General features: G+C 38.2%; 4 protein-coding genes and 1 pseudogene across 8 annotated transcripts; 3 read left to right on the plus strand and 2 right to left on the minus strand.

The window, feature by feature from the left end:
* Positions 1-6157: 6157 nt before the first annotated feature.
* On the plus strand, positions 6158-14742 carry LOC143860041 (cytosolic isocitrate dehydrogenase [NADP]). Of its 5 annotated transcripts, none has more exons than XR_013239554.1 (16): positions 6158-6318; positions 8013-8056; positions 8178-8287; positions 9059-9096; positions 9230-9307; positions 9396-9449; positions 9525-9626; positions 9796-9881; positions 9987-10090; positions 10256-10324; positions 10412-10527; positions 10681-10715; positions 11509-11651; positions 14034-14156; positions 14264-14443; positions 14536-14742. XR_013239554.1 is itself a non-coding variant. In XM_077370547.1 (16 exons), the coding sequence occupies exons 1-15, from the start codon at positions 6270-6272 to the stop codon at positions 14355-14357; spliced, it is 1245 nt and encodes a 414-aa protein (XP_077226662.1). In that variant the 5' UTR covers positions 6158-6269; the 3' UTR covers positions 14358-14372; positions 14536-14742. The 5 variants fall into 5 exon arrangements, 3 of the variants coding, with proteins under 3 accessions (XP_077226662.1, XP_077226660.1, XP_077226661.1); XR_013239555.1 differs by having other exon boundaries at positions 14264-14432; XM_077370547.1 differs by having other exon boundaries at positions 14264-14372.
* A 2704-nt stretch (positions 14743-17446) lies between these two features.
* On the plus strand, positions 17447-23724 carry LOC143862308 (Acid phosphatase/vanadium-dependent haloperoxidase-related protein). Its single transcript, XM_077373326.1, has 5 exons — positions 17447-17740; positions 17900-18031; positions 18503-18540; positions 18743-18809; positions 23269-23724. The coding sequence occupies exons 1-5, from the start codon at positions 17546-17548 to the stop codon at positions 23671-23673; spliced, it is 837 nt and encodes a 278-aa protein (XP_077229441.1). The 5' UTR covers positions 17447-17545; the 3' UTR covers positions 23674-23724.
* A 1283-nt stretch (positions 23725-25007) lies between these two features.
* On the plus strand, positions 25008-27436 carry LOC143860802 (pentatricopeptide repeat-containing protein CRR2, chloroplastic pseudogene; annotated as a pseudogene).
* Positions 27437-29419: 1983 nt separating this feature from the next.
* On the minus strand, positions 29420-49943 carry HUA1 (floral homeotic protein (HUA1)). The gene is made up of 12 exons (XM_077370812.1): positions 49509-49943; positions 42419-42666; positions 34738-34797; positions 33474-33566; positions 33329-33391; positions 33014-33238; positions 32109-32146; positions 31936-31982; positions 31690-31823; positions 31452-31505; positions 30622-30768; positions 29420-29846 (listed from the first exon to the last, which is right to left on the minus strand). The coding sequence occupies exons 1-12, from the start codon at positions 49801-49803 to the stop codon at positions 29679-29681; spliced, it is 1572 nt and encodes a 523-aa protein (XP_077226927.1). The 5' UTR covers positions 49804-49943; the 3' UTR covers positions 29420-29678.
* Positions 49944-53269: 3326 nt separating this feature from the next.
* Positions 53270-62916, minus strand: EMB2742 (CTP synthase family protein). The gene is made up of 21 exons (XM_077370845.1): positions 62492-62916; positions 61560-61639; positions 60827-60913; positions 60592-60642; positions 60380-60497; positions 60177-60233; positions 60018-60082; positions 59755-59838; positions 59623-59673; positions 59459-59521; positions 59280-59326; positions 59091-59160; positions 58925-58987; positions 57850-57939; positions 57366-57404; positions 57033-57260; positions 56838-56923; positions 56520-56568; positions 56279-56359; positions 56104-56197; positions 53270-53827 (listed from the first exon to the last, which is right to left on the minus strand). Exons 1-21 carry the CDS (start codon positions 62607-62609, stop codon positions 53631-53633), a joined length of 1818 nt encoding a protein of 605 aa, XP_077226960.1. The 5' UTR covers positions 62610-62916; the 3' UTR covers positions 53270-53630.
* Positions 62917-71326: the final 8410 nt, after the last annotated feature.

A 71326-nucleotide genomic window follows, 5' to 3' on the forward strand; every position in this document is an offset into this window, starting at 1 on the left:
TCATCTTTCATATATCTCTTGGTTTAGAACATCTGAGCGCTAGAAGAAAAATAGTAAATGTTGTAAAGGAGCATGGATTGAAATGTTACAGGATCTAAGATATATTCAGAGATTTTATACATTCAAGGTGTTTCTAGAATTGCAATTCGTGTTACTGCTCTATCTCTTGCCACAGCGCGTGCACTCAGAATTTAATTTTCAAATCAGTTTAAAATGAGAGGATTATCCATTTAAGTGCAAATATGACATTTGTCATCGGTGCATATAAGCCCTACTGTTGGAATTTGTTGTAGAACTTATGTTTCTATTTTTCATCAAGAAAGGTCATTTGGTTTGCCCTTTGTGAACTCATTTAAACTTGTTTAGCCGAGATATATGGTTGTTGCCATAGTGAATACAAATTGGATGAAAATGAGGGCTAAAGCCTATGTCTTTTCACTTTAATAAAGTCAACATGTTATGATTGTTGTCCATTTTTTTTTAGGGTGTATAGGTGCTCTGTCCCATTTAAAATATCTCATTTTGTGGTGACTTATACACTACAAGCACTGCTAAGGTAGAAAAGAAATATTCTGCTATGAAAGTATATATGTGTAGCTATGCATTTACATGTGATTGTATGTGAGTGTATAGGTGAGTGTCTCTAAGACTGTGTACAGGTTCAACCCTCAAATCAGCCCCCTGTTTTGAGCAATTTCAACCCGCATTTCAGCCTTAGTTTTTAGCACATTTCAGCCTTTGTTTAAACACAGTTCAGCCCTTGTTTTTGTGCAGATTCAACCTATGAGTCAGTCTATAATTTGACACTGATTTGGCCTAAATCCAGCCCCTGATTGTGGCACCGATTTTGACATATCTGCTGTCCTACACTGTATAGCCGATGCCCTGTAGTTTATATGCTTCATAATTGTGATTTTTATTGGGCTGAAGAGCACATACCTGCTGCCCATTGTAGCACAGCTGCTGTCCTTTGGTTTTACATTTTATAATTGTGATTTCAGTTGATTTAAAAATGCTTATGTGCTATCCATAATTGTGCAGTTGCTGTCCCATAATTTCTACACTTTATAATTGTAGTTTCAGTTGATTTAAAAGTGCTTATGTGCTGCCCATAATTGCGTAGTTGCTATCCCATAGCTTCTGCACTTTATAACTGTAATTTTAGTTAAGCTAAAATGCAATCTACTATCCATCAATGCATAATTACTGTCCTTCAAGTTTATAGTCTTTGTAATGGTAATTTAGTTAAGTTTGTAGGCTACCCAGCGGCTGGTCTGGGCTAATTTATTTCATTTTAAATACATTGTTTAATTGAAGGAGGAAATCAGATGACTACTCTATTCGATATTATCGACATGAGTACTGTCTGATTTCAAGGCGGTTTGTAGGAATATTATATGTGTATTGAAATCAGATGATTACTTTGGCATCATCTGATTTCGCTGAGTCCCCGTATTGGGGTTTGTGGTTGGCTTTGAAGTGTTTGAGTGTTTGATATTGTTTTTACTTCATTAGGCTACATGCTATGATTGCTATTATTACAGGTTGTGTACTCTTTAGTTGTAAGTCTTTCTTTGCTTAGTACTTGATTTGTTTATATAAGGATTGAATGGAAATTTGAGATTGCCTAGTAGCTCTTTTCTGCTCTCTTGGTGGACTGTCCAAGTCTTTTAGACACCTTTAGATAGATCCTTTCCTTCGTTTAGAGGACCATTGTGGTCTCATTAGTAAGGTCCTTCATAAGGAGACGCGCTTCGTCTCGTTAGGCAGCTCCCATCGAGGAGCAAGCCTCGTTGCTTAGAGCCCGCCTTTTCCCATTGGAGGCATATAATGCCTCATTTAGGGAGCATCCATGGTTTGTCTCTTTTTTTTGAGCTAAAAGACATGTTATGTCTTATTTGTCCCCTTTTTTTAGAGTATGAGAAAGTCTCTGAATCGTTTATTTTTTTTTTTTTTTTAGTGGCGGTATTAGAGAGTCTTTGACTCATTCTTCCTTTAAGTGTAGTATTAGAGAGCCTTTGGCTCACTCGTCCTTTAGGTAGCGCTGTTAGGGAGTCTTTGATTCATTCATCCTTTAGATGGTGTTATTAGAGTGCGCCGTTTGGTTTTGGAAGAGCACCCTACTCGGCTTGGCTTCATACCCCTACCCTTATGGGTATTGGGTTGCACATTTGTTGCACCCTGATGGCTAGGTAGCTGTCCGGCCCGGTTGGGTGTTCTACCTTTGCCAAATGTGCACAAGGTCTCTTATTCCTTTTGCTTGTAAGTTTCTCCTTAGTCGATAGTCCATTCGCATAGGAGTCGGCTTTGATTAGAGAGTCTTTGACTCATTCATCCTTTAGATGGTGTTATTAGAGTGCGCCGTTTGGTTTTGGAAGAACACCCTACTCGGCTTGGCTTCATACCCCTACCCTTATGGGTATTGGGTTGCACATTTGTTGCACCCTAGGGCTAGGTAGCTGTCCGGCCTGGCTGGGTGTTTTACCTTTGCCAAATATGCACAAGGTCTCTTTTTCCTTTTGCTTGTAAGCCTCTCCTTATTCGATAGTCCATTCGCATAGGAGTCAGCCTTGATTAGAGAGTCTTTGACTCATTCGCCTTTTAGGTGATGTTATAGGAGAGTCTTTGACTCATTCGCCTTTTAGGTGATGTTTTAGGAGAGTCTTTGACTCATTTGCCTTTTCGGTGGTGTTGTAGGAGAGTCTTTGACTCATTTGTTTGTGTGATGTTGTTATCAGTGGAGTCTTTGACTTGTGTTGTTGTCAGTGGAGTCTTTGACTCATGTTTCCATCTCTTTTGAAGAGTCTTTGACTCTTGTATCTCTCGTTTGCTCTTTTTGAAGAGTCTTTGACTCTTGTATTCCTCAGTTGCTCTCTTTGAAGAGTCTTTGACTCTTGTATCTCTCATTTGCTCTTTTTGAAGAGTCTTTGACTCTTGTATCCCTCAGTTGCTCTGTTTGAAGAGTCTTTGACTCTTGTATCTTTCGGTTGCTCTTTTTGGAAGTCTTTAGCTCTTTTATCCTTCAGTTGCTTTTATTAGAGAGTCTTTGACTCATTTATTCGTCAGTTACTGCTATTAGAGAGTCTTTGACTCATTTGCTCTTATAATAGTATTATTAGAGCATAGTTTCCCCTGTTAATCCTAGGGTTCGTCCCTAGGGTGTTGTTGTGTATATTCCCTCCGGTCTTTGGCCAAAAGGGTGAAAACATCAGAAATTTTAAAATCCATAAACATTGAAATCATTAAAAATCTCAAAAACATTAGAAATTTAAAACATAAAAAATGGTTGATTTGTTGTAAGTGTTTGGTAGGTAGAGAGTTCGTTTCGAACTACGTTGGCTTGATCCTCTTCCGAGGTACGTAGTGCAGCTTGGGATTTACATCCCAAGTCCAGCCAAACGTTTTTGTAAATAAATGTTTTAAACTTCCTTCAAAAACCTTTCTAATCTTGTTTTCAAAAGATCTTCCTCTAGAGTTAGGTGTTTCTCCTAGATAGAGAGTTTTAGAGTTAGGTTTTTCTTTTGCTAGGTTGCTTGATTGTTTGTTTGTTGTGTGCTTGTTTTAGAGTTAGGGGTTTGTCATAGAGTTATAGGAGCGCCTCCGTCCGGTCAGTTGGCGATTCACATCGCCGATTGATGACTAGAGTAGGATACGCTAGTCCACCCTTGGTTTTCCTTAGGAAATACAGCCTAGTTACACATAGGTTGTAGGAACCACCTGCATTAGCCTAGGGCTAATCTGCATTTAGTTAGGGCATATAGGGTGTCCTAAAATCCATAATTCACTGGAATTTAAATAATCGTACAATAAACTTTAATAATTGGTCCGGTCTTTTAGATCGAGTCTAGGATAGAGGTCTAGGTGTCTTAGGCATCCTAGCTTAGAATAGGTACGAAGAACTACGTTGCCTTGATTCTCGTGGAGGCGGGGATACGTAGGCTTCTTTGGATGAATACCAGACCATCCGAGGACTCGGGCTAATAATTTAGAGTCTTAGGATTTATTATGTTGTTATTATATGTTTTGATGTGTTTTCTTACTTTCTCGTACTGATCCTATACCTTTTGCTGTGGCTTGCATGTGTTTGCACATCAGAACTTAGACACCCTTTAGGTTTGTCACTCATAACCTAGCTGTGCTTAGGTGGCACATTTTTCATTTTATTTTATGTGTTTATTATCTTTATCCTCAGGAAATGCATGTTTAGGTAGACGATTCCTGAGGATTGTTCCCATTTCAGATGATTTTTATCCAAACTTCTTTGGAGTTAATAATAAATGGCATAAGAGACCAAGTGCTTGCACTCGGACGAATCGGGGGTGCTCTCAGACCTTCCCCGTTCGTAACCAGGCACGAACCCATATATATTTCTGGTTATCCATTGCACAGAGGATTTGATTTTAGGGTTCCATGGCATATCCATGGATGGCGACTCTGAGTTTATTTCAGGTATGTCTCGGTTTCGAACCTCGGTTCCGGATCGAGACATATCTCTTTCTTTTATATCGCCACTCGTGCTATGCTATGAGGGTGACATCCGTTTTGAGAGTTCCTTGGTAGAGCTCTCCTTCACACGTGGATGATCCGGATGGTGTGGGGATCCGTTCCCTCGCCGCCTATCTCGGATCGGGGTCCACACTTATATTTTATTATTATCAAATATTACAATTCCCCAAAAGCTCTCACAAACCAATTAAAAAAGAAAAGAAAAGGTTGGTTAGTGCAATTATCAAAACGTTGGGAGTAGCAGCAGCCTTGAAAATAGTATTTTTAGTCAAATGAGTGTTGATTAAAGTGATAAAACACTCTTTCTTTTTTAATTGTTACTAACAAAGCATAGATCAACACTCTTACCCAAATTGCGTATGCGATGATGAAAAGTGTCGCAATAAGATATTTAATATTTTTATTCTTTTATTTTTCTTTTTATATGACTACCCAGAATATTAAAGGGGTTTCCAATTTTCCCTAGTACAAAAAGTGGGTGTGAATGTGTGATTTATTCCCTCCCTCTAATAGATACCATGAAAAGTGTCACATATGTGACCTTATTGTGAGAGTTGCCGGTGAGAAACTATCTTATAAAAGTAATGTCTTTGCCTTAAGAAAACATATAATAAAAAATGTTTAGTGGCAATATACTATGATCATTGGTTTAACGTAAATATAAACATTATTTATCTGCATAACGTAAATATAAACTACGATTTCTGTTAGGGGGGGGGAGGAATATCACTGCCCAAATTTAGTCTATAACCTATCTAATAGCTAATTATAAATTTTGAGGGTATTTAACAGCTTGAAGAACTTTGTATTTATAAAGTATTTAATAATTAAAAGAAATTTTACAATTATAAAGTTTTAAATAACCTTGGGGACACCCAAATTTTCCCATTTTATATAATACCAATCACCTTCTTGTTTTGATATTCACACCCTTATCTATAATTTAAACTCCTCAGATGATCTAACTAAGCCATCGATCTAATGATCCACCAGAAGTTGACCCTATTTGGTTTATGTCTCATGCCGAGAGGAGATCCAATCCACTAGATTAAAGGCTACAAAAATAGACAGCCTAACCTTCCTTTGCCGAATCCAAAAAAGGCCATCGAGGTAGGACCGCTAGTAATGGAATAGATTCGTCATATCTGGCCAGATTAACGGCCATGATCACCTGCCTTGTCTACATGTGGGATTAGGCGATAACCATGCTAATTAATTCAGACAGTCAGACAGAAACACTATGGATCAATAAGGAGAGGAGTTTTTCGCCCCCCTGTAGGATTATGCGCCCCCCTGTTTCAGCTGAATTGTGGCAGACTTTAACGCTTTTTGACGTCAAATCACGTGACAGGGGAGCGCATAATCCAACGGAGGGAGGGGGCAAAAAACATCGCCATCAATAAAATGGAATGTTTTTTCTTGTGATTTGTAACCTAAACCAATCGCTTGTCAGGAAAATGCCATTCCTCGTTTCTGGTAAGATAGCAAAAAAAGGAAAACTTTAATCCTATCCATATTCCATGCTTGCTGGCATTTCAGTAATTTACGATATCTTCTTTCTCTCCCCCAGTTGGACCAGCAGCCGGTCAAAGACACCGGCACGTGCCTGTCAACTACCAGCTTTTGCCCTATAGATGCGAAAAATCGTCATTACGCATTTCTCCGTGACTTTTCCTCGTCTGGAGATTTTTCAGATCCCCTTCCTTTTGCAGATCCAATCCCTTTTCGCACCATCGCCCATTCTTCGATTCTGAGCTGCTAAAATGGGTTTCGATAAGATCAAGGTCGCGAATCCGATCGTTGAGATGGACGGTGAGTAGTTTCTTTTGTTCATCTTCTTTTAATACCTTCTTTTTGCGATCTCTGTGGTTATATTTCATTTGAAACATGATTCCGATTCGAGATCTATTTGTTGCTTCTATGTGTTAAAATATGTATGTTTTTCTGTGATCCGATCAGCTATGGTTTGATTTTTGTCGCACAGTACTCTTTATATGTTCATTAGTTTCTGTAATATAGATCTTCAATTAATATGCAAGTGCCTGTCACCGCGTTCGATTATTAGTAGACTAGTCGTTTAATCTGATTAATGTTAAATTTTGATTATAAATCGTAATTTTATCTGGCGATTTTTTGTTGTTGTTGTTGTTTACTAGATGATTCTAGGTTTCTTCATGTTATTCTTATGCAACAGAATAAAAAGTTCGAATCGATTATCTCTTTCTCCTTTTGTTGATTTTTCACTCTTTAAGTAATGCAATAATCAGTTAAAAAATACATAAGAAAACGGATTATAAGCTTCTAGAGGAGTTACATTTCTAGTCCAGCTCCAGTTCCGTAGATTTACCTTTTACAGAAAACGAGAAATGTTCCTAGATCATCGTTAAAAAAGAAAGGAAAATGAAGACTGAATTATAAAGTAGAATACATGTAGAACACGGACGTTTTTTTGTTTTGTTTTGAAGATAACAAAAAGAAAAAAGGTCGGGAAGGTGAGTTGAATCTAATCTCTCTTGGAAACCTGGAAACCTTTTGGTCTGGGAAGCTTGAAATCAAGGTTTAAAATTTCGGTTTCAGTACCTATTTCGGACCCCACCGAAATCCTAAATTTCTGCGAAATCCGAAATTTGGGTTTGAAATCCGAAAAAAATGCCATTAAAATGAAATCTCGGACCGAAATTCCCAAAATTTCCAAAATTTGGTAATTGGCGAAATTCCAAATTTCGGCGAATTTCGGTTTCGGTCGAAATTTAAAACCATGCTTGAAATGAAAAGAGCCAATCGGCTAATGAGCTGATTCACAATTTCCAGATTACTTTGTATGCGTGGCAATTGACATACCAGCAACCAACACAGTTACATAGAGAATGCCATGAGAGAGAATAATCATAACTCAAGCCAGGATTAAAATATGTTGTATCAACCTTTTAGTGGAGTGGGACATGCCTTATGTGTGTTTTGTCGAGTTTTTCTTTTTCACACTCTCCTCAGTAAACACAGTTTGACATGTTCAGGTCTGGATGAGATAATAGAGACTCTGGTGTATGAACTATTGCATATACGATCCATACAAGAGAGCACCTTACAACTTCCCCTCAAAACAACATATACAAAAAGAAGAAAAATGAGAGGATAAAAGAATTGCAATCATTCATCTCACTTGTTTTAGAATGTCTAAAATCTCGTGCATGTCATGGCTTTTGATCTCCTCTATGATGAATTTTTTTGAAGCTTTTATTTATAACTTACGGCTGATAATCATTCAAAAGAATATATACATATAACTTTCAGATGACAGTTAATTGAGGCTCAATGTGTGCAAGTTGGTAGTTTTATTCATTATTTATAACTATATGTATTTTAAAGTTCCAAATTTTCATCTTATGATGCATTCTGTTAACCTTTCTTAAATTTGTTACTCTGACAAATGTCTTGGTTGTTTGATGGTTGTGGACAATGTTGGATGCATTCAGCTAAATTTCTTGTATTTTATTTCCATGATACAGGCGATGAAATGACTCGAGTATTTTGGAAGTCAATCAAGGATAAGGTAAAAAAATGAGCTTTGATTACTTTTGCATGATATAATTTGTATGTATCCTTTTAATTTTTCAGTTGTCAGTTGTGATATCATTGTTTATCTGCATCCCGGGCTTTGATGTATCACACAGCTTATCTTCCCATTTTTGGAGTTGGATATAAAGTACTTTGACCTTGGCCTCCCTCATCGTGATGCTACTGATGATAAAGTCACAATAGAAAGTGCAGAAGCTACTCTTAAGTAAGTTTGCACCTTGAAAATTCTTTGTTCTTTAATTTAGCTTTTGTAATGGATCATAACATTAATTTTATTGAGTTGAGCAAAATTTCTTTTTTCTTTTTCTTTTTTCCTTTCCTTATTTTCCTTTGAGGCTGCTTTCAGTTCATACCCATGCCCTGTGAAGGAAGAATACTTAGTACCAATGATTCAAAACTCCTTGTATCAATCATCGACTTATACGAGTCGACTCGGATCTACCCTGGCTGAGTTTTCTTTCGAGTCCGAGTTCCAAGTCAACCAAAATCTCCTTTGATCCCCATGTTAATATGAAAAATTGACTGCATCAATCATTGACTCTCCCAAGTTGACTTCCTTTTATCTTGCAAAATTATCATCTACATCCAAGTACTTAAGCATTGTTTTTTCGTTCTTGGATGTTAGCGTCTCTCTATATAACTAGCTTAATGTAAGCTTTAACATCTTTTCTTCGGCGCTTCTTATTAGTCTTTTGTAATGCCCTTCTGTGAATGAGTATAAGCAATGTAAGGAAAACTGCTTTGGTCGCATTTTCTTTCTGCCCATATTGTGTTCTTGCAAAGCAAAATACCTTGACATGTTGTATTTCTTCATAGAGGCAGGACATTGCTTCCATTCCAGTTCAATCTTTATCAAATTGCATGATCTGATTCAGTGGTGATTTATTGCCAATAGTTTCTTTTTTTTGTGCATACTTCATCGGGTCATGGTTTTAACATATTTCCAAGAACTCATGAAAAAATGGGCATATTGCAGGTATAATGTAGCAATTAAGTGCGCAACAATAACTCCAGGTATACATAGTCAGAAGGGTTATTTTTGCTTAAATATATTTGTTAAAATATCAGTGTGATGACATCTTAATATTTCGTTTCCATGTTTAAAAAAATGGATTTATTTATAATAACTTTGGTCTATGGCAAACAGATGAAGCTCGTATGGAGGAGTTTAAGCTGAAATCTATGTGGAAGAGTCCAAATGGAACTATTAGGAATATTTTGAATGGTCAGAGAACTTTTTTTATGGTGTTTCAATAGGTCATTTGCTCTCATTCACTGTTAATTTTAGGACTATCTGTTTATGTTTTCTGCAGGTACGGTGTTCAGAGAACCAATTCTCTGCAAAAACGTCCCCCGGCTTGTCCCAGGTAATGAAAATTTGCAACCATGTGTTACTAGATTTTGTATTCTTCCTGTATGGTTCTCATGGGTTTTCTTTTCAGGATGGACGAAAGGCATATGCATTGGAAGGCATGCTTTTGGCGATCAATACCGAGCAACTGATACAGTCATCAAAGGACCTGGCAAGCTCAAATTGGTCTATGGTAGGAAACATTCACCATTGGATCTATTACGTTGTTCACTTTCAATCCTGTTGAGAATTTCAAACACAATCCATGGAAAATAGGGTTTAGGCTGGTTCAATGCTTCATGACTATTGACTTCCATTATTTACCCACTCTTTCTTACCACTAAATGCCCTTATGTCGCCAGAGGGAGAAGGAGGAAAGACTGAGCTAGAGGTGTTCAACTTCACAGGAGCTGGAGGAGTAGCTTTGTCTATGTACAATACTGATGAGGTTTAGATTCTGCAATCCTTTTGTTTTATTTATCGGGTGGTGGTAGGAATGCTGAATTGGCTTGTCTCAAGCTGCTAAGCTCATTTATTTCTCCTGGTCATACAGTCTATCTATTCTTTTGCTGATGCTTCAATGAATACGGCTTATGAGAAAAAGTGGCCTCTATATCTTAGCACCAAAAATACAATTCTCAAAAAATATGACGGAAGGTATGTGACGTTAAATTTTTTTGTCATTATCCTAGCAATCAATCTTAACAGTAGACCCCATTTTTCTCTAACATTAAAAGCTTCTTTCTTCCTTTGTAACACAATTCAGGTGACTTACTGTATCTTCTGTTACGTGTTCTTTTCCTACTTGCGTGTGTGGTTCAGGTTCAAGGACATATTCCAGGAGGTTTATGAAGCTAAATGGAAATCCAAGTTTGAGGCTGCAGGGATATGGTGAGGGTAGTCGTAATGGGGCAACATTTCTGAATTTTAAAATGTGAGTGTAGTTGATATCTCATGAACTAATAATTGAATTGCCAGGTATGAACACCGACTCATTGATGATATGGTAGCCTATGCACTTAAGAGTGAAGGTGGTTATGTATGGGCCTGCAAGAACTATGATGGCGACGTACAAAGTGATTTCTTAGCTCAAGGTATGTGCACAATTTCAACCACTTTTCAGCTTTTGAGCCCCTCTGCAGGTGTTATATGTGTTCGTGCAGGGAAGAGGTTAGCTGCTTTGTGAGGGTAAAGCTAAGAGTAGGGCAGTCTCTAATCTATCTTTTTCCTTTCTCATGTGGTTACAGGTTTTGGATCTCTTGGGTTGATGACGTCAGTACTGGTATGTCTGTGTGAATATCTCTTTTATGTATGAGTGGGGTGAGTGTGTTACTATGTAGGCATGTGTATATAAGTTGAAATGTCGATTGGAACTCATGGAATTTAAAGCATGAAAACAGGGTATGTGTTGGATTAGATCCTTAATTAAACCATCTGTAAGTCTCAATATTTATCCATATAAGTTGAAATGGGTACATATTTGTGTATTTGGACAATGCAATGTGGTGATTTGCCGAGAGATGGATCTTCCGGTAAATTCATCATGACGGAGGAGGACCTCTAAGTTGACGTATGTCCAAAAATACCCAATGAAAAACTTGCTCCTCCTTTTGTGGTCTTTTCCTGTGCTCTCATAGATGAAAGATGGGAAAGCTAAACCTCTAGCATAAACGGTACCTGATATCTCTCTGGCCGGGCCCTATGCATTTGGCCTTTAGATTCCCACAAAAATAGGGTCTTCAATTTGGGGCAGACCAACCAATGAGTTGAATCATGAATCTCTGTGGGGATGGGATGGAATACTTGAATTCTTTTATTTGCTCCTCTGATTGGCTCAAGGGATATGGGTAGTAGTATGGAAATTGAGGGTTCCATGAAATACTCATGAGCTTGTGCATATGTTTGTTTGTAGTTCAATGTTTCTTGCGAGCTTTTGGGCGAGTGAGAAGAGTTTTCTTTGATGTCCCAAAAACTCCAAAAGAGAAAAAAGAAGAAATATATTTTTTTACCCTTTCAGTTTTATAAGTATTCCTGTACACATTTCTGGATTCATGGGAATTTGCATCTGGTTTTAGGTGTGCCCTGATGGAAAAACCATTGAAGCTGAAGCTGCACATGGTACAGTTACACGTCATTTCCGCGTACACCAGAAAGGAGGTGAAACCAGCACGAATAGCATTGCTTCAATCTTTGCCTGGTCACGAGGGCTTGCACACAGGTACAAATTTTTTTAGCTCCCCTTCTTTTACATTATCAAGGCAAATGTACTAGATGTGTTGATTCTCAAGACCATCGCTTAGTTCAATTGACTTGTAGAAGGTGGTTTAGAAAAGTGGGGCGATACTGCTGCTCCCTCCCTAGGTCGATGGAATCCCTAGGGAGGGAGGCGATGGAATCTCTCTCTCTCTCTTGCGATTTTTATATCTCCCCTTTCTTGCTGATCCCTCTTTCTCTTGCTTTGATCGATCCCTCTCTCCCCCTTCTCTCTCATGATCTCTCCTTGATCTCCCTATCTGCTTTTTCTGATCCCCTCCTCTTTCTCCTTCTCTGGCCTCTCTTTCTTTCAGATCCATCTCTCATACTCTCTGATCTCTCCCTCTCTCTCTTGATGTGATGGGCAAGGGAGGTGTTGGTGGCCGGATAATGCCCAGGTTTGGGCAGACCTCGCAGGTGACGCAACAATGATGGCTGGAGGTGCAGAATGGCCGGATCTAGGTCTGAAAGGGCTGGATTTATTGGGAAATGTCTGAAGCTGGGTAAGGTGCGTGGAGATAATGGGCTGGTGAGTCGTTGGAAGTGGTGGACGTAGCAGGATTATGAAAAAGAGTGGCCGGATTCGGGGGAAAAAAGAGGAGGTTAGATCTGGTGGTGATGGTGGTGGGGGAAGAGAATGATGGAGGCTGCGGACGGCGGCATTGAGATTGCCGGGTATTCCAAATCCTCTTCTCCCTAAACAAATGCGGAAGGTACGTGTGGTGCCGGAAATGGAGCTGTGGAATGCCGGTAAATGGTTTTGGGAAGCTGTGGGTCGTTGGATCTGGAGGCCGTGTTGAGTAGAGGAGGCGATAGGTAGCCGGAGATAGCATTGGGATTGCCGGCAGGAGTCCCGGGGGTGATGTAAGGTAGTCGATAGAGGTGCGAGATTGGGGCTACTACTGAGAACGGACTTAGGACCGTGGGAGATGGCCTAATGTTGGGGTAGGGGGACTAGCGATAATGGAGGTTGTAGGATTTTGGTTTTGAGTTTTAGGTTAGTGAATGTAGGATTGGAGAGGATGGTAGAAGGAATAATTAATGGGGATCCACCGGAGTTTTGGTGGTGGTGCGAGGTGGAGGCCGCCGGAGTTTGGCGGTTGTGCGAGATGGAGGCGCCGGAAATCGGACGATGGTGATGGGTTTTTGGTTGCCGTGTATGGTGTACGGTTAGGGGGTGCACAATAGCTCTGAGTCTTCGAGCGGGAGTTTGAAATTTGAATTGGCCAGCTAAAATGTGGTGGGGAAGTCTGTGTGACGTGGCAAGTCACGTTCTTGACTTTGTGGGCCCACAAATATGGCTATTTATGTTGAATCTGACACAGTTGAGGTTATTGGGTATTGTAGGCTACTGGGTAATATAGGGATTGCTATTGTGCACGGTTAGGGGCGCACAATAGCCCTAAGCCTTTGAGAGGGATTTTTGAAAATTGAATTCGCCTGCTGAAATGTGGTGGACAAGTCTGTGTGACGTGGTAGGTCACAATCTTGACTGGAGGGGGGGCACAAATATGGTAGAGACAATTGGGCATGGTAAAGGAAAGGAAGGGGGAATGATGAAGGTACTTCCGGCTTCGGTAGTAGATGAAGAACTCCAAAGGGAAGTGAAGAAGTTATTTGGAATGATGGAAAGTGTAGACCTAACCTTAGCAGTTTACCCAAAAGATCACTTCTTTTGGTTTTTACGGGCCTAGGAGTATGCTCCTTTTAATTGATTCTATGTAATGCAAGTAGGGACCCCTGGTCCTCAATGTAATTTCCATAGTACCAATGAAATTGTCAATTTTTTTTTTTAAAAAAAAAAAAAAGACGTGTTGATTCTCAACTTCTCAGTAGTACAAGTTCCGGCAGATCTCATGAAGTTGACAGCACACCAATATAGATGTACACGTTTGTGTTCTTTTTCATGGTTGATCTCTTTTCCATAGACTATGGTTCACAATTTCTCCTATAAGGTAGCATCTTATGCAGTGATGTCTGGTTCTCAATTTGACCCAAATATGATACTGGGCCACGCTGATAAAGTTGTTACTTGGCAACATGTTTCGTATTTATGACCAAATTTTATTGGAAAGGATGCAAAGGGACTTATTTTTATTATATAAAAAGCAACTATATTTTGTTTTCATTAGAACCATATATTTATAAACAAGCGTTGTCCTCCATAACCTATTTTAAGGCATATGGAACTAACATTCAGAATTGTGTTGAATTGCTTTGTCCTCGATAACCTATTTTCCTCGATAACCTATTTTAAGGCATATGAAACTAACATTCAGAATTGTGTTGAATTGTGTTGTCGTTTCATATAAATATGGGACTAAAAGAAATGTGATGATGTCAACAGGGCAAAGTTAGATGACAATGAGAGACTACTGGACTTCACTGAGAAACTGGAAGCAGCTTGCGTTGGAACTGTAGAGTCAGGGAAGATGACGAAAGACCTCGCACTTATCATCCATGGATCCAAGTACTCTCAATCTCAAATTTCTATTGTTGTTGTGCCAATGTTCTTCATCTTTTTATTTTGAAACTATGTTAGGAGGATAGTCAAGTTTTATTGTTTCGGGTGTGCAGGCTTAGCAGAGACCAGTATCTGAATACCGAGGACTTTATTGATGCGGTGGCAGAGGATCTCAAAGCAAGACTGTCAGGCAAATCAAAGTTGTAAACTCCTCCTTACTGAGTAGGATTTGCCTAGAAATAATGTTTTTGAGTACTGTTCTCTAACTTGACACAATTCTGGGTTAGCCCTAGGTTCTCTCAATCAACTAGCCTTAATTTTATTTAATTTGTTTTATCTGAACAAGAATTTAACTGGATTTTTTGTTGGTTTATGGTTACTGCAGGTCTGAATAGGGTGGAGATGCAGAAGGGATAGAGTATGAATGAAATAAAGAGGCTTACCTTGATTTGGTGGTCTGTCTGTTGTATGGGTCATTTTCTTTTGAGTGGTTAGCACTTTAGTCTTTTTTTGTTGGATTATTCCTATCTCTACCTCTAGAAATTCGAATTTTGACATTTGTGTTTGGCGGCTATGTATGGGCTGTTTTTGAGCTTTTGGTTTTACACCTGGAAAGAATATTGGGCTGCTTGTTTTTCTCTGTCCTGTGTGGGTGTGAGGAATCTTCCTTTCCCCGCGGGATAGAAATCCTTGGAGAAGTTATTCCTAGGATTGGCTTGTTGCCCTTGATAATTTTATCTTCAATAACCTGGGATTAGCTATTCTCCACTTGAATAGTAGCAAGCCTTCCCATTGTTAGCGTTTTCACCCCACCTCTTTGGAAAGTATAAGTGGGGCAACTTGTTCGATAATCCAAGCCATTTATATATTAGAATTTTCTATGAACGGCCATACACCAAGACCCACTTGATGATTCTGAGCCTCGGATTCGTGGAGGCTTTCCTTATGAACCTAGGTTGCTTTTTATTTAATTCTCACACTTCAAACTAGAGGTTCAGAATCAGCCTATAGGTGTGAATTTTGGTACATAGCCCATGCATAGAAAGACTTAGATTAATGGTTTGGATTATGAACAAATGGCGTTCGCTTTTATATGATGCCATTATAAGTCTTATGCGCTGTTTATTTTGGATTTCTGGACCTGATCGCTAGTTTAAAACAGATCATTGGACTCTTCTCAAAATCCAAAACAAACTGGGCCTTACGAGAAAACCCATCATCATCCAGATCATTGCAAGTTTACAGGTGTGAAGATGAAGAGCCTCATTATTTGCGAAAAAAATGACGACCACCTTGATCTTGGAGAGATTATGGTAGAAAGAATAAAATAGGACCGAAATGGTGGCTAAGTGGGAAGTATTACAACAGTAAGCTTTATAAACCCAAGCCTCATAACTGATTAATGCATTTCCAAGGAAATCCCTCTTAGAAACACATTGGTTCTTTAAAACATTGGCATGTACTCTAAGGATCATTAGTGTCATTAAAATACAAAGGGGTGGATCATTTGGTGTCCATATTTCACTTTCGTCAGGACTATCTTATAGGGCAGAGAGAGAGAGAGAGAGATTCTCATGTTTAGTAAACCCAAGAATATAAGGTATAATATACCTCATTAATTGGTCAAGGGATGAGAAAGTCTCTTGTAAAGAGAGATGAGAGTTTAGAAAGATGAGAACTTATATGATGCCTGACTGTGAGATTATAAAGGGCGGAGAGAGAAAACCATCTCTCCTTTGATTTTTAATCCAAGAGAAAGCCCTTTTTCTGACTTTTTCTTGATTCAAAAACCAAGGCAGCAGGTTTTGCCTCTACCCGCCGTTTACATTCTTTCTCACAGTCGGGCATCATATAATTTCTCTAAAAAGATTATTTGAAAGAGCTTGCAGTTCCTGCGGGTGCCCTCAGCTAAGCTTAGCTGTGGTGGCTCTTTAAAAACATAGGGGCCCCACATTGTTAGGATGATCTGAAGCATTCATTTGAAAGATCACATCATAGATAGGGTGTGTACAAAAAATCAGCTCCATTGGATCATCCTAACCCCTCCAGAAGTGGGGACAAAAATGGGCAGATTTGTGGACAAAATGTGTCTATCCATTTTTGCCCCTACTTTTGGAGGTGTTAGGATGATCCAATGGAGCTGATTTTTTGTACACACCATATCTATGATGTGGCCTTTCAAATGAATGCTTCGGATCATCCTAACAATGTGGGGCCCCTATGTTTTTAAAGAGCCACCTCATATAAGCTATATGAGGGCACCCTTAGGAACCCTTTTCTCTATTTGAAAAGGGTGTTTATGCATTCTGGCCTAGACATAGGTCAAAGAGAAAGTTATTATAAGGGATTCTCATGTTTAGTAAACCCAAGAATATAAGGTATAACATACCTTATTAATTGGTCATGGGATGAGAAAGTCTCTTGTAAAGAGAGAGGAGAGTTTAGAAAGATTATTGGAAAAGGTGTTTCGGCATTTTGGTGTAGACATAGGTCAAAGAGAAAGTTATTATAATCTCTCGTTCTTACTAAAAGTGGAATTCTCATATATTTGCCTGTGGACGTAGTAGGCACCTACTGAACCACCAAAACTTTTTATAATATATTCGTGGTGGTTGTCAAATTTTCTACAAATGCAAGCTGTATTACGGCCCTGTTTGACTCACATTCGGTTGGCATACTCTTAAAACAAACATGGCCTTCACGGTTTCACTTTCCTGTACTCAATAGAAAAAAGGAAATTAAAGGTTTCTTCATTTACACGTGGATTTATTTAGGCAACTTGTTTTGGCACGAATAGGGTGAGACTTGAGAGGCTGTTATCAGAGGTGCCCTCGTGATTGTTAAATCAGCACAATCCGACCGTTCATCAAGTGGATCCAGCCATGTGAAAATCAAAGTCACTCTCTATTTGGGCAATCTCACTAGTTTGCAACTGTCAGATCAGATGTCATGTGATTGGACCCACCCACAGTACATCAAAGATGATCCCGATTGCTCACCAAAAAATCACTCTAACCAGACAATCCTAACCATTGGATCTGTGAGTTGCAAGTTGACTATTATAAGAGAACTTAGTCAAGCAATCTGTTTAGGGTGGACCCCACTTGATCCGATGTTTCGGATTGTCAGATGAGTTCAATGTGGGTCTACATCACATATTTATGGTGGACCCCACTGGATCCGTTGTTTCGCATTATCTGATGAGTTTGATTTTGGTCTGTGGCACACATTTATAGTGGACCCACTTGATAAACGGCTGAGATCATGTGGGTGGTGGTCGCAGTCTCATGGCTTCTCACTCTGTCACTCCATCTTAGAACGACAGGAAAATGCACAAAATCTAATCCCAAAAACTGAAAACAAAGCACAATTTTCCTGCCATATGAATCGCCCTCATGAACAGTAGGGGGGAAATCATGTTACTATCTTCTTCCTCTTCTGCAACTTTTCCTCGTCATCTTTCTCAGACCTTCTTCTCACACTCCAAAGCCCATAAGCTTAATAATCGATTTCCATTCAAAAAACCAACAGCCCAAGTAATCTGTCTGAGCATTGGACTTGAAGAAGTTGCTGAAATTGTCCACAACAAGGTAAATCCAGTAAACCCTAATTTCGAATGAGAAGAGAAAGTAGAGAAAACCCAACTCTTTTACTGATTGTTTAGTTTTTATTCGAATTAGTCTTTGTAAGTAGAGAAAACCCAACTGTTTTATTGATTGTTTGGTTTTTATTTGTATTTGTTCTTGTAGCCTTTGGTTGCTGCTGCTTTTTCTGCTGCAATTGGGCAGTTCTCAAAGCCTTTCACTTCTGCTCTTTATGGAAATGGTGTCGATTTTAGGGCTATAATTCGATCCGGTGGAATGCCCTCGACCCATTCGGCGGTAAGGCCGATTTTCTTCTTGATCGTTTTTTATTTTTATTTTTTTGAATTTTGATGTTGTTATAATTCACCTCTAATCTGAATTGCCAGTTTGTAGACATAGACTTTGATTTGGGGACTTGGGAGATCATTAATTTTGTCTAGTTTGGATTGATAGTGCTAAGGATTGTGCTAAATGTGCCCCCATTTTAACCATGAACAATGCCATGCTAAATGCTAAATGTGCCCCCATTTTAACCATGCTAAATGCGCCCCCTTTTTAACCATGAAAAATGGGCCCCTTTCAGTGATGATATGACTCTGCAACCATTTTGACTTTATTTGTAAAAGCACTCAAAGGGGTGTTCCTATTGAACAACGGGGGCGGATTTATCATACTGCAAATTCAATTGATGTTTAGTTTATTTTTTGGGCTTCGCTTGTTGATCCTTTACATTGTTTTTCTTTTTCTTTTTCTTTTTTGGAGTCATAGGGAGTTGTTGCTGCTGCAACTTGCCTTGGTCTAGAAAGGTAAGCGAAACCTTTCAGAGATTTTAGTGATGGATTACTCTCTTTCTGTATCAAGTAAAATGATGGATATAGAGAACCCTTGTTTGATTTATTGGTTGCTACCATAAGTGGGTACTTTCTATATGACAAAATTTCAGTGTTTATTCTAAATTGGCTTGGTTGCGGTTTTGTTTAATTATGTCGGTCGGATATTGATATGCAGGGGTTTCTCAGATTCAATTTTTGGCATGACTGTTGTTTTTGCTGGCATTGTCATGTATGATGCTCAGGTACATATGTTTTTACTTTACATTTTGGTTTCAATGGGGATGTGGTAATCATAATTTTGTTATTTCCTTTATCTTGTCTACAATGTGCTTATGCTGACCTAATTAGAAGTTAAGAATTAATCAGCATGAAGGTAGATGTTTACAATTGATAAAGATGCTTCCACAGCCTGCTTAAACACATAATGAAAAGAAGGGGTATTCTCTGTCAGGATATATTATCACTTGCTTCATATGTTTCATTCCAATTTTCTTGCTTCTACTTTGTTTGGGAAATTGTGTTTTAAGTTAATGAAGAACCCATAACACGGCTTTAGGGTTTAGTTTCGGTTGCAATTTTTACGGAAAATAATGGGGCTGAATCGCAACCTTAGCTGTTTTCTGATGCAAGAACTTGTTAACATTTCTTAGGTTGAGCCCATTCAAGGAAAGATAAATAAAAAAAGGACTTAATATCTTTGGAAATGTTACCATTCAAAAAAAATTCTTAGGAAATGCTTTCTCGGGGTACCTACTATTTCTCTGCCCCTGTCTGTAAGGATACTTCATTTATCTTTTCGCTCTGATGGGGTTCCTATTTGCATTTGATACTGCTATTTGAAGCAAGAACACAATACACTCATGATCCCCTTATACTTGTGTAGGCCCAACTTGCTGTGTCTGCCTCCATACAATACTAGTAATCACATCAGTTACTAGATGGATACCTTGATTGGTTAAAATAATCACCATGGTTTGAACAGATGGCACTCTTTCCTAATTAACTATCATGTTTTTTGGTTGTTAGTGTTACATATTCAAAAACAATTATATTTTTGAATATTTTAGTCATGGATGTTATGTCCATATCACCTTCTTCATGAAATTTTTCTAAAGGATTCATTTAGCCGACCCCAACTAGTTTGGGACAAAGGCTTTGTTGAGTTGAGTTGAGTTGAGTTGAGGATGTTATGTCCGTATATTATTAATTCCATCTTCTAGGTTAAATCTTGGTAAGATTTTTTTTTGAAAGATTATAAATCTTTATTATAAATCTTAAGATTATTTATTATAAATCTTGTTAAGATTTATAATGTTTAATTTGTGTGTGTCTTGTGTCTTATCTCATGATATGGCACACCTATATCTGTATTTGTGTCCCAAATTTTGGAAATGTCGAGTCTTTAACTCCATTCCCATGTCTGTCCACATTTACACCCATCAATATGTGAATTATTTCTGTTTTTCTTTGTGGGTTAGATTCTTCGTTATCTTAATTCAACATAAACATATCGATCCATTACCAGAATATGTTTCTCCAGTTAATACCATCTTTGAAGAAAGATGACTATATTCAGATAAAATATGAGATTACATATTCACATCAGTGGGGAGAGTGGAGCCGTAGTAAAGAGAGTCTCTCAATGCTCTAGATTTAGCGAGCCGATCCACTAGATCATTGGCACTCCTAGGAATATGAACAAAAGAAAGGAAATTATCGGTGATCATAGAACTAATCTCATCCAAAAACTTAGCTAATCTCAATGGACCTGTGCCTTACCTCCATCTTGCCTTCTATTTGTCCATAAATAAGCTCATTCCGACGCTAAGAGCGCGAACCTCCGCTTCTGTAGAATCTGTTATTCCAACCAGTCAAGAGACGTAGATGATGGCGCCATTACTATCTCTAAAAACTCCTCCAGTTAATACCATCACTAATAAAAAAATGACTGATCGCCTTGTCTAGAAGCTTGAAAACCCAACTTGTTCTCAACAGGGGATCAAGTCTGATTCAACTCAAGAATCAACTGAGATTTTCAAGTTTTTCTCTAGAAATTAGAAGAAAAAATTTAAAACTACAGGAAGACTGATACAACAAAGAATAATGAGTTCATAGGAACATTGTATTACTGTCTTGGTTGTGTATGTTGACGGCATTGTTATTAGAGACAATTATTAGATAAGAATTGATGAGGTGAATAAGCATAATTTGCAGCACTTCCAGATGAAAGACCTGGGCAGCAACTTATTTTCTTAGTATCGAGGTATCTAGATTTTAGTGTGGTATTAGTCTGTCACATTGTGTATGACAGATTTATTAACATATGTTGAAAGGTCTGTCGGGTAAAACTAGTTGATGCTCCTATGGACCCAAACACTAATTTACTATAGGATGATGGAGTGTTATTTGATGATACAGGCAGATACAGATGACTTGTTGGAAAACTTATGTATTTGACTATATCACTAGTGTAGTAAGTCAGTTCATGAACTCACCCAAGAGTTCCTCATTGCAAGCAGTTAGGTGCTTCTTACAGTATCTGAAAGGTGATCCCAAAGGGATTATTTTTGCCCGATAGTCATTTCAGTATTGGAAGTTATTCTGATGTTGACTGGGCAAGATCTCCATCTGATATAAGATCTGCTACTGGATATTGCACCTTCGTTGAAGGGAACTTGGTAACTTGGAGACAGTAAAAAAAGCGAGTGTAGTTTCTGAATCAAGTGAAAAGCTGTGTACAGGTAATGATTCACACTAATTGTGAGTTAATGTTGCTGAAAACTCTTATATCTAAGATAGGTATTTAGGTTCAGAAACAACAAAGATATATTGTGAGTTTGTGACAACCAGAGCAGTTAAGCAACAACTTATATAGCAGGCAATTTAGTATTCCACGAGAAGAATAAACATATTGAAGTTGATTGTCACTCTATTTGAGAAAAGATTTTAAGTAGACATACTTATGCTCCATATGTCAAGTCCAAGGATCAGTTAGCAGACCATCTTTATAAGTGGCAAGAATTAAGAGATAAGGTAGTTTTTAGGTATTAATGTAATTAGGATGGGGCCCATCATACTTAGAGTAGTTTAAAATGTAATATATTAAAATCCAAAATATATGGGAAAATATTTTAGGCCAGCCAAAGAGCTCAATATGGATATAAATTTACATGCAATATGCAATCGGTTACATCAGCGCATATCGCATATTGCATGTAAGTTTATACACATAGTTTCTTCTTGGGCAGCCAAACTCATCCTTAGGCATGCAACTCAATTAGTATCGCATACTGAAAATGTAAGCTTCTATCCATATTTTCTTCAGTCAGCTGAACGCACCCTTACGCATGCAACCCAATTAGCATCACTGTAGGAACACATCTATACTAAAATTTGAACATGCTAAAATTATTTTCTTGATCTTTGGTATTTTTTTTTTTAAATTAAAACTTTTATTGCACTTGAAAATGGAAAAGTGTATGAGGAGGGACCAGCGGTCCCCAAAATACACCCATGCGGGGAAATCTGGTCGAAGTAGTAGCACCCGCCACCCAGGTCCCATCATAGGGAAAGAGTTACAGTTCCACTAGGGTAACTGTACAGATTACATTCGTATGCTGTGAATTAACACCATCCTCTGTGAGGCCATCCGCAATCGCATTTGTAGATCTTCTTCGATGTGAAATCTGTCGGTGCAAGATGTGCACCGACTCACATATTTCATCTAGAATTTGGTACATCCTCCAGGGTCCGCTACAACTGTTTAGCGCCCATGCAATGACATTGGATGAATCACCTTCGACAATCAAAGGTCCAATGTTATGCTTTTCGTACCATTTTAGGCCAAAAGGCAATCCTTTCGCCTCGATCTTCGGCATTTGTTATGCAAATTCATGACGAGCTTTCCTGGATCATACATGTAATGACTGACTAACCAAAGCGCAAGTAACATATCTTGCAAACTGGCTTGTCCATCAACCTGCATTAGATCCATGGATAATTAAGAAGCTCTCCCTCTGCTCTGTAGGAACTTTAAAGAATCCTCTATGGGAGACCCTTGAGTTTCTATATACAACCTTTTATGTTGAACAAGGTCTTCAAATTTCAGATCCTCAATAATTTGCATGTCGTCGTTAGTGACAACCATGGGTTTAAATTTCGGTTTCGGCTAAAATTTCGGACTTATCCTAAACTGAAATTTTGATCGAAATTTGGTACACGCGCTCAAAATACCATTTTTTTGGGTCGATATTTCGATTCGACCGAAATTTCGGTGATTTCGATCGAAACTTTGTAAAAGAATAAAAAATTAATGTTTGTTAACAAATTTCAACGAAGTTGCTGAAATTTTGTAAATTTCTGCTATTTTGGTTTCGGAATGTTTCGGTTTCGGTCTTCACCAAAATCCGAAGATTTCGGTCGAAATTTAAAACCATGGTGACAACCATGTATGATTGCAAATTTACAAATAACAGAGAGATCATCGAATACTGGCATGTCAAAACAGATCGCTCTCAATGCTATTTATACTCTCTATTTCTTGTACTATTTACATGTTTTTACGTCACTTTGCAAAAATTCAGCCTTACATGATACATCTCCTTTGGATTGACTTTTCTTGTAGTTAAATGATACTCTGAAATTGACAATGGCTTCATTGACCAAGAATTTTTCTTTTTGGGTTGGTGTAACAACTTGCAGGGGGTGAGAAAGGAAGTGGGCTACCATGCAAAGATACTGAACACAATACTGCTGAGGACCCAAGAGAACCCAACTCCCTCTGGGGAAAAGGATGATTTGATTGACTCTAAACTGGGATCATCCTCCATAAATTCAGAGTCTCTTTCTCCCCTCCTATCCGTATCCGAGACAGTGAGTTCTTACACGGAAAATCCGACTGCCCCTTCTTTTTGTAGGTTGCCAAAGTTAACGAGCAGGCCGAATGGAATGCCATCTAATTCAGTAGGTGACATTGAAGATGAGCTAAAGAAAGAGTACAGGAAGTACTATCCTTTGAAAGAATCAGTTGGTCACACAGAGCTTGAGGTTATAGTGGGTGGCTTGTTGGGTTTCCTTGTAAGTTTAGCAGTTGAAATTATACTGTAAGTTGTAATTTACCATACATTTTTCAATATAATCAGATAGTCTTTACCAAAATCAAGATGGTTTTTTTTTTTCAAAAGGTAACAAATTTTATTCCATCGAAAAGAAATATTACAGCCCAAAGTGACAAGATGTCCTAGAGGAGGGCCCCACTATGTACAAATCCATCAAGATGGGTTTTTATTACAGGTGAAAATATCTCTCAAATATACATGCATACATACATACATATAAAAAGGGCGGCCCAGTGCACGAGGCTCCTATTTATCAGAGATTCCTCTGGTTGTTCTTCTTTTAGGTAAGCTAGGATTTAACCTAAGACCTCAAGGTTGATGTAGAAAGTCTCCACCAGTTGATCTACAGCTGCGGGTTCTTCTTGTTGTAATAAAAAAAGTCTACAAAGATCAGAGAAAAGAAAAAGAGAAGAATTCAAAGCAAAACAATGACAGGTTCCACATGCATATTTTTCTAAATTTTTAAATCCAATCTCTGGAAGCAAAGAGATCTGAAAATAGAAATAGATAATAAATTGTTTTCACCTTATTATAATGGGGTAATACAAACAAGTTACAAGTAAAATAGAACAAAAAAATCACTGAAAATGGCTGTCGAGTTCAGAATAATACATGTATGTGTCCTATGTGGATAGGTAATAGCCATTCACACTGAAATTGTATAGGTTGCCTTTGCATAAGCATCCCACTACGAATTTGTTGTGTAATCAGACAATAGAAAATCAGAAAATTGTGAAAAAAAATCTGTTCCAAACTTTTCCGGTAAGTTCCTTCAATCCAAACAGGGCCATGGTCAAGAAAAACTTGCCTCAGTCAGAAAATGTTGGTCCAATGAGCGGATGGATCATGGTCCAAAAGCTATACACGAGTGGGATGATCTTGACCATCCAATTAGAGGCCTTCAAACAAATGGTGTCAAAGCATAATTCACCGAAGATTCATATTTATGGATAAGAAGACTATTAATTGGGCGGTCAGGATTGTTCAATCAATGCCAAATCTGGACCACTGTTATCCTCAATACATCTCACTTGATGGATGGTCTAGATTATGAAATCATGTGTGACATTTACTGTATTGCATGGGACCCACTTAGAAGTACGTGTAATCAAAACGAGTCCGAGTACGCAAATGATCGCGGTTAGGACCATTGATCAATCCTCACGATCAACACTGGGTCCCACATACGAGCATGCTCCAGGACCCTCATACTATGTAAATCTGGTGGGACTACTGGTCCCATGTATATGAATCTAAAAAAGAATACCATCATGTGCCCGGTCACTGATCTGTTGTACTCAAATGGGCGTCCATTCATCCATACGATCTACTTCTACAAAAAAATCAATGCTTTAGCTTCTTTTAGCTAATCGTAACTTAGGTCTAATAGATCAAGAGGGCAAGACTTGTGTCAGCCAGTCAGATCAACGGACCTGATCATGCCACGTGACACAGTGGCCTAATAAGGCCTATTGTTAAAGCTTCACCTTATTTCTCCACAAGGATTCATATTTCCCGCCAAATTCTTCCTGTAATTCCTCCCACAAGTAGGGAAAATAGCCGTTGAGAGAATACCAAACTGCATCTATTTGAATTTTTCATGCAATGAGTTTTCATCTCTTCTTCTCTTCAAAACAATGCTTTGTTCCATAAGGAGAGCCTCTCGTTCTCCACATCCCTCTTTCAGCTTCTTAGCCCCTTCATTACAAAATCAATATCCAAAGTTGCATTCCTTTGCAAGAACTCCCCAACTATACAAACCCAATAAAGAGATAATCCCTTCAGATAATCCCAACCAAACATCATACTACTCTTCTCTTCTTCAGTCTTGTATCGATCGAAAAGCCGTCGAGCCCGGAAAACAAATCCATGCTCACCTTCTACTGACTGGTCTCATCCCCAACCCCAACCTCATTTTGGGTACCAAACTCGTCAATTTATACTCTGTCTGCAATATTTTGTCATATGCCCACCAACTGTTTGATCAAATTCCTAAGAGAAATATCTTCCTATGGAATGTTCTCATTCGCGGGTATGCATGGAATGGACCCCATGAGGTAGCCCTCTCCCTTTACCACCAAATGCTTGATTACGGTCTTGAGCCCGACAATTTCACTTTCCCTTTTGTTCTTAAAGCCTGTTCAGCCCTTTCGTCTCTTCAAGAGGGAAGAGACATTCATGACCACGTGAGACGGACCGGATGGGAATCCGATGTCTTTGTTGGAGCTGCTCTTGTCGACATGTACGCCAAGTGCGGATGCGTTGAAAGTGCGCGAGAAGTGTTTGATAGAATATCACAAAGAGATGTGGTCCTTTGGAATTCAATGATTGCCACTTACTCTCAAAATGGTCATCCCTCCGAAGCACTCTCGTTATGTCGCGAGATGACTTCGATGGGTTTTCGGCCTACGGTTGCAACTCTTGTAACCATAATCTCAGCATCGGCCGATGTTGCCGCTCTACCACAGGGGCGGGAAATTCATGGGTTTAGTTGGAGACATGGGTTTGACTCGCAAGACAAAGTAAAGACTGCTTTGGTAGATATGTATGCTAAGAGTGGATGGGTGAGGATTGCTAGAAGGTTGTTCGAGTGCCTAGCCGAGAAGAGGCTTATTTCTTGGAATGCTATGATATCCGGATATGGAATGCACGGTCATGCTACCGAAGCCCTCGCTCTGTTTGAGGAGATGAAGGAGGAGATTCGGCCGGACCATATCACATTCGTGGGAGTTCTATCGGCTTGTAGCCATGGAGGTTTGATGGATGAAGGGTGGAAGTTCTTCAATATGATGGTTAGAGATTACTCGATAGAACCGACAGTTCAGCACTATACTTGCGTGATCGATCTCCTTGGACATTCTGGTAAACTAGACGAAGCATTCGATCTTATCACGGGGATGAACGTAAGGCCGGATTCTGGCATATGGGGTGCTCTGCTCAATTCATGTAAAATTCATGGAAATGTAGAGTTGGGAGAGATAGCATTACAGAGGCTGATCGATTTGGAACCCGATGATGCAGGGAACTATGTGCTTTTATCCAACATCTATGCGCAAGCCGGGAAGTGGGAGGGAGTTGCTGAGCTGAGGAAGTTGATGAAGGAGAGAGGATTGAAGAAGAGCATTGCTTGTAGTTGGATTGAAGTTAAAAACAAAGTCCATGCGTTTTTAGCAGGGGATGTTTCGCACCCTCAATCGGATGAGATTTATGTGGAGCTAGAGAGGTTGGGAGGACTTATGAGGGAAGCTGGCTATGCCCCGGATACTGGGCCAGTGTTCCATGATGTAGAAGATGATGAGAAGATGAGCATGGTGTGTAGTCATAGTGAAAAATTGGCAATTGCATTTGGGCTCATCAATACAGCCCCTGGAACGAGGCTTTTAGTGACCAAGAACCTTCGTGTTTGTGATGATTGTCATACTGCAATCAAGTTTATCTCCAAAATTGTCGAGCGGGAAATAATAGTGAGAGACGTCAATCGGTACCATCATTTTAGAGATGGTGCATGTTCATGTGGAGATTATTGGTAAACAGAAAGATCATATTTAAACATAGGAGTAGCCATCAATCTACAATGAGATGGAACGGTGTTATTGTCTCCATTATTGTAAGAAAGAGAGGCATTTGTAGAAATTCATCCCACCCATTTGCTGCTTATTGTAATTCTTGAGAAGAAGGGAATAAATGTGCTAATTTATATATATAATTTTCATAATTGGAATTGTGAAATGACAGCAGAAAGAGTTTTGTTTTTTCTTTTGTTTTTGGTTATTTTCTCTTGTTAGGAGGCCAAACATTTTAGGGTTGACTTTGATGCTTACAAAAGCTTATGATACAGCTTTGACAAATAGGCAGAACTAATTCATTTGAACATGCTTAGTGTTGTGATGTGTGTTTTTTAAGTGTTTTCCGTATGGATTCATCAGTTCACTCTGCCGTAATAGCAGCCTATGTGGGAAAGAAAAAGTAGTATGTAAACAAAAGAAACAAATAATATAGAAAATATTCAGAAGGAAATCAATACCAAATCAGGATTTGTAGTAAATTACAGCACGAGAAGTTCTTTTCTAGATGAATTACAGCTCTTCTTATGCAGATTAAGGAAAAAAAATCAAAACTATGCACATGAAGTTAAAATTCAAAGCTACATCTCCAATCCCATCTCCAAATCATACAGTAGGTCATCTATGCCTCCCGCTTATAGTGGAAGGCGACTAGTCAATTGCCATCGCTTGAGCCAAAGGGTACGCCCGCGGTCTGTGGAAATTGGCTAGTACCATTTTGGAAATTCGAGAATGCCGCCGGAGGATTTCTCCCTCTCTTTGTCACTCGAACGCTCGGCTAATGGTGAGGCTGACACCTTGGCGAAAGAGGGGGTTGTAAAGTCTGGTATGGAGGTAATCATAAATAGAGTCAGGTAAGGTGGTCAGATCATTTCGGAGTCGTTCTATATGGTCATGCCTATGGTCAACTGTATTTGATGTTGGAAATTCAATAAAATCTGTTGCTGTTTCTCCAAAAAAAAACAAAAGAACAAGAAATTCAAAACCTTACAATGGCAGTATCTCTCTTTTAACAATTTATCTTTGCCTATATGTTTTTCAACATGTTTTAGCGTCAAGAAGAGCTCTTATGAAGCAATATTTGGAAGTTAAGATTGCTGGAGAGAGAGACTGTAGGTTGCTCTAGCTGAACATGCTAGTATGCTACGAGAGAAACAGAAGGAGAAGTCAATTTGAATCAAGAACAAAAGAAAAATTAAAAGAACAGGACACGTATGCCCAATCCTTATCATGGTTCACAAGATCACATCATTTGATTTCTCATGATATTACTTCCCTATTTTCCTTGGGGGGGGGGGGGGAGGATTCCATTTGTTATTTACCTAATAATGAATAAACAGAGGAAGTAAGAATTATTAAAAAGTCTACGTCCATCTAGAGCCCAAGACCACTTCAACTTTACCTACAAGTAGCTAAGACTGTTATATAGATAGAATTTCAAGTACAAAATAGGTGCATAGAATTTTAGTGCGCAGTGGAGTGCTGTGAATAGTTTAGAAAAAAATATCAGCAATCCTGTCCCCCTCCCTATTGATTTGGAACACTCTGAATTGCTTTAGCTTCTCCATATTGCTATAGCTTCTCCATGAAATATCATGTTTTTCAGCTGAGGAGCATTCCAAAGATCTCTTGTTGCTCCATTTTTGGCACAGTGCCAGGTTAGGAAGATTAAGGGCACTTTGTGTGTTCTTAAATTTAGTCTTGTTAGTGTTGAAATATTTGTGCTTTTTTGCACAATAATGATAAACGATTTCCAGATTTTGAAGCACAGCTTGTAGTCTGCTTTTGATCGATCGATTTTAACGGAAAAATAAGTTGTGGCTTTTGGAAAGAAAGATGAAAGCATGCCTGGTTAGAGAGGGAAAAAATCAAACTCGTGTTGGGTTTCTCCTATTTTTCTACTAAACCTGCGGTATGTGCCGTGCTTGTTACAAAATTTATTTGCATTTTGAAGTGATTGTCACCATCAGTGCATTCAGAAAACAGCATAATGGGACAATCGTAGAGGCCCAAAGTACACAAATTACACTGATAGATGATCGTAGCCCTCTGATTATTTATTGGGCATTCTTGATTAAGGAAACTTTATCCTCCCACTTGCAGCAGCTATTTGGAGCAGAGAGGAAAAATTAACTGAAAATCAAGGGGTGCGAGTCTTCCTAGCAACTCATGGGTCACTCAAATATAATAGTATAGATTAAACAATGGACAAAACTAATTCCTAGACGGTACAATGTTGAACAAACAGCGAATATAAATACTTCCAGATTAGAAAAACAATGTTGGCAAAACAAAAACAAAAAAAAAACAATTCCGCTATCCATGACAACAGTTCTTATCCCAGAAAAAACATAACCTGCAATCAAACAGGCCCAAAACTCCCTTTTCTAGCCAATATAAATTAACAAGAACAAAAATCTAAAGGACCTTCCTACTGTTGTGGTATGGAGGCCACAGCTGTGTCTTTCTCTTCTCCCACAGTGGTCCCTTGAGCTGTAGCCATGGCTATGGCTTCACCAGGAGGAGGGTGATCAAACCTGCATGTTGGGCCATATTTGCATGTGCCAGTCTTCATGTAGAATGAACAGATTACTGCACCCTGCAACATAATCTCACCATCAATCTTCCCTTCATGCTTCTCTTATTGTTACTAAACAAATAAAATTGCCAACAAACTAGACATATAAACATAATTCTTGCCTGGAAGAAAAATGTATAGCATCAATCTTTTTGGAGGGAAAATGCATAAATATCAATCAGCACAAAAAGTTGTTTTCCTTTTTAGGGACACACAGGATGAGTATAAACTTTGATGAGCGACAAATGACAAAAACAAGAACGCCGGAACATGATACGCTTTTAAGAGAACTTTAGAACTCAAAAAGATATCTAAAAAAGAAATCAGAAAACACAGGCAGGTGAGCATATGGCACTTTTAAAACATTGACTTGAATCTAGAATCAATGCACAAGTTCTTTTTCTTTTTTTTTGAATGGCGGAATCAATGCACAAGATTAAAAACTAGAATGGTTTTTTCTTCTTCTTTTTTCCCGTTTTTCCTGGACAACTTCAAATTTGAATCTTGAATCAATGCACAAGATGAATTTTAAATTGTGACTCAACTCGTAAAAAATTATGTATAGCCAATGGTGCACATCCAGCTACTAAAAATACATATTATTAGATATTAGGACTGTCCAATTGACTTGGAGATTCAACATTATGTCATTACAGGTGGGCAGTATGGAACAATAAAAAATGGGCAGTGGGGTTACCTCATTCAATTACATTGGCCTCCCTATTTTCATAGAATAGAAATAGCTTAGCACAATCTTTTTTAAAATTATACAACATGGATTGCTGAGAACACGCACCTCTCTTCTTGGAAGGCCTGCAAGAGTAAGTTTCACATTTTGTTGAATGGCTTGCGTCATCATTGATGGTGTTGGTACCGAACGATCAATGGGGTGATGAAATTTGCATCTTTCAAAAAACTTGCACACTCCAGTTTTCATATAGAACTGGAAAATTTAAATTAAAATAATAATGACAATATAGCCATGAAAAACAATATATTGATTCTTGCATAGAGATCGTTGATAAAAGTGCAAATGCTCTGGGAGCTTCTTGACAAAATAACATGTATGAGAAACAAGGTTTACATATAAAAGATAAATCCCCACTAAAATAAGTAGCTGATTGCCTCGATAAGTTATAGATTCAAAATTCATACATGGATCTAAATTTTTACAATATGGATGTCGGAAAAATGTAGAATGAATTTCCCAAAAGCATATGGCATCCTATTCTTAATTTTTTGAACTTCTAGGCTCTCAAGTTATGCACATGTAATATAGGCTCCCAATTTTTATGAATGAGTAACAAAACGCCACCATGACTTATTGCCAGCCATGACTTATTGCCTAGCCAAAAGTCATATGGCATCCTATTCTTAGTTTTTTGAACTTCTAGGCTCTCAAGTTATGCACATGTAATATAGGCTCTCAATTTTTATGAATGTGTAACAAAACGCCACCATGACTTACTGCCTAGCCATCATGTAAAAGTTTGGTGGCACTTCCAAACGTGTTATTCCCAAAATTATATGATGCTAGTGCGTACAAACTTGTATATCTTCCTTAAACATGTGTAACAAATATTAGATATCAAATTGAGCACAATACACAAATGTCTTCATACATACATCACACTCGATCTGTCCTGGCCGTTGAGGGTACACAGTTGGCATAAATCCCAGCTGAAACAGCCAAAGAAGAAAATTTAATCAGTAATTCAAGCTCAAATTGTCGTAACAAATTTGAGATTTTTGAAATTCTTAACATCCCATAATCAAAATACCCATTAGAAAGCATTCACAATTTCACAACTATTCTAGTATCCTATGGAACACTAAATAAAAGCGTATGAAGTTTTCAATTTACCGATGTTTGAGCTAAACGGGGATCGATGTTTGGAAAAATAGAGGCAGCAGGTTTTATTACTCCAACGGAAAGATTAGCTGCTGGGGACGAAATAATTGCTTGTCCTAGAACAGCGTCAACTGGCGGACTGATGACTGGAAAGATTTCCAATGACGAAATTTTAACAAATAAAGTTTACAAAAAATCAGTTCCCACGATCCCCAATCATATACAGTTAGTTATTCATATCGGACACTAGAAGCATACCGGTCCACTCCGGATGATTATAACGGCATGTGGCACCATATTTGCAGCTGAATGAATAAAAAAATTGAAAATTAAAATCGGAGTTATAATATAATGAAATAGTAGACAATTGTCTAGGCATTGACAAACAATACATCTCATAGTCACTCCTGCAGAAAGGGTGTGACTTTCACCTGCCAGTCTTGAGGTAAAACGGGCAGTCCACTTCACCCTACAAAATGTGAATCAACGGCTAAGAAACAAATGAGAACTGCATCTTAGTGATTCATGCTACTAATCATCAAAGAAGCAAAACTAATTTCTAACGTCGGCAGCATCTTCAGGATCAAATGCCACAGCCAATGCTTTCTCATAATCTTCCGAGGTTAATGGCCTCAATAACAAATAAATTAACATGATATAATGATTTCCAAAATTAGCCAGAAAGGGCAACTTATCAGATTTAAAATGAAAAAGAACTGGGGAAATAAACAGAAAAATTCAATGCATCATAAAAAATCAAATCACTATTTGATAGATGGCACAAAGTTCGGGAAAATTTGCTAGGGATGCAACTCGGGTCGGGTTGAGGCCAACCCTAGCCCAACCCGAGATAGCATTCCCTCCACCCTAACCCAACCGGGCCCAAACCTCGGATCGAGGATGGTCAACCCTAACCCAACCCGCCTCTAAATCTCTCAACCATAACCCAACCCATCTAACCTATTTTTTCCCAAATCGGATCGAGTTGAGTCGGGTTGGGTTCGGGTTCACCTAGGGCCAAACAAAAACTGCAAGAAAAAGCATAACCCAAAGAAAATCACGATAAAATTAGAGGACGGAGGTAGGGTTCGGTTGGGTTGCCAAGGCTTCAACCCTAAGCCAACCCGAAATTAAATCGGGTTGGCTTTTCCCAACTTGAGGAAATGCCAACCCAACCTGAGCAAAAATCGGGTTGAACCCGCCGGGTTCAGGTTGAGACCGACCCAAGTTGCACCCCTAAAATTTGGACGAAAGTAACAAGCAACTGCTTTAGAAATATAGGGCAAGTAACCAAGATAAAAATTCCATACAAGTCAGAATTAGAAAAACTGTTTACCGGTCTTATAGGCAATCCCTTGGAATTATGCAACAATGCCGGGGTGAAAGGAACAAAAGTCTTCACTGGATTTGCATCTCCAGCTGCTGCTTCACCATCCTTCACAGCTAATTCATTCTGTTCTCCAGTAGAAGGATTGTGTCCAGCTGATGGTATTTGGATATCTTTTGGGTGATGAAACTTGCAGTTTGCACCAAACTTACATTTTCCAGTCTTCATGTAAAACTGTAACATTATTTGAAGTTACTGGCGTGAATGTCGAGATATATGAATAATAGAATGCTCTTATCGCATAACAGGGAGTGAACAACTTACTGAACATATCGGCTCTGATGGCCTCTCAGGTAATATAGAAGTATCAGCAGTTTCAGAAGAATCCTAGCGGAAACAAAAGAAACCATAAGAAGCTGCAATACTTAAATGAACATAAGGACAAGAATGAATTCAACCAACGACTTACTTGTGCAGCCGCATTTAAAACTTCTACGGTATCTTTTGGATGGTTGAATTTGCATCTGAGGCCGAACTTGCACTTTTGAGTTTTCAAGTAGTACTGAGTGGCATTGAAGTAAAAACAAAATAAATAAAACACAGAAAAAAAACTAAGATTTTATATGGTGAACTTGCATCTATGGATTAGCCGACACTTTGAATTTACTGATGACACAGGTGTCATGTCGTATCCAACGCAACATGCATGCCCACACGTGTTGACACTTTTAAATGTACTGCTAGAAGTGTCAAACTTAGTGTGGGCTTAAGTGTGATCAAGTGTGACATTCTGTTTTATTATTGAATATTGTGCTTAGCTATTTTATTATTTAATTTTCATTTATTATAAAATCTTCTTTTAGCTCTTCTTTATCTAATATTTGATGTTATATTCCCTCCCCTAAACCTAAAACCCTAAACAAACTCTTATTCTAATATTAAACCCATTGTATCCTACTGGTCTCCCTTTCTCCCTTTCTTGGTGCATATTTGAGACGGACGAGAACTAGATTAAATTGATGAATGCATAGTATTTTTCTTATCTCATGTTTGCTTTAAATTATAGTTGATTAATCCTAAGATTCATTAGTGTGTTAAATAAATACCGCATTTATATTGTTGCAAATTATGATAGTAAACAATAATTTTATATGTATGTGTATGGGCATGTCACCATTTCTAGATGTTTAGAGGTTTTCAGGACAAACTCCTTGTATCCGTGTCGAAACTCGACAGATGAATGTGTCCACAAATCATGATTCTATATAATCTGTTTTAGTTGCCCCAGTTTCTAAACTTTGGGTTTGTCGTGTCTGACACTGTGTTAGTGCTCACAAATCATGCTTGCAGAGATGCGTGTAGAAAAAAAATAGCGGGGATCACATATTTGGATGGTCTAAACCATTCATTTATTGGACCACGACGTAGATAAGTCGTCCCAAAAAACCGTCTCCGTAGGATGATCCTAGATGTCTGATTTGTGGATGTTTAAAATGAATGGCACTATATGGAAATATCCACAGATCAGAGAAGATCTATGTGGGGGGGGGGGGCAACAAATGAGTGGTTTAGACACCCAAATATGTGGGCCCACTGTATTTTTTTCCTCCATTCACATGTCCACGAATTCATATAAAAACTTCCAAGTTTAAGGGGAAATGAAATAACAAATACAGATTAAATAATTTTGACAACTTTAAAAAAAAATTAAATGATTTTGAAAGCATGCTCACAGGGCAATCAGGTTCCCCTGGCCTCTCAGGAAGAGATTCACCGATAGGGATAAGAGAGACCTGCAAAAACAAGGGCTCGATCAGGATAACATGCTAAAAACAGATTGCTTGGGACATATATGCCCAATAAGGATGGTCATATTTAGAACCTCACCAACTACTACAAAAAAAGAAAAGAAAAGGAAATGAAATTTCTGTTAAAGAAAAGGAGTAAATGAAATGAGGTATAAAAACAGAGTCACCAGAAGCAAAAACAGAGATAAGAATGGAGAGGCGGATAGGCTTGCAAATGGGAGCTTCTAGTGATAATCTTATAATTAAAGATTTTATGCCCGTTTTTTCATAACGTCTATTAGGTTGTATGTAGCAGTGTAGCTCTTATGTAGCCGCCTGGTTTTTCCTTTGCATGGGCTGATCATTTTGATGAGGCCTTGTTTTTCTGTTTTGACAAATCATTTTTCAATGAAAATTCCGCTGCTATTCAACAAAATATAATAATGGGGAAGAATGGTCCCAACAAGATTCAGATTGCCTCTCTAATCTTTTTTTTTAATAGCAGAGAACTTATTAAAAGGGAGAAAATATCCAAGACCGAGATGGTCAAGCTACTCAACTCAACTCAACTAAGCCTTTTTTTACTACTCCATAGTAAAAAAAGAAGCCCCGAATTATAAACAGATCGAGTGAGATGATTAACCTCACTGTTGGCCGAATAATAAAAATACTGAAAAAATCTATCGTATGCCCTGATCATATTTAAGATTTCTTCAATTGCATCGGCAAATATCCAAGGGTTACGAACACTATCTTATCTCTAATTAACTGGATCACGAAGGAGTCCCTCTTGACGATAGAGCATAATATATCCTAGTCAACGAGTATGATCCCTCTATGTAGCTCGTAGAGCCTGGACCTCTACCTCATTAGAATCACAAAAGTCAATCGGCCCCAAGTAGGCCCAAGTAATCCCGGTTTGCGCACTACAAAGAAGGCTGCCTACACCGGTCAAACCCAGATTTCCTAAACTCGAACCATCAAAATTTAACTTCAAGAACCCTACAGGGTTGGGGACCCATCTAGGATTTGGATGCTCCACCCGAACCGGCTCAGTCTGACCTCCTCCAAAGAATGAGGAATGGTGGTTTCAAAAACACCACTGAAAACAAGAGGGACCACCACTCACTGCATTGTGAAAGAGAAGATTTGCTGCTGGTTGGTCTGAGCCCCTTTTGAGACTCCTTTAAAAGCTTACATTCCTTCCAAACTAGATAGAGCAAAGAGAAGAGAAATAGGCCCAAACAATGTAGCCCCAAGTAGGCCAAGGCGCAATGACCCAAGAATCAAATAGCTCATCAATGTGACCGGCAAGAACCCAACTTACACCAAATAATCTTAAAATGGAATCCCAAATCTGACGAAGCTACAATGAAGAAATAAGCGATCAACTGTCTCCTCCAAAGCAAGACACATGGCACAATGGTTGGCAATATTCCTACCACGGTTACGAAGGTTGATCAACCGTTAGAATGTCATCTAGACATGTGGTCCAACAGAGAGCAATCACCCCTTGTGGGGCAGGCACCATCCACACTAGGGGTGCAATTTGGGTTGGGTTGCGTTCAGCTTTTGCTAAAAAATGAATTAGAATCAACCTGAACCTGATCCGATTTATGGTAAAACAAAAATTCTAAAAATCAACCCGAGTTGCACCCTGACTCCGCACCTTCCTAGCAAGAAAGATACCAAATCACAGAGCAAGCTGGCAGTAAAAGGATCTAATGAAAATGTGCCTTCCAACTTTTGAAAATGCAGTCAAATTTCCCATTCTGAGAGCCAAAAGGGCCCCCACACTGATCACTTTATCTGAGGCAATACGAAAATACAAAAGAAAATCATCACTAGAGGAATTTTGCCTGCACCAAATGTCTAGCCAGAATCTAACTCTCAATATCGACGAGTATCCTAGAGAGAGAGAGAGAGAGAGAGAGAGAGAGAGAGACTCAATGACTTCTAACTCATCCTACTAACAGTCCTCAACTTTAAAAAAATAAAAATAAACCCTAACCTAAGAGGAATACACGACTTATTTTCTAGCCACTTCTACTGACATCTCAATACTAAAAAAAATACACACAAAAATAAAACTAGTAATCCTCAACACCTAATGTCCACGTGGACTCAATCTCAATGTAGAACTTCAAAAAAAAAAATTGACTATTTCCCCCTTTCTTCTTATGTCCGTTGAATTTTTACCTATCACAAACGGGTAAGCATACCCCAAACTCACTAGACCCCAAATTACTAGACAAAGACATCAAATCATTGATTACAATAAGAAAAGGAAAAGAGAGATTTTATCGATCGACATCATTGACGGTATAATATCAATATCCTTCTGAGGCTCACAAGTAGACATATAACCACTCCAGGACCCCTTAAGAAGTACAAAGTAGGACAAACACTATTCTTCCTTAAAGTCCTACCCAAGGAACCACCCCCAAACCACCCCACACCCCACTAAAAAGGCAATTTTCAGTAGCCAGCTATCTATAGGCAACTAACCTATACAAGCACAGGACAATATGGCACAAAGGAGACTCATCAACATCTACTTGTAAACATACCAATAATCTCTCTCCTCCCCATCCACACTAAACTTAGTCCCTCAATAAAAACCTACTCAAGTGAAACAACAAAGTACCATGCACATGAACCTCTACCTCTTAAAAAGGTACATCAAATCATTGATTACGATAAGAAAAGGAAAAGAGAGATTTTATCGATCGACATCATTGACGGTATAATATCAATATCCTTCTGAGGCTCACAAGTAGACATATAACCACTCTAGGACCCCTTAAGAAGTACAAAGTAGGAAAAACACTATTCTTCCTTAAAGTCCTACGAAAGGAACCACCCCACCCCACTAAAAAGGCAATTTTCAGTGGCCAGCTATCTATAGGCAACTAACCTATACAAGCACAGGACAATATGGCACAAAGGATACTCATCAACATCTACTTGTAAACATACCAATAATCTCTCTCCTCCCCATCCACACTAAAATTAGTCCCTCAATAAAAACCTACTCAAGTGAAACAACAAAGTACCATGCACATGAACCTCTACCTCTTAAAAAGGTCCTTGCAAACACACATCCCACTCGATGCCATTAATGTCCTTGATAATCTTCCCACCAAAGTGCCTCTTTCTTCTTAACCATATCTCCACAACAACAACAACAATAACAATAATAAGGGAAATGATATATTTGCCCCTTTTTTTACTTGGGACAGCCCCCTCATCATAAATGAGGGGCGAATATATCACTTACTGATAATAATAATAATAATAATAATTCTTGGTTTGGAAAGCACCTTCCCATCTTTAAATTATGAGTGACTAGTTATTACACTGCAGCATAAGAAATAAGCCAATATAAGTTACAACTTTACATATTTGGCTACATAAATATTGCAGATACAGAATACAAAACATATTTCCAAGTCAACAGAACATCATTAATGACAAACAAATAATTAACCACTAGCATTCGTAAAAATTAAAAATTTTAACGCATGATCACAAAATGGCATGGACAACATCACAAGCAAATGCAGCTTAGGATCCTTTCGTGTTGATACATTCTACCTATGCCATCATTGTTGTCTTCATGTATAATAATCTGCTTCCTTCAACATATCGTGCAAAAATAAAAGCTTAAAAAAATCTGAATACCATCTTCCCCACTTAAATCAATGGTTCTTAGATATCAATACAGAGTAATTTTTCTAGCAGCTTCATAAATTTTATAATGAGAGTCAATGTGTTTATCACAATACAATGACATTTCTCAAGCCATAAATTGACCCCCCGTGGCTTTCACAATGATATTTGCAATCACCTTCACCATTCCAAGATTCATCACCACTTCTTATATTCAGTTATATTGGTATAGCCATTCAAAAAGAAAAACGTTACATTGGTATAGCATGAAAAATCATCAAGAATTACTATGCATTATAGCCCCCACATTAACTTGAAAACTCAACCTATTATACCCACAACTCAAAACTCCTCTTAACTTTGGGGTTTATCTCTAAGTTACTTATAGTCTTAGAATACTAAATCCAGACTTCCGGGAAAAAAATCCAGATCAATACCATCTTCCCAGTGAAATTTTTTCATGTTTTCAACCTTTCTTTGTAGTTGTGGAATTACATTGCAGCATACTACATTTCTCTCAATGTTCGCTAAATGCTAAATGGTGACTCAAGAAATTGGTGGAAGCACATAACATGATCACATGATCCTGTTCCTTCATTAACCAGCTTAGACAAGAACATCGCAATCATCAATATGAGCAATGCCCCCATGATCTTCAATTTCCCATCCAACTTAGAGCATGTAATAATGCCCCCATGATCTTTGATTTCACATCCAACTTAGAGCATGTAATAATGCCCACACTAAGGCGTTAGTATCATATTGTCATATCTGTATTACAACATTTTACAATCAACTATAGAACAACATTTGATGCTGTTAGCTGCTGACATGAACTCAACACATAAGCTGAAATTGATTGTAGAATACATGAGCATCACAAAGAGCATGCCACAGGTTTTTCAAAGTCCGAAATACAAATGGGCCTAGTGGGACCCAACTTGGCAAGATGATCAGCCAAGTGGTTAGCACTCCTATGAATTTGAAAAAAGGAACCATCTCTCCTAGAAATCGAGTTGATAGCGTTGTCAATGAACTTAGCCAGCTTCGAAGGTCCTTCCCCTCTCCCTTCAACCCAAGAGATAACATTTGAGTAATCACTTTCCGCCAATAAAGCCCTTGCAAAAGCAGAAATGAAAATACAAATTCCATATGAGAGCACGTATTTCGGCCTCCGTTAAATTCATGCTGCCAATGGCGGCCAAAAAAATAATGAACAATGGTGCTGCTACTATCTCGGAAAACTAATCCCAATACCAGCTAGGTCGGGGTTGCCAAGAAAGCAACTGTCAACATTAAGCTTCAGAGCACCAAAAGGAGGGTATTTCCAATGGGGACCACCTTTAAGTTACAAAATTCTCCCCATAAAAAAAGAACTCCAATTTCTGAGAATATAAACGGAATAGTCCCCAAAACTCATTTAGTTAAAGCCCAATTCGCAATGTAGAGGTGGATATCCAAAGAAAGCCGATCAAGAATGTTGCTTATCTTCGAAGCTGTGATTATTCATTTCCTTTCAGATCTCCCAAATCACTACAAATGGAGCCATTTTCCAAAGAATCACACCTAGAGAACCTAAACCACCCAAACGCCAACTTAGCAAGAAGCTTGAGATGTACCCAAACGCCAACTTAGCAAGAAGCTTGAGATGTCAACTGCCAACCACTAAATGTAGACCCAATAAACCTGACTCCCAATGGAAGATGCCACCTTGCAATGAAGGAAAATTTGGTCAATTGCCTCCTCGCAATCTAGACATATGATACGTTTGTTGGCCAAACTAAAATTATGATTCTGCAGTCTGTCAATAGCAGTCAATAGCACAGTTGTAAATTTCGTTTCGTTTCATCCGAAATGGACGAAACGTTTCGGTTTCGGCCAAAAACCGGACCGAAATGACGAAAATTTTGTTTCGTTCCAGATTTCGGCCGAAATTGACCGAACCTGACAGAAATTTACCGAAATTGGCCGAAATTTACCGAAAAGTTTCGAACGAAATTGTCCGAAATTTCGTTTTGGTGGCCAAAACAAAATGGCCACCGAAACAAAATTTACAACTATGGTCAATAGTGTTGATTTCTGAGACACCACTATCCAGCAGAAAAGTTGGATGTGTGACGAGACAAACCGCCACGGCATGGTAGCTGCCGATGGAGAGCCAAGGAAGCAATAAAAGGATTTGACCGAGAATATTCGTAAGTCGGGGCTCTATAACGTACAGTCCTGCAACACCTGCGAGATAAAACAATCTTCCAAGATAGACATGAGATTTATAAAACATGGAATTTTTTACTATAGAAAAAATATCCCTCCCCTTCCCCCTCCTCCCCCCCAAAATAAAATAAAATTGTAGCAATCGAAAATTCAAGCAATGGTTTAAATTTCAGTTTCGCTCGCTATGGAAATAGAAAAATTTTGGTTCCGGTTGGAAAATTTGTTGGAAAACCTGTAAAATCATGGAAATGTGTGAAAAATATGCAAATGTTTATAATAATAGAAAAAAAATCCCACACAACCTACCCTGACGCCTGCCTGATTGTAGCAATTGAAAACACAACCAAATGTTTTAGTTTCAATTGAAAATTTCGGTGGAAAACCTGTAAAATTACAGAAACATATGGAAACATGTGCAAATGATAGAATCTTAAGATAAAACTATAGGAAATGCTAGAATAAGTACAAATACACACTTAGAAATCATCACATAAGCAAGACAACCATCCATATTAGTTTAATAACGTCGAACAACTAGTAAATACACACTTAGGAATCATCAAATAAGCAAGACAACCATCTATATTAGTTTGATAACGTCGAACAACTAGTGGCATGCGCTATGTTCAACACACCACATTTCATGTAATTCATATCAATATTCATATGCAATGCATACATCATACTAGACAAGCAATTCATAAAAATATAATTATGGTATACATATTAATATAGTATACCACTAAGCACTTACGATTTTTTGTTTCGGTGAGGATGGAAACAGAAACCTTTTTTTTTTTTTTTGAATGGCTATGGAAACAGAAACTTTAGTCATTTCGTGTCAATTTCGGAGAAAATTTAAAACCATGAACACGTTCATGGTTATATCTATTAATACCATAGAGGGTAAAAAAAGTACTGGCCAAAGCACCCCTCACAAAGCCAAGTATCGCTCCAGAATCCCAGACCTTTCCCATCCCTAATTATAAAGCTAATAATTTGGTTAAAAAGAATTTTTTTTTTTTTTTTTTAAAGAAGGATAGAAGGATTTCCATATTTTTGGCATCAACTTCTACTTACTCTACTGATTACCCCCACTTCCCCCTAGTCCAATATTTGCTTTTGATAACCCTCCTCCACAATGCTCATTTCCACAACACCACAGGTCCACAGCCATTAGCATAAAAGTATTTTACCAACAATATTCCCCTAGAGTTGGGGGCTCAATATTCTCTGGTCCTGTTGTACTTGCGAGATAAAACAACCATCCAAAATAGACATGAGATTAATAAAATAGGGAATTTGTAACTCTCATCTATAGTGTAGAAACTGAAGAGAATACAAAGTAAAATTTATATCATAAATCAAATAAATCATAAAGTGCCTTCACTAGAAGTAAACTGATAGCAGAATATTCATGGCAGATAATACAAAGTATAATTTACTCATGGAAGATAATACAAACTACAAAGCATAGTCACTCTCATATAAAGTTCTCACATTACTCATCTACAGTATTGAAACTGAAGAGAATACAAAGTAAATTTTATATCATAAAATCAAATAAATCATAAAGTGCCTCCACTATAAGTAAACTAATAGCAGAATATTCATGGAAGATATAGAATTTAAAAAGATTAGGTCTACAAAGTAAAGTTTATATTATAAAGTCAAATAAGTTGTTTTCTCCGATAAAATAGAAAGAACAACAACAACAACAATAATAATAATAGACCGTCACCTCTTTCCAGTCCGGGATTCCACCCTCGGGAACCCAAAGAGGATGGTCGAACCTGCAGCTATCTCCAAACTTACACGTTCTTGTCAACATATAGTGAGCACAATCCCTTTCTCCAGGCCGCTGCGGATAAATAGGAAGATTGCTTGCACTTACAAGTCTAGGGCGCTTGGCCAAAGAATTTGTAGAAAATAAAGCTTCACTTTGCACAGTAGTGTCATGAGTTCCCAGAACAGACTGATGATAGAGAGCTATATGTAGATAATAGAAAGAAATACCATAAGAAAACAGCAGCATATATAGATGATAGTATATAATTATATGTTGAAAATAATAAAGGAGTAATAAATCTAAACATAAAGAGTGCTTAGAAGACTCAAACATACAATAGAAAGATAGGAATTATACCATACATTAAAGCGGTATCACAGGAATAATATGAACTTATATTTAGTATACCACACCAAATTTAGAAGGTCCACTAATGCGAGCACTTTGGGAGCAGAAAAGATTCGACTAAGATCCAGAAGGAGGTTCAACCATTCAAGCCTAAAACAACATTCTAACGTAAATAATGAGCCTTTTCTACAATCTTTACAAAATGTTGGCATGCTGGCTCATATTTATGATGTTTCTATTGATTTTATTTTTTATTTTTGGGTTAACTTTTAATAGGTTTTGGAGGTCAATGCAAAAGAAAACATGAAAAGCCCTTTTCCGGCAAAATTTGGAAAGTTCCAATTCGGAAAGTTTCTAAGATCTGAAATAAATGTCAGTGGGTATTATTATTAACTTGAGAATAATTCAGAGTTTAAAGAAGTTTAAAATGTTAATTTACAGAGATTAATAGTTTTAATGAATTCCTTGGTGTGGCCTCCTGGTCGCCTCCCTCTTGCACTCTCGCCTCCACCTCCTGGCCACCTCCTCGTCCCCATCGCCGAACCAGGCTTCAGCGAGAATATGCGCAGCAGCGATCGAGAAACCAGCAGCGGCAGCCAAGCAGCCAACAGCAGAGGAGAAGCAAACAGCAGCCGGGTTACAAACCGAAATGAGCAAGGCCAACTGAGAGATCTGAAAACCCCAAGGGAAGAGGAAGAAGAGTCGGAAGTGGCGCGAAATAGGCGAGATCAAAGGTATGCAAAGGCAGCAAAAGATAGACAATATAGAGGCCTGGCCCCTGGGTGACTGAAAATGCGCTAGATGCGGGCTGCTAAACTTCAAGAGGCGAGTTAAATGAGGGAGGTGCAAGAAACTCTAGTCGCTATTCGACCATACCATCCCTAGGCAACTGGAATCAAATTGAGGGCAGAGGAATCAAGAAACGCAAGTTACAAGAGAAGAACCACTGCCGGTAAGGGAAGAACGGGGTCATGCAAATGTTGGAGAGATGGCTACAATGGAGTTACAGCATAACATCCCTAGGCAACTGGAATCAAATTGAGGGCAGAGGAATCGAGAAACGCAAGCTACAAGAGAAGAACCACTGCCAGTAAGGGGAGAACGAAATCACGTAAATGTTGGAGAGATGGCTGCAATGGAGTTACAGCACAACGAACTTCCGCCAGAGTTGGTGAGATGGCTTCGTAGAATCAGTGGAGGGAACAGGGTACTGGAGTTGTATTAGCTCGACCAATTTGAGGTCATTATAATTCCGCCAAGGGAAGCCAGTCCAAAATACTTGATGCAGCTATGGGTTTTTTTTTTTTTTTTGGATCCCTTGTGCAGCGATGGTCGTTTGTGGCAGATTCCCCCTTCGCAGACCTCAGCCCATGGTACATAAAGTTTGTCAATATCCTTCCAACATCCTGGTGGGAAGGAACTAGCCATTAATACCTCTTGCAAGATGGTTCGTAACTATGAGAAAGCCAGGATGTTAATACATGCATCTTCGTCTAGTCCAAAGAAAATCACTTCCAGTCATCGTGGATGCCAGGGTTTATAGGGTAGCAGCTAAAACATCAAAGCGACTGTAAGAACAGAGGAAAACGAGGGAAATGATTCAAGACGAAGGAGTACCTTTGCAGAGAGCATTCAACAGAAGATGGACATAGTTTCCCGACAGCCTATTAGCCTCCGGAGGCAACAGCGCAGGAAAGCATGGAGGGATTGCCTGGAGGAATTCCTCTATCGTGTGCCGTTGATCAGACAATGGTGACACCAATGAAAGACAAATTCTCACACTTTGAACCAGCAAGCATACAAGCAATAGTGTGCTTACAAAATTACTCCATAATCAAGTGCATTAAATGCAACGAAACTAATAGTAAACAGAGGTGCAAAAGAATCAACAGACGTACCACAATTATTAAATGGATCGAATCATATGCAAAATGAAGCAGATTTCTCTTTTCCTTCAAGTGCATACAATTTTCCTAATGATTCCTCACCGATTGTTACCTTCGCAGTCATGATCACCCCCTTAAAACTCTTGCATTGTGGCCCAACTTCCACAGTTCAAGCAAATTCCCAACAGCTTACTAATCTGTTTAAACTATTTCAATGCCTACTAATGCTCGCATTGCCAGCTTCACTTCTTCTACCTATCTTTGTTTAATTAGTCTTTGCTTCTTAATTCTTACCAATAAAAACCACAAAGGCCCTCTTTTTACTACACAATCAAAGTCACAATCAGGGATTTCCTAATCGTACTCCATAGTTCATGTAGAATCATCTAGAATATCTGTTCTACTCCCAGAACAACAACAACCGACTGAATAGAGATAAGTATGAATTGCACAACTAATTACCTCAAAAAATTCTTCTTTTTCCTTCAACAAGTGAAAGACTAACAAAAGGAGAACACGAGCAAAAAAAGGAGAAAAGAACAAGCAGCAAGACCATGCTGAAACAAGCCAAAAGGATAAAACCAAAACAATGGATATTCGATAAGGAGCACTCCTCAAAGGTAGAGCGAATAGAATCCATCCCTCTGAAGGGGCTATAGAATCATCATGGATGTCTCAATTCTCAAATCACCCTGAAGAAGGCACAGATAAGATAAAATTTATTCAAATCTCTGATCCAACTCCACGAGAAAGAAAATATTAAATTTAAGAAAATTGGTACAAAAAGCACAACCACCTATTACGTCAAAACAACGGCACGTGCACAAAGATCAATACATTACCAGTTTCTTCAAAATCCAGAGAGGCTAAAAAAGTTCATGTTCATTACAATTAAAAGAAAGAAAATAAATAAATAAAATGTGTCGAACCATCTCAATATGGATGAAATGATTGATATGTTGTCCCTGATCTAGCTAAAATTGATTCATCATATAATACTTAAACTCCTAAATATATCCACAATTTGCAGTCATTGTAGCGGTACTTTTTGCTGCCCAGTATCCATTTGATCCTCCAGAGATAAGTGGAAATTCAAACGAGGTAGAATGATGGGAGACTAGCAAAGGTAGAATTTTGAAAAAGTAGCCCTAACAAAATGCCTGTGTGTGTGTGTTTTGAAAATCGAGAGAAAGGTGTATGGAAGTAAAAGGTCCAGAATGCTTTTATTATCCAAATCCCAAATTTTTGACAAGAAAACCCTAATCAAATATCACACAAACTTTTTAGTTTTAAATGAATTATAAAAGAGTTGAATTATTTTCAATAGAAAATTATTGGGGGCCCATTTATCCCCCACCATGGAAATTGGCACGCATCTTCTAACAACATGTCTCAGTGGCATCTGAATGGAACCATCCCTTTTCAAGGCTTTCCGACAGCCACTAACCACTACAGTTTGCACCATTGCTCTCAGCAAATGAGATTCACACCATTGGTCTCTAACAAATTCTCTTAGTGGCAGCTGTAAGGAACCACTGGTCCCCTTTCAAGGCTATTCAGCAGCCACTAACCACTACAGTTTGCATCATCTGTCTCTGCAAATGAGATGCATAACGGTGTTTCAAAACACGAATGCAAGCCAAAATGCGGCCAAAGCAAACTCGAGACGACTCGGCATGGTGTGGCTGAGTACTCAGTTGACGTGGTCATAACTCGGGGAGTCAAAGACTTTTTTATTAACTCAGTAGGGCAAAATGCAAACTCGGACGAAAACTCGGCTGAGGTAAAAGGGAGTCAACTCGAGTGAGTCAGTGATTGACTCGGTGAGTTTTGAAACAATGATTCATACCAAAGACCATCATTAAAAACACGAGGGGACTTGTGGAGGGGTGTAATCACATTCATAGAAGTGCAAATGGAATAGCAGATTAGTTAGCAAAAAATCAGGGGTGAGAGGGCGGAGCTGCATCATGGGCAATTGCCGATGTAAATATGTAGTTTCCTTTGTTTATTTGGAATCTTGTCTGCTTGCGACAAAATGTGTGTTCTTACCACTCAGTGACGCCAAGGAACCAGTTGCACTTGCATGTCATTAATACCAGCATACATACATGAGCAACATTATTGAGATAACAAATGACTTTTAAGCATATATTGGAAGTTACACAAGGGTGCCAAAACACTCATTTCAAAGTAGGTAAATATTTTGAAGAATTTCAAAAAATTGAATCCTAGAATGTTTGATGAGATCTAAATACTAGACATTCTATAATAGGAAAATAAATTAGGAAAACGGCAATGAAATAAGGTATGGACAAGTAAAGTGAGGTGGAATCACAGGCCCAGGGGCGTTTCAAAGCTAAAATGTTCAAGAAGAATGCCCTGACAAATGATTTTGTCTTTGAAAATCGAGAAAAATGGGTATGGAAGTTACAAATTCAGACTACACAGATGTTTTTATAGTCGAAGTCCCAAATTGTGGTCGAGAAATCACAATGAAATATCAGAGATTTTATATGGTGTAAGCGCTTACAACAATACGGTAGGGATACCGCCCTTGATATTTGATCCAACAGCAGCTCACTTTTTGGGCTTTTTGAGGAGCTGCTGTTGGATCAAATGTCAAGGGTGGTACTTCCACCGTACAAAGGCCTTATTCTTGTAAGCCCTTACACCATATAATTTCTCGAAATATCATACTGTCTGTTTTGTTTAAAGTGAAATTCATAAGAATGTAATTCTTTTCGAATAAGATGAGCTGGAAGCACTTATCCTCCATCTTGGAAATTTATGTGCATCTGCTACTAAGCTACCCCTCCAAAATCCATTAATGACCGACTACAGTGTGCACAATTAGTGTCTACAAATGAATCCATGGATCCATACTAAACACTACCATTGGAACATTCATCTCCTTGCAACCAAAAATATATGCTCTTACTAATCAGCAATTCCAAGTAATCAGTAGTGCTTACAAGTCTAAAGCACCTGGATGCCGACATAGTTGGATGATGCCAAATTACCAAGGTAAACTGTGACAATCTAAGCTATCAATTCCGTTTTGTTTTGTCTGGAATGGATGAAACGCTTCATTCCGGACCGAAATCCAGTACGAAATGGTTACCCATTCCGTTCCTTTCCTCTTCTTGGTTTTCTTCTCTTCCTCTTTCCTCTTCTTAGTATTGTATGTACATTTAAAGTCATTTAAGTAAATGTCTTTACTCTATTTACTTAAGATTTACATATAAATAAGATAATAACCCCCCATTTGGATTCATTAAAAATAGTTTCAAGACCCAATTCTAAAAGGATAAAAAGACAACTTTCCAATTCCAATACGAATTTCGAAAAAATCAGGCCAGGTCAAAATCTTGACTTCCAAACGATGCGGTATTTTTCCAATTTTAAAAATTCATAAATCCAATCATGTCAAAACATTATTAAATCCCAATAGTAAAAAATCTCAGCTATAGTGATTTTCCTTCAAGTAAATATTGGATCTTTTACAAATTTGGTTCATTTAATTGTTTCTTATACCTTTTAACAATTTCTGATTTTTTGGATTTTTTTTATTTTTTATCTATTTAAGAAAAATTTGGTCGCCGTAGCAGAACGAAAATTTTCGAAAGAAATGCCGAATAAAACAGATGAAGCACTGAAACGTTCTCTTCTGCTAGCCAAAAAGAAACAGCGAACGAAACGGAATTTATAACTTAGGTGACAATTATCCCGTAAAGTTAGTTGTATCCAGTTAGATAAGGGCACATGTCACTCGTTTCAAAATAGGATCGTAAAATATAAAAAATATATGAAATCTTAATTATGATCCTTATCTGTAATGCACGAATGGCCCTCAAGTGTACAACTTAGGCAATGATGATCTCTAGAAGTAAATGGATCTCAGTTTTATAAATGCCACGGTTCTTCAGATCCTTTCAGCACAAATCAGGGAAAGGAAATAACCACAGAATAGAATCACACGCTAAAACATAAGGAGATCATTATACTGTATAAACTCTAATGAATATAGCAATGAGGACATCCAAAATCCAAAGCTAGAAAAGGGATTTGTTTCCCTTTGTTCTCTTTTCTTTATTCCTGTGTAAATTCTGGTTATCATGCTTGATCAACTTATTGGCAATGGTACTCGCATTCTGTGCCCAATACTTATGTCAAATGGTCTTTCATGACAAACTCCTAACACTTGTGAATATCAAAAGCTCTCAAAGGTTTTCAAATGTTGACGATTTTTTCTTGCTTTCTTGACTAATATAATGCTCAATAAGTTATGGGTGTGCTATTCCAAAAAATTATAATAATAAGGTATGGATGTGAGCAAGCTCTGCCCCATCATTTCCAATACTCAAAAAAAAGGAAAAAAAATCAGCTGGTGGCAAACATGATTACAACGACTCTCCATCTAAGGAGCATATAATCTGATTTATAGAAGTAAGAACCCAAGAGGAACAAAATGAAACAAAAGGTAGAAAGAGACAATTAAACAAATAGTGTGTTCCTAGAAATGCAGAATCACCCACAGAGACAGTACAAAAACAAAGAACAAAATCTCGTGAAACCCCCAAAAAAATAGCAAGCCATCATCTAAATCTAACATTTAAAACTACCAATCACAATTGTCAAACAACCGAAAGGTGGAACAAAACCAATAATCTCAAGCATTTAGCACAACGAATCAAAGTCAATTAAACAGAAGAGCACATGCTACAATTCTATATAAGGCATGAAGTAATGAAAAATTAAGTAGAAAAAACAAAAGGAAACCCTAAAAAAGAAGCCAAAACCCTAACCTTCCGAAGGTCTTTTGACACCAGGAATCTCCGGCTCCATCGCCCCTCCGACTCCGCCTGAAAATCTGCTCGCCATGTCAGTGCCGTAAAATCTCAGACTATCGGTGACAGAAAAGTTGGAAGAATCTGCGGTGGAAAATGGATCAGAGCTGAGATATCTCGAAGAACCGATCAATGAGGAATCATATGGATATGGATCTGCAACATAACCACTGTTTAGATGAGAGTAAATGGAAGAAAGGTTACTCCCTCCGTAGCTAGGGTTATAGCCATAGTCATAGATCTGGTTCGTCATGGAGTAGAATCGAATGAGATAATGAAACCCTAGAAGCGGGAGATGGGAAAAATGCAAGCAAAAATGAGAGAGAGAGCGATAAAAGAAGTTTGGGTTTTTGTGTTCTTAAAAAAGGGCACGGTTAAAACCCTCGAGAAGAAGGTGAGAGGAGAAAGTGACGCGTGTCCCGTACCAATGAAAAATACGTCCCACTGTTTGAGTCCGGGCAAAAATGGTATTACGTAATAATGCACAACAATTGCCACCCCTGCCTATGCACGTGTAGGGGTGGCAATGGTTCGGTTTGACCCCCAAACCGAACCGAACCGAACCGAAATTTGAATCGGTTTGGTTAAACCAAACCGAAACCAAATTTTCGGCTCGGTTTCGGTTCGTTTCCGCCAATTTTGCTACCCCTTACTCATAATCATTAAAAATCTTCGGTTTCGATTCGGTTTGACCGCCAAACCAAACCGAACCGAAATTTGAATCGGTTTAGTTAAACCAAACCGAAACTGAATTTTGGGTTCAGTTTTGGCCCTGTTCGGCCAATTTTGCCACCCCTATGCACGTACCCTGAAAGAAGTCTAGAAATTTTAGAAATATTAAAATGGGAAATGATATCACCACTACGGTATTTTAAAAGTACAGTATGGCCCGCACCATAGGATGATCAAACCGTTTATTAGATGGGCCACAACCTAAATAGGTTGTGTCCCAGAAATCATTTCCATGGGTTGATCTAACCTTCCGATCTATAGAGGGTTAGGATCAACCCTCAAATATCCAGTCCCTCTATAGATCCGAGCGTCAGCACAACCAAGAGGTGGTCAATCACCACACGAAATGCAAAGGTAGAGAGAGTGAAGTCATTTTCTTGCAATTTCAAATGGCTACACGAAATGCAGAATGTTTGTGAGGGGGAGTCATATAGCTTATATGAGCTGGCCCTCGCAAAACATAAGGGACTCATATTATTTGGATGATCCAAAGCATTCATTTGTTAGGCCCTCACATGGATAGGGTGTGCCCAAATAAATCAGCTTCATAGGATCATCCATTTGTGGAGGTTAAAAATGGGCAGATTTATAGAGGTTTTTACTCGCCCATTTTAACCTCCACAATGGAAGGGTTAGGATGATCGTATGAAGATTATTTTTTGTGCACACCCTATCTATGTGAGGGCCTATCAAATGAATGATTTGGATCATCAGAACAATGTGGAGAAGCCGTGTACCTTACGAGAGGGAGTGATCACCAGTGAGTTGACGATCTCGGCGAAGAAGACGATGGCGTTGGGAACGAACCTTGAACAAGAGGGCTCCGATCGAGTTGCAGGTGAAGAAAGAGGAGCGTTTGGGCTAGGAAGAAGCAGGGTTTTATAGGATATTGTGCGCTCAACAGATACAAATATGGAAAGTCAGTGCCCAACATAAAGTTTCCAGCGGATTTTGCTTAAAATCATCTCAATTTTGCTAGAAAGTTGAACGTAACTTTCGGAAATCCACGTCACCGAATATGAAAATAAATTCCACCCAAAGTAAAGCAACCAAATGCTCGAAAATTCATTTTCCTCCAGAAAGTTGCCCCGGATTCCTTTCCTTTTCCCTCTAGAGTGCAGCAACCGAACACAACATTAATAATTGCATAAATGCAGCTTGTCTTTTCCTTTTTTAATTGTTTTATAAGAGCTTTTTGGTAATCGTAATGACGCTTGACAGCTCTTTAGATAATAAAAGACAAGATGGGTAAGTGCAATTATCAAAACATGGTTGTGCTGATTTCATTTCCCTATAACAAAGTTCGTATTTAAAGAACTAGTTTAAACCGCACCAAAATTTCAAGTTCTTGTTCCACTAAAAAAATACATTCTGACATACTAAAATCTTTGGAGGAGAAATTATATGATGCCCGACCGTGAAAACTCCCCCTCCCTTCATTTTTTTATCCAAGAAAAGCCCCCTTTTTGTAGCTTTTCCTAGGATCAAAAATCAAGGTGGCAGGTTTTCTCTCTCTCCGCCCTTGTTACTGCACAGTCGGCCACCATATAATTTATCCGATAAAAGTACCAAGATATTTGATCCAAAAGCAGCCTCTTAAAAAGTGGACTGTTGTTGGATCAAATATCAAGGGTGGTCCTGCCTTCACGGGACTTGGCGGTAGCGCACCATATAAAAAACTCTCTTTTGAGATACATCAAATTTACAAATTACCCATCGAAAGAGCTTGTGCCTGTGGCTCAACTGTTGAGACTTTGCTCCTCAACTCTGAGGTCGCAGGTTCGATCCCAGCTCAATAACAACGACAACAAAAATTTGATAAATTTCATTTATAATAGAAGCTCTTTTTTGTAGATTGAAAATTTCCTCCCAGGGTAGAAGGTTCTTTTTTGGTGGGCTCACGTTTGATTTATCGAACCTTCTATTTTGTACTCAGGGCCCAAAATTTATACATCCGATTATAAGGAAAAAAGACAAGCCAGGACCCGGAAGGATTAGAAGATTCATTGCAGTGCTGATATCATTTCAGAGAAAAATACATAACAAAGTAATAAAAAAAAACGTATTCTAAACTGAAGGGCACCCTTGTAGAAATAGGGCGAAAGGCGCCCCCATTGGCTGCAAGGAGCAGTTGTGCATTTATAAGACTGAAAGTCAAAGTGCATTGCTAATTGACAGTGTCAGTCTCTATCACACTCAATTAAAATAGACTGTTCAAAGCAGATTTTAAAATGTTACAGTGTCATTATGTTTGCCATGTAGTGCAGGGTTTCATCTTCTTACAGCTCCACTGTTTGTTTGCAGGCTCATCTATACAAACTGGTTAAAGCCTCGGGTATTACATATATAAGCATTGGTTACCGAAGAACACTCTACAACTAAACCACAGCAGGATCTTACGAATATCCAAGATGGATCCAGGTACCAGTAGCCAACAAAAGTGGCACCTTGAGTCCACCAACCAGGCCACTACCTATGAACCATCAAAACCAACACCGTAAGCGTCTGAAGAATCAGAGAGGCCCTTGCAAAATGAAAATACAAAGTGTTCTTTGTCCCATATAAACATTTGGCTGGATCATGAAGATTTTACAAGAGGGAAAGAGCCTCATGAGTGTAAATTCAAGCAGGATCATAATAATGAGACATGGTTAGATTCTTCATTTCTACCCATGGAGGGCTGCTTTATATCAGGTGGGACAGAATATATTCTTTAGAGTCGGTGCATTTTCGACTCTTTGCTGTTATATAGCAATTAAATGGCAGTTTTGGGTTTGTAGGCTGCTGAAAGCTTTTTGGGAATTGTAATAGCGTTTGACAGATAAAAGACAAGGTAAGTTAGCCTTATTATAAAAACAAATACCGATAGCCCTTTTATAATAGGTTTATCTTAGCTTTAATCAGTATTCAGTAATTGGAAACCCAGTTGGGGAAGAGGAAGAGAAAAGAAGCCTTCAAGAGTCTCAATAGCAATGTAGCCCCAAAGATTAACTTAAAAGCATGCTCTCATTTTCTGTTCTCACTTTTTATTATTAAGAAGTTATTATTATTCATTGTACACAAGGAAAGCCATGAGGTTATCACTTAATCAAGGATATTTTCCTCCCTTTCAGAAGAGGTGAAACCAAAAATACCCTAATCCCAAGATTTTGATACATCTGGGGATAATACATCATCAAGCTGTTCCTAAAAGCTTGGAATCAGGCTCTGTGCAAATACTAGTCCCTCAAGCTAAAACTCTTCCTTCTCAACAGCTGTACAAACCACTCCAGAGCTGATAAAAGGTCTTCCTTCTCAGACAGAAAAGGAAAGATACTACAAAAAAGACAGGCCGCCCGCTAAGTTAGGTTAGACATGAACGCCATTACCATTGCAGTATAAGCTGCCATTTAGAGATCCATTGGCAGCTTTATTTGCACTTCCATTTCGGTAGGCCTTTGCCGGCAATGTCCCATTGCTCATGCAGTTCTTCATTGCTACCATGCTAACATGCCCAGAATGTTGCATTACAGCTTCCAACTGACCACAGGCTGCTGCTATGAGCCCTGTTAGGTAGCACAAACAAGGTCAGTTGTTTTTAAGGAGGAAAGCATTAATTTGATGAGATTTAAGATAGTATAAAAACACAATTTGATAAATTTCTATGGTTAAGGATCTACTACTTAAGCCATTCTTGTGGGAACATTTGGAAAGGATCCCAAAATTCCTTTTCTATGTTTCCATTCATTAAGAGGACTTATAATGACTTCTATGAGAAATGGAAAATGCAAAAACAGTTGGTTGGAAACCGTTAGGTCCCATGACATTGTGTAGTTACAATGAACGAAACCACCTGCAACTAAGGGTCTTGAACATCTGCACTTAACAATCCACATCTACGATATAAGCAAGATAATAGCATGACAATAAAATTTAAGGAGCTAGAAAACATACAGGAATTATGAGTGGAATATCCAAAGTGTATGAGCTAGATATAGAATTAATTAAAAGTGGGTTTGTCTGTCAGAGGTACTAAGGTAATAAGAGTGATAAACAGATGGGATGAAAAATATATAAAGCAATAGGATTATATAACAATTTCAAGGACACAGATAAGTTGGTCAAGTGGTACCCATTTGCCGGATAAATCTGAAGTGCTCTAAGGTCAAGAAATGAATTGTGTTCAATACAGATTGAACCTGGTTAAAAACAGACAATGTGGAAAAATGATGACAAAAGCCGTAATGATAACTTCAGCCAGTAAAACCAAAAAGTGACAGTAACACCAGAGTGTGAGTTAACATCAGGGCATGTGATTAAAAATGTACCAATCACAAGTGAAATGTTGACTAATAAATCTCACACTTCTACTCAACACTCTAAATCAGACTCTAGTGCAATTTTTAGGGGGGATTTTGAATGGTCCCTGCATATAAATGAAGACCGCACTGCAATGCCTTGAGAGCCCATTCAACAAATCATATTCTTCGTAACGAAATAACATCCCCAGAGCCCCCCATCATTCACAAAATTTCCATCAATATTGAACTAGAGTGGCAGATAGAGCCAGGCACAATGAAGGGCTGCCTCCATATATTTTCTGTTTTTTTTTTCCCTTTTTGGGTCAGCCATTGTTGTTTTTTCTTTCTGTACCATTAATAAAGTTACATTTTCGCTCAATTGAATATAAGGGAAATTCTAGGAGTCAGCTCCATAATTTCCATATAGCTTGTCCCCTATCTTTTATCAGCCAAGCCTGATGACATGACAGGATCACCCAAAGTCTGATTACCCATGTATATTCAAAAGAAATCAAAACTCATGGCATCCCCAGTGAACCACAAACCAATTGAAGTTAGCAGATTATTGAATTTGAGCTTCCTCTCTAAATATAACTACCAAAAGCTAGCAGCCACGTTCCTATAAAAGCATAAGTATCATCTACCTACAATTATGGATCCTCAATGACTTCAATACAGCAGTAGGTATATATATACAGCATTATGTGTATTTATGGGTCAACTGCAAACTAAAAATGGTCATCTTCAGCAACCAATATGCAAACAATTCTAGAACTCACAACCTGATGCTCGAATGACACACGCACTGGCATTTAAGCAGTCGTCGGATTTGTCGGAGAATTAAGAGTTAAAGACTCTCAACAAGCAAAAATCTGCTGTGGCATAATTGCAAAAAATGAAAGATAAAGCACAGGGCATCAAGTTAGTCTTGAAATTTCTGTTGGAGCAGTTCGACAAAATTGGCCATACACTTCCTTCTACTAAGAGTTCATCCTCCCAGATGAATGATCCGGATTACACACCGATTTCAATAAAGATAATATCTTAACTGAGTAAGGAATGCACATTGTTGATAGCAATTGGCATAAAAATTATCTAATGATGATGGAGACACCATACTAGAGATGAAATCATGACTACTGAATAAGGTTTTTCTTCTTCATAATTTACTTGATGAATTGTGATTTTAAGTCAAGCGTGCTTTCTATCTCATCGTATTGTGCACAGTTTTAGATGCTGGTAACATTTACCTTTTCTATGAAACCCAGCCATAATATCTATAAAAAATGAAAGAATATACAATATTTTGGTAGTTTTAGATAATAATTTTATGCATACAGCCATTCTAGTTTTGATGCGAATCTTGGAAACTTGCTGTCCTGTTACTAGATAAAAAACTTTGATACACAGTGGAAGTAAAATGCTCTAAACATGAGTTCAGAGTTATATTTAGAGGCATATTTTGGCTGATAAATTTTAAAATAAAGAACAATCTTCCATCATTTATTCGTGAAAGAGATTCCTGGTGAGTATGACACTACCTAAGAAAAGTGCAGAGGGCTTTCCAGGTCTTGACTTGAATTCAGGATGAAACTGAACACCAACAAAGTAAGGATGACTATGTAGTTCAAGTATCTGCAGAATCAAACCACCACAACATGAATCATCACAAAGTCGATAAGTGCAAGGGAAAATTTAACTACAAAAAAGATATACCTCCATGCGCCTCCCAGTTTCATCTTTGCCAACAAATGAAAGACCGGCATCTTCAAGTTCTGTGATCATATCAGGATTGACCTACACGAATGGAATGCAACTTTCAAATACTACAAGAACTAAACAATAAATTATCTTATTACACAAACAAAACATAGTAAGGTAACACATCATTGAAAAAAAAAACAAATATTAAGGTAACATATGAGATTTAAGAAGAGCGATGGAGCATAGAGCAAACCTCGTATCTATGTCGATGTCGCTCATCTACATAATTGACATTGCCATATCTAAAGATAGGGAAAACCACTGAAGTTAGATAGGGGGAAGATAGTTTATAATACCAATAAGAAGTGCTGCCCTTTATTTCAAGTCAATAAACACTGATTCTGTATTCATGGATGCTCAAAACAACAAAGCACTGACAAGGAAGATTAACACCATAGCCATAAGAAAAAGGTACACTTTATACCCTAACGAAAGGAAAAAAAAATTCTCTTGCAGGAGTACTATTTAAATAATATATATAAAGTTGACTAAGGGAAACGTAAGTCCTCACAATTTCGCAGATTTACAGTCAGTAACCTGGAAATATGTCCTTCTTGATCCAAGACGCATTGTGCCTCCCATGTGAGTCTTTGAACCCTACATATGTGACTCTGGTTAAATGGAGGACGAGAGACTCACATGTGCAACCAAAAAGTACAAACAAAGGAAACTTTCAAAAAAATAGAACTGTAAAATCCAAATCCACCTCTGGCATAAAAATAACACAAGGGCTTTTTGTGTCTGGATCGAACTCTGTACTGTTTGCATCTTGCAGGCCAAGAATGGAGCGTGCATACTCAATAACAGCAATTTGCATCCCTAGACAAATGCCCAAAAATGGTACATTGTTTTCTCGGGCATATTTTGCTGCAAGAATTTTTCCTTGCACTCCACGATCGCCAAAACCCCCTGGAACGAGAATCCCATCTGCACCCTGAACTGAAGAGATGTTCAGAGACCTAGAAGAAAGACTGTCAACTGTACAAGAACAAATTTATCAGCTGTCTAAATTTCTGTGAACATTTGGACACTTGATCACCTTCAAGAGATTCCATGCAGCTTTATAAACATCAGGTGTCTGCAAAGAGAACAGGATTGACATATTGTTAGCTCAAGAGACAATACGACATGAAGTAGGAGGGGTGTGAAGCATAGTTAGGAAAACGTAATACGGCAAAAAAAAAGGATAGGGAAAAATTAGAGTTTAATACGGTATTGGTTAAAAAAAAACGTTGTCAAGAAAAAGGAAACACCAAAAAATGCATTTAAAATTTTGTCATTTACAAAATATAGTGAGGGTAGAGTTGGAAAGTTGGCCCAAAAAACGTGTTTAATATGTTCAAAACGAGTTTTAAACGTGTTTAAAACCAACGAGTTTAAACGTTTTCCTGAAAAAAACTCCTCACTGTAAAAGCTTTAAAAACTGTTTTAAACGGCAAACCAATAAAACACATTTTTTTTAAAAATAACACCATTTAAAACGGACTTTTGCTAACTATGGTATGAAGTGGAGACCAACAAACCTCTTTTGCAGTTGTATCTTCAAGGTCAGTAGCAGGAACCCATTCAACTGTAAGTTTCCTGCGGCAAGCAATAGAAGCATGCAAAAGAGCCTGCAAACAGGTATTTGGTTTTGTCAGCTAGAAGGAATCTAAATTGGAGTTCGAAGCAGCACAGAATCTTAGGATGATCTTGAAAGCCATCATTTATAAAGGCATACACAAGGATGATATTTATCGTAACAAGCACGTTGGCAAAAGATCCATGAGTCAAATATAATATTTAATATGATTTGGTATAAATGAAAAATGGGGAAACCAAAAAAGTTATGATCTGTGGACACGGATGCAAGCAGTCGGACACAGAAACAACAAAAAACCAGGAACAGAGACATGCCTATACACTTACATACATATAAATTACTGATTACTAATCATAAATAGTAATAAGATAAATGTAATATTCATTTAACAAATTAATAAATCTTAAGAATAAGCAACTATAAGTCTAAAACAAGCATGCAAATAACAGTGCAGTCATCAATCTAATGCGATTCTCTTGAGAAACAACATGCAACAAGCGAGACACCGCAAGGATGTAAAGAATATAATATTGGAAGAAGAGTTTGTTTGGAGTTTAAGGTTGTGGTGGATTCAAAGCACGAAGCTACTTGCTACTTCTGTAAGGGATACATTTGGCTAATATGTAGTCAATTCTGCCTTTGAACCATTTGATAAGGCATACTTCAATTCATTCATTTGCACGTATCAGCAACACATAATACCAGTACTAGTGTAACTAGATTTATCCAGTCGCATTAATGTACTGAAATTACAGGTGATTTTCTTTACTTGTATTTTTTGGATATTATTCATTTGCAATTTGCATATAGTATGACAGGAAATCTTTAATAAAAATTACAAGTTAACAATAACTTCCTATTAAAGCATGCAAAGATGCCCCAAAATGGGGAAAAGGAATGGCTCAAGGTAGTGACTAATAGCACATTTTTTTGCATACGTAACTGCAAGAAAAATAAGTTATGAACAAGTACTGCATAAAAGATATTTGACATTACTGACTGACAGATGTGTTCACCTTCAGAACAGAGAGGTAAGAATCTGAAAGGCCGGTATATTTCCCGACCATGGCAATTCTGACCTGTGGATCATCACATCACATTTTAGCATTTGATTATTACGAATCACCACACTATGATACAAAAGAACCCGAAACTATAAACATGGGAAATGTTGGGCCCTACAGGTTCTTGCAACATATCACAAAGTTCCGCCCTACGAGTCCACTCGTCCAATAATGGCTTCCTAGCAACACTGCCATTTAATGAAAGATAAAAATCAAGAACGCTTAGAACAAATTACAAGAGGCAATGTTAAACAATTATGACATATTTCAACCTAACAGAAAAGGATGATATGGTAAATGGACAAACCCATGAAGATTCAGCACTTTCAAAATTGCCTCGTGTGCTTTTTGATCCTACGAAAACATAGTAGCATTCACTTGTTATAAAAGGAGACAACAACTGTTGGGGTTTCTTCTGACAAGGAAAAAATTTGTATATAATTTATTTTCTAATTCGTTTAAAACAATCTGTAAAATATGACCTACTCTTAATAGTAAAGGAATGTGCCAAATGTTTGAGACGTCATAAAGAGTAACGATATTTGCAGCCTGAAAAACAATTATTTGGAACCAGTTAGCACTTCATGAATCCAGCAAAAAGTTACCATAATGAAACATATGGAGTCACATCAGCATAGTGATTACAGTACCGGGACATGGCAAAATTGTGAGAGTTTGTCTTTCACATTTTCTTCCAGTGGCTGTTCAAGACATTCAAATATGGACATTAGATTACCACTTTCACTATATGTGTGTGTGTGTAGAGAGAGAGAGAGAGAGACCTTAGCACTACGACAAGCTAAGATGTCGGGGGTCAATCCCAGTCCTCTTAATCCCCGAACACTATGCTGAGTTGGCTTTGTTTTCTGAAAGAGGAAAACATGATGACCGTACCTATCAAACCTAGTTATTGTGCTTATGAGACTAGGGGTAGAACACGGAAAATCCAAATGCTTAAGCTTGTCACTGGCTACATGGCATATGGCCACAACAGAAAACATTTTCCTGAAGTAAACAGAAACTTGAACAAGTTGTTATAATCTACCTGTTCACCAACAACGTTTAAAACAGGCACAAGACTAACATGAACCAGGCAGAAATTGCCAGGGCCTGAAAGAAAACATTAGGAAGAAGATTACATATTTGAGGGATATAAAAGCATGGGGACCACTAGAAACATCTAGGTTCAACGCAGACCCCTTACCTACACGGTACGAAAACTGACCCAAAGCTTCAATAAATGGCATCGATTCAATATCCCCTGCATAAAAAAAGTGTACTTTTTGTTATATGACCCTAAAATCACAGCCCATGTGCTTTATACTTACACAACGATGTGAAGTATCTAAGTAACACAGATGTGATATATAAGAATAGATAAAGAAATCACTTGAGATTCATTGTTACCTATAGTCCCACCCAATTCTATGACACAAACATCAGCTGCGCCTTCTTTTCCATCCACAGGTATCATTGCTACACGCTCAATCCACTCTTGAATTGCATCTGTAATGTGGGGGACAACCTAAAAATGAGCAATCATATACAAGTTCAGTTTCAAGTTTAAGGATGATAAGCCAGGATGGGAAAGATCATAACAAAGTGATGTTAACAAATACCTGAACAGTTTTGCCAAGATAATCTCCTCTTCTCTCCTTGTCAATAACAGACTGTATCATTCGTCACATACAACAAGCAAAAAATGAGTACCTTCAGAAAATTTAAGACCTCGGAGGACTTACAAACACAAACACAAGCACATCATTTCATTCTAGGAAAAAAAATACTTCAAAATAATGGCTCGAGTAATGAGTATCATAGGATTTTCAAATCCTAATCTGTGCTGTCTGATACCTGGTAAATCTTCCCGGTGGTGATATTGTTGTCACGAGTCAACTTAATATCTAGAAATCGCTCATAATTTCCAAGATCCAAGTCAACCTTCATAGCACAAACAGAAGTCAAACTTTGACAAAGTAATTTCCTAAAATCAATTCACCAATAAAAAGGAGAAAGCGAGTATAACAATGAATCAAGTATGGCTTGTTTTGTTGTCTATTAATTTGATATGAAATAACACTGAAACAAGTTGAATATTAACAGCACCACTGAGTATTCAAGTCAATAGATATGTCCCAAGGGAGGGAAATAGTCATCTCCAGCATACCAAACAACAGAATTACAAGAGCCGATACAACAAATGCAACTCTTGCAATATGGATTGACATGTGTGGAACAGCCAATTACTCCAAAATCTTAAGCTGTTAGAGTTTGTGTTATTTAATCATCTATACCTCACGTGTGGCCCCCTTTTGGATTGGCAGTACACATGGATTTTTAATAACAACGAGCCGTTGGGTTTCGAACCCAAAACTTGCCGTGAGGCAATAGCTCTGATACCATGTGAAACAGCTTGGTTATTTAACATGGAGCCTTGGGAAACAGCTTCTACATTGAAGGTCCTACCCTTAGTTTAAGTAGCAATCAAACACTTTGCAAACCAGAAAAAGGGATTTATTTTACATCACTCAAATGAAATGAAACAAAGCGAAATGGGCACATAAACATCCCTCCAACAGAGCTTTACCTCGCCTCCATCATCTAAGACGAATACCTCCCCGTGCTCGAAGGGTGACATTGTTCCAGCATCGGTGTTCAGATATGGATCTGCGCATGTAAATTACACACAAGAAGCAGATAAATCTTTACTTGTTGAAAAAGATAAAGTCACAAAATAGATAATTAACCATTGAAACAAAACAAAATCATCAATTCCCGGAAACTCCCTTCTCTAATTTACAATTTCTAATAAAAAAATAACAAAGGAAAAATTATACCCAATCAGCATTGTCAGAGTTCAAAGCCTCTCTAAAATGCAACTATTTTAGTAAGCGAAACTCGAATTTCCACATCCAACCACAAATTCAAACAAAAACAAGAATTTATTGGAAAAGTTTGTAACTTGGTACTTTTCCTTTGGCTAGTTCAAGGAAGTGAAACGAAGTGCTTCCCTTTACAGAAGCCTTTGATTAGTAGGGGTGGAACGTTTTCATCTTTTTCTGGTATCCGTGCTTCGCCGATACGAAAGACGAGTAAAGGAAAAATATTACTAAAACTTCCTACTTTTTTTAACAGGCGAAAAAGATAATTTTCAAATTTTATTGAGAGAAACTTACAAGTTATGATAATATCCATCTTAACCATAAACATATCATTTCCCTCTAAATCCTGGAAAGAAAAAGATAAAAACCCAAGAAATTTTTTTCCATCAGAAATGTTTTTCTTGTAATCCAAACAGGCCTTATGAGTTATGACAACCAACAAAAAAAAAACCGTATTCATCCATTTCCAATTTCCAGCTCAAAGCAACCCCCCCGGCTCTAAAACCCTCACTTGTCAAAAAAAGAAAAAAAACAGAGAAAGCCAAATCCTTTCTCTTCTTTCAATTAAGAAATATAAAACTGAAGAAATAGAAGAAAAAAACAAACCTAAACACAAACAACAGAAGAAGAAACAAACCTATTTTAATGGAAGTGACACGAAGACCACAAGCTTTGAGAAGGACTCCGATACTGCTTGCAGTCACCCCTTTCCCAAGCCCACTCACAACTCCTCCCGTTACCAAAACGTACTTCATTTTTCTCTCGATCAAAAAAAAACCCACAACAAATCACGTATTTCAAACCAAACCCAGAAACAAAAACCCAAAACAAAGAACGTCAATGACAAAGTGAAGGCAGTTCCAGTTCTTATAACTCAATAGGCCTTGCTCTCTCTCAGTTCTCTCTCTCTCTCTCTCTAAAACATGCAAGCAACAAAAACAGTTTTTGTCTTCCTTGTAAGTTGAAACAGAACAAGAACAAGGAGTACAAGAGCCTTTGGAAAACGCAAAGAGCGTGAGAGGAAAAAAATGGTGTCCAATGACAAAAACGAGAGAGGTTTTGGGGATTTTATATACCCACCAAAGGCCTTCTTTTTAGAGGGAAGATTGTTACGTTATTTTTAGGGTTTCCTCTCTCTCTCTCTCTCTCTCTCTCTCTCTCTCTCTCTCTCTGCCCGGGGTATGGGCCCACATTGTGTGGATGATCCAAAGCGTTCATTTGATGGGCACGGACATAGATAGGGTGTGCCCAAAAAATCAGCTCCATCAGATCACCCTAAACCTTCAATCTGTGAACGAACCGTCGACTAAAGGGGCCTACCTTATACAAATTTAAACTACAGAGTGTCGTTGTCACGTTTTAAACTATAGGGGTAGATGTGGATGTGTCAGAAACTGGAGGGGGTGTAAATGTAATTTTCCCTACTCTTTTTGTCACTATACAGGTTTTTCGGTGTATGTACGTGTAGCCAAGGCTTTGGCTTGGCTTCTTATACGCATTAAGTACTTCGTATCTGTATATATACGCTCTCTTCATTTGGTGAACTAATGTTATTGAAAACTTGCCTGTGTTTTTGATAAAATAACGGAAATACCCTTACTGTGGTCCAACTGTGGGAGGTAGTGATTTACGTAATTAAGTGGTCCTCTACTCCTCTAGCTTTCTATTGTGGGCCCACCCATGTTCATTTGATGATAAGTAGGTCCTTTTGTTTAGACAGATGTGGGTTCTATTAGGACCAGGGCATCCTTACCCAAAGTAGTGGGGGTGTTGATAGGCCAGATGTAGACCTAGGTCTTATAGAAAAATTGAATACCCGAGGATGGCCCGATTAAAGGAAAAAATTGGGCCCCATAACCCAAATGATTGAGATTACGAACTGATTCTCTCCCCTGTACTCTTATTTTATTTCCTATGCTATCTTCAGTGAAATCGATGGCATTGATTTGGTGAGTTACGTATGAATTAATATAAATAAACTTAGGGGAGTGATAAATCAACTCCCCAAATTGATAAATCACTCCCCATGTGTCTTTCTCTCTCCTCTAGGTTGGAGAGAGAAAGAGGAGAGAGATAGACACATGGGGAGTCGATTTATCACTGCCCTAAACTTATGGAGATAAGAGAGTAGTAGCAATCGTGTGATCAATGAGATTTTTGCAAATTTGGTCATTTTATTTTACCAGACTTTTTTTTTTAATTGCCCATTTGCAACTTTTTTAGTTATTATGATTTTGAGACATTATATTGTGCATTATGTGGCAATGACATTGATTTAAACATTTAACAGTTAAATAAGAGTAATTTAGTAATTTTACCTTCAATTTTATTTCAAGAAAGGAGCACCCTTTTGGAAGTCTTTTCCTAACCTAAGAATTTCAAACAGCTATAACTTTAACATTCTAATCTTTACAGTCTTATGTCACAATATCCCTCAACTTAGAGTAATTAATGGAGGCTGTTTCATCTCCATCGCCACTATGTGCATCACCAGAATATCAACCATTCACTTTTTTTGTGAATGGCTGAGATTTAAAACAGGAATTTTAGTGGGATTAAACTCAGCCCTTTCACAATAAAACAGTGAAAAGGTGAATTCCCATCGACACATTTAGTCGCAATGTGTTCGAATATGTGAGATCTCACCAATAGGTTAGATTAGGCACCTGTGGTTTGATTAGGTAGAATAAAATTACATCTTCCAAGATCTGATTTGGATTAATTGGGGAAGATTATGCAAGGAGGCTAAATTAGGTATTGAGATTATCTTCTCATATCTTGTCAAATCTCTTTTCATAAATCTTGTGATACTAGTTTCTATGTTTATCCTCTTGAGTGTTCTATACAAACACTCATTAGGCTTGATTGTAAGATAAGCAAAGATTAGTAGAAATCTTCAATATTTTACATGGTATCAGAGCCACCGATCTTGGAGTGACCACAAGACAAATAGCTGTTCTCTCCGGCGGACAGTCGATCTAGATGTCCGCCCGGCCACCATTGCTCCCACATTCTCTTTATCAAATTAACACCACTAGTACTGCCTTCCTTACCAGCTTCATTAGTTTCAATCTCCTTGCATCCTTAGCATTCTTGTTCATTCTCCTTGCATTCTTTTCCCATCAATGACCCCTCATCTTCTTGAATGCGCCCCTCTCATCATCTTATGTCAATTACACGGTCTCTTTATTTTGCTGTCAACACCTTCACCAAAAAAAAAAAGGGGATTTGCATTTTCAAAACACATATTTGATATTTGCACACTTTTTCCCAATGTCCAATTTTTCGTCGATAATTGTTGCCACCATTCCTAGTCTCTATTTGTCGCTTTCTCTTCTATTTCTTTCCTCTCTTTCTTTATATTTTTGTCTTTCGCCTATTTCGGTTGATGTACCTCTTTGTAGAGCGTGCCTGAAATAGGAGCTCTACTCAGTTGAGGGGCCTCTCTCCTTGAGGTTCGTGCCTGAGAGAGCAATTTCTCTCTTTCATAAGGATTGGTATCTGAAGCTGACCTCTGAAGTCTGCCCATTGAGGCTTTCTTTTGCCCATAGAGGCCATTTCTTGCTCATTCCGGCATTCGTCCATTGTGACTCATTTCTTGCCCATTCTGGCATTGGTTCATTGCAACCCATTTTCAGAAGGTTCGATATTCTAATCGGCCTAATGACTCGCCCATTCAGGCTTGAGTCCAATCCAGTTCATTGAAGCTTTTTGTGGCTCACCTTTTTAATGCGACACATTCTTCAACAATAGGCGGCCATCATCCATCATCTTCAACAATATTGGCAACATACATCAAGCAGACATCAATCGTGATAACGTGCATCAAAATTGGCAAATTTTTACATTTTTGGGGGGGATATTCATTGTAACGTTTGAGGGGGCATGTTAGAATATGTGAGATCTCACCAATAGGTTAGACTAGGCAACTATGATTTGATTAGGTAGAATAAAATTACTTCTTCCAAGATTTGATTTGGATTAATTGGGGAAGATTATGCAGAGAGGCTAGATTAGGTATTGAGATTATCTTCTCATATCTTGTCAAATCTCTTTCCATAAATCTTGTGATACTAGTTTCTATGTTTATCCTCTTCAGTGTTCTATATAAACACTCATTAGGCTTGATTGTAAGATAAGTAAAGATTAGTGGAAATCTTCAATATTTTAGACAATGGATGTGAAACGGACTCTAATTAGTGATAGTAAACTTATGAACAATAGTTAGTTTGTAGGGGTTTAGGGCCATCCTGCTTGATCAGAGGTCTAGAATCATTCAATTAGAACAGGACCATGGTCAATTGGTTAGATTTGTGATGGTTAGTTGATTTAGCGCAATTATCAAAATATGGTAGTGTCATTATCAGAAGCCCTCAAAAGCCAATTAAAAAACAAAAGACAATGTGAGTTAGTGCAATTATCAAAACATGGTAGTGCCATTATCAACAGCCTAAAAGAATTCTTGGTATAAATAAATAGATTTTTTATTCTTTGAGCCGTCTTCCAATTAGAGAGAGAGAGAGTTCTTGGCGAAAATGACAAGAATGCCGACCTGGTTCATATAAATTGGTGTTAGTAATCCCATTCATAAATTCCCACATGCTTAGATTTTGACTCTCCCCAACAAATATCACATAATTTTCGGTAAAGGCCACAACATCTCTGAAATGATCAAAATGCCTTTCATCACTTCCAAGCATGGTTTTAAATTTCGGTTTCGGCCATTAAAAATAATATTTTATTTATTACAAAATTTTGGTGGAAATTTTGGGAAAATAATAATAATAATAAAAATGAGATTTTGGTCTAATTTCCTAAAATTTCGGTGTCGGTTGAGACCGAAACCCGAAATTTTGGATTTCAGTCGAAATTTAAACTATACTTCCAAGTAGAGGCATTACATTGTCTTACGTTAAACTAGGGCTTCATGACTGACATTGTAAGTTACACCAACCTGTAGTAGCAACACTAGCCGCTTGTTCAAAATAAACTGAGCAGGTGTATCCACCAAAACAAGAGGAGTAACTATCACCACCATCTCCCTTGGTTGACGGTATTTTAGTAATTTGGCGTATGACTTTTAAGAAATGGATGGTCCGCCAAATTAACAACTCAGGAGATCCATGATTCTCATTGTGGGCCATCTTGATTGTTATTTCACTTTCCACACTTTTGTTCCTAAAAAGGAATTCTAAACCTTACCGATTTCCCAAAAAAACCAAAACCTAAAAACCACCAAACTACTACCATGGAAATAAGGTAAAAGTACATTTACACCCCCTCTAGTTTCTGACACATTCAGGTCTAACCATGACTTTCAAACCGTGACAAGTACATCCCCTGAGGTTTCAATTTGTATAAGTTAGACTCCCTCTGTCAACGGTCCGTCAGATTAACCTGACGGAAAGACTGAAATTACCTTGGGTTAAGATTCTGAGGACAGAGATACCATCAGTCACTGGTTTTAAGCCATTTGCAAAGGGATTAGTGTTACGCCATTTCCCACCTCCACTGTTACACCTCCGGCCACCGCCGTCACCTCCACTACAGACAATAAAACCCCACCTCATGGCTACATCAAACCTACATTTCAAGAATAAAACATTGATAAAAGCAAAAAAGCCCTAAAATATTGGGGTTTTTGTGCAAGTCATGATAATGATGTGAATGAAGACAAATAAAACTCCTAAATCGAGGGTTTATGTTGATAAATAAACAATGGTATGAATCAAACCCTAATTTTCAGTTTTCAAGTATGGAAACCCTAATTTTCAGTTGGGGAAGACGAGGGCATTTTGGTCATTTCCACCTCGCCGTCTACTCCGTCACGTTAAAAAATCCTCAGGGGGTGTACTTGTCATGTTTTGAAAGTCAGGGTCAGAGTTGAATGTGTCAGAAACTAGAGGGGGTGTAAATGTATTTTTCCCCGGAAATAATATAAATCAAGCCACCAAAAGGAGCAAGTAATAAAAAAGCTCCATCGAGGGTAGTTTCCTCAATCAATTGCTTCTGGCTCTAAAAATTCGTGTGAACGATGATTTATGTTCCAAGAAGGCTCGTCTAAAATCAACTTAGTTTTGAAGGAAAGCATATTACACGTTGTTCAGATAATGTTAGTCTAGTACGCGCCTTTGGAAAGCAAAATCGAAAGTTCTTCATTAGAAAAAAAAAGTAATACTATTGAATATTCCAAAAGCGAACTACGACTAGAAAAATCCTTACGCCTTAAGAAACTTATCTATCCCAATAGAAATTTCTGATTCGTGGACATATGTGTGTGAATGAGGGGAAAAAGCCATTCAAAAAGATACAAGAGAAAAGTAGAAAAACTCTCAGTTTCCGCGTAGGGAAGCTGATTGACACTCACCCCTTCTTTTGCTAGATGCCATATGTGTGTGAATGAGGGGAAAAGCTAAATTTGTGATGTTATGTGTAAAGTTGGCCATTGATTTTGTGTCCGAACACATGGTCTTAGTCATATGCTAATAAGACACATTCCATCCAAACGATCAACGCCTCCAAACCGCATCAATCTAGCCCATCTTGGAAAATCACAAAAAAGCGTTGTTGATCAAGGGCTAAGATTATTTAATCAGAGTGGGAAGAAGCTGGCTTGTGGTTGCCCACCAAATCAACATATGCCAAAGAGTAACGTGACGAACTTGGTCACAGAGTTGATCTTCTAGTTGATTTAGATTTCCTAACAATGATAGTTAGGAAACCTTCTCGATCAAGAGTTACCATTTTACCCCAAATGAAAGTTGCTCTTTATAGGGTTAGAAAAAGGAAGAGGAAAGAAACTCAATAGGGGGGGAGAATAGTCAAAGAAACGAGAAACGAAAGGCAAGAAAATGAAATATTGTTTGAAGTATTGACTAGAGTTTTTAAATCTTGCAAAAATGCCCTCATGAAATCAATGAAGGAAAATATAAAGGGAATTTTCATACATTGGTGCTCTCCATTGTTGGAGAAAATAAAAGGTGGGGATGGTGTAAAATAGAATAGAAATGAGATGCTTTAGGACGCGTGGTCGCTTTCCTTGGGACGAATTCTCCTCCAAGAAATAATGAAGCCCGGTGAATTCTTTACCAATTGTTTAGCAACATTTTGCACTAAACAGAGGCAACCTGCGTTCAATAGCTGGAGTCACTCGTTTCCTGATTTTTTACTTTGATTATTTGGAGAAACCGATTTATCATGAAAAAATATTCATGGCTGCTAGACGCACCCTTAGGTGAGGTGTTTTCATAATTTTATAAAACCTTACTCAAAACTACAAACAACATTTCACTTCCCCGACATTAGTTTTGGCCACGATGGTCCTCTCTGTCTCTTGAATTTCTTTCCCTATCTCTAGCACATTACTTTAAGAGTCCGATTGGAAATGGACTCTTAAAGTAACATTCTAAAAAGAACCAAACCGGAAAGGAATGTGAATGGACCGTGACCGAGACGTAGGCATCCTTCCAAAGTGGATCCATTGATACCTGCCCATTTAACTAACTTAGTTAAAGGGTAATTTGGCAAATCTAAGTGGCAATACTAATTAAATTAAAATAATTTCTTGGGAAACGACTGTATTTCATTCGTTACGGAAGTCTCTAGCTGGTCCAGAAACAGAGCCAGCCAAGCCGAGCCCAGCCGAGCATTGGCAGAATCTAATAGTAGATTATCAATAATCCTTTTCATTAATTAATCTTAATCTTCTAGTCAAAGCCTCCCAATTAGATCGACCAAACACCTTAATCAAAACGAAAACACAGAGATTGAAACGTTAAAACTTAAAACGAAGACAAAAAGAAATAGAAAAAAAGGCAATAATAAATTCGCACCCCCTGGAATACGCATACGCACCCCTGATAATGTGATTTGACGTCAAAAGTTAGAAGAGTTAAAGTTGAGCACTGTTCACGTCATATCATGGTATACGTGGTGCGTTTGCATACAGCAGGGGTGCGAATTTATATTGCCCTAGAAAAAGCTCCTTTACTTTCGCCCCCAATATTTTATTAATTTTCTGTTCCCACCCTCTTGATTGAACGTCACAAGCGGAACATTGGAGCCATCTGCGACGCATGCCGCGTCCCCTTGGAAGTAATCGCCACCGTCGATGAGGATTATGTGGAAAAGAGAATTTCCAGCTATATATCTTAGAGTTTCCACGGCAGCAAGATCCTACATCAAATACGCTGACGTAAGCAAACATAGGGAGCCACGCCATCATAGCTTCGGGAATAGTGGGACCCATTGAGTTGTGAGAGTGGGTCCCTACCTTTTGTCGGAAATTGGTCCCTAAAAATGCGACAAAGAGTAAGGGTGACGTGGAAGTTGGCATATTTTGTCGTCTAGTGACTGCAGGAGAGTAGAAGAGGTATCGTCCGTTTTGACCGATGCCACGTTAACACGTGATTACCTTATCCGGATACGGCTGTGGGCCCTACTGACAGTTGAAGGTCTGATTGTACGGCTCGCCAACCTTATTCTGCCGACAAGGCTGACGCCTAAGCGGGGCGGTCAGCTGGTGACCGGCTGGGCCGGTTTTTCTATTGAATTTCTTCCCTACGTTTTAGGCGTGCAACTTGGGTCGGGCTCAAGCCAAGGGTTCAGGCCGATTTTGGCTCGGGTTGGGTTGGCATTTCCTCTTGTTGGGTTGGGTTGGGTTAGGGTTGAGGCCTTGCAACCTGACCCGAACCCATTCTATGTCTTCTAATTTTATCTTGATTTTCTTTGGATGATTTTTTAAAAATTTTTTTTTTTTTTTTTTTTTTCCGTTTGGTCCTAGTTGAACCTGAACCCAACCCAACTCAACTCGACCTAATTTCAGCTTAGATTGGTTGGGCTTGGGTTGAGAAATTTAGAGGCGGGTTGGGTTGGGTTGGGTTGGGTTATTATTGACCATCTCGATCCGAGGCTCAGGTTGGGCCAAGTTAGGGTTGACGGAATGCTATCTCGGGTTAGGCTAGGATTTGCCTCAACCCGATCCAACCCTAGCCCAACCCAACCCGTGTTGCACCCCTACTCCGTTTTGACAATTCAACCTCTTTTTTATTTTATTTTTCTTCGCGAAGTAAACGGATAGATATTAGAAAAGGGATGACATGTGAGTATCAAATATTCTAAACTAGTAAAAAGGAGATATACTTTAATTATGCTCTATGGATGTGGATGTGATTTTCTTTATTAATTTTGTTTAACTACTCTTCGAGTTGGGCTTTTTTTTTTCATTCCCTTTCTTGAGGGCGATTGGATTAATTTATTTAGGTAGGTCGCAAATCATCATAATGTTTTCCATAATTTATATTATTCCTTTATTTGCTTAGACCTTAAGGAACTTAACTTTTTAATTATTTATATTATATTGATGTGGGAAATATGAAATATCTTGGAGATTGCATCTTTTCTTGGGATTATGGGAATCACTTAATTTATTAGATGATAAGATGATAACGACTTGTCTGTGTTTAAGAGATGA

Source organism: Tasmannia lanceolata, unplaced genomic scaffold (genome assembly GCF_043159265.1).
Source record: "Tasmannia lanceolata isolate RefF3 unplaced genomic scaffold, GAP_Taslan_0.1 ptg000037l, whole genome shotgun sequence".
Taxonomy (NCBI): Eukaryota; Viridiplantae; Streptophyta; class Magnoliopsida; order Canellales; family Winteraceae; genus Tasmannia; species Tasmannia lanceolata.

Excerpts from the sequence above, each read along its gene's own strand:
- LOC143860041 (XM_077370545.1), top strand. The coding sequence starts at position 6,270 with ATGGGTTTCGATAAGATCAAGGTCGCGAATCCGATCGTTGAGATGGAC. Across the intron at positions 9,308-9,395 it reads TATTAGGAATATTTTGAATG|GTACGGTGTTCAGAGAACCA; the intron begins GTCAGAGAACTT and ends TGTTTTCTGCAG. Across the intron at positions 10,091-10,255 it reads CTCAAAAAATATGACGGAAG|GTTCAAGGACATATTCCAGG; the intron begins GTATGTGACGTT and ends TGTGTGGTTCAG.
- LOC143862308 (XM_077373326.1), top strand. The coding sequence starts at position 17,546 with ATGAACAGTAGGGGGGAAATCATGTTACTATCTTCTTCCTCTTCTGCA. Across the intron at positions 18,032-18,502 it reads TGCCCTCGACCCATTCGGCG|GGAGTTGTTGCTGCTGCAAC; the intron begins GTAAGGCCGATT and ends TTGGAGTCATAG. Across the intron at positions 18,541-18,742 it reads ACTTGCCTTGGTCTAGAAAG|GGGTTTCTCAGATTCAATTT; the intron begins GTAAGCGAAACC and ends ATTGATATGCAG.
- HUA1 (XM_077370812.1), bottom strand. The coding sequence starts at position 49,803 with ATGACGAACCAGATCTATGACTATGGCTATAACCCTAGCTACGGAGGG. Across the intron at positions 33,239-33,328 it reads CATCAGAGCCGATATGTTCA|TTTTACATGAAGACTGGAAA; the intron begins GTAAGTTGTTCA and ends ATAATGTTACAG. Across the intron at positions 32,147-33,013 it reads AGGGATTGCCTATAAGACCG|GGTGAAGTGGACTGCCCGTT; the intron begins GTAAACAGTTTT and ends CACATTTTGTAG.
- EMB2742 (XM_077370845.1), bottom strand. The coding sequence starts at position 62,609 with ATGAAGTACGTTTTGGTAACGGGAGGAGTTGTGAGTGGGCTTGGGAAA. Across the intron at positions 59,327-59,458 it reads ACATTCCTTTACTATTAAGA|GATCAAAAAGCACACGAGGC; the intron begins GTAGGTCATATT and ends ATGTTTTCGTAG. Across the intron at positions 57,261-57,365 it reads CTGCATGGAATCTCTTGAAG|GGTGCAGATGGGATTCTCGT; the intron begins GTGATCAAGTGT and ends TCTTCAGTTCAG.